Source organism: Xiphophorus couchianus, unplaced genomic scaffold (assembly GCF_001444195.1).
Source record: "Xiphophorus couchianus unplaced genomic scaffold, X_couchianus-1.0 Scaffold1000102, whole genome shotgun sequence".
NCBI classification, from domain to species: domain Eukaryota; kingdom Metazoa; phylum Chordata; class Actinopteri; order Cyprinodontiformes; family Poeciliidae; genus Xiphophorus; species Xiphophorus couchianus.
In genome coordinates, this window is record NW_020963015.1 from 58376 (window position 1) to 129366 (window position 70991).

General features: G+C 39.0%; 4 protein-coding genes across 10 annotated transcripts in view; 2 read left to right on the top strand and 2 right to left on the bottom strand.

The window, feature by feature from the left end:
• Nucleotides 1–16050: 16050 nt before the first annotated feature.
• LOC114141452 (polypyrimidine tract-binding protein 1-like) lies at nt 16051–42798 on the bottom strand. Of its 5 annotated transcripts, none has more exons than XM_028011990.1 (15): nt 42669–42798; nt 36197–36230; nt 29663–29723; nt 28821–28993; nt 27787–27933; nt 27547–27675; nt 26572–26682; nt 26324–26501; nt 25273–25350; nt 24839–24981; nt 24138–24171; nt 22358–22450; nt 21298–21514; nt 21121–21198; nt 16051–19396 (listed from the first exon to the last, which is right to left on the bottom strand). In XM_028011990.1, exons 1-15 carry the CDS (start codon nt 42767–42769, stop codon nt 19264–19266), a joined length of 1710 nt encoding a protein of 569 aa, XP_027867791.1. In that variant the 5' UTR covers nt 42770–42798; the 3' UTR covers nt 16051–19263. The 5 variants fall into 5 exon arrangements, with proteins under 5 accessions (XP_027867791.1, XP_027867792.1, XP_027867793.1 ...); XM_028011991.1 differs by lacking the exon at nt 42669–42798 and adding an exon at nt 40958–41057; XM_028011992.1 differs by lacking the exon at nt 42669–42798 and adding an exon at nt 40958–40980 and having other exon boundaries at nt 36197–36227.
• Nucleotides 42799–44085: 1287 nt separating this feature from the next.
• On the top strand, nt 44086–55799 carry stil (STIL centriolar assembly protein). Of its 3 annotated transcripts, none has more exons than XM_028011801.1 (16): nt 44086–44488; nt 45378–45488; nt 45754–45869; nt 46055–46233; nt 47064–47308; nt 47538–47621; nt 47703–47789; nt 49430–49583; nt 49649–49752; nt 49829–49940; nt 50368–51117; nt 51646–51745; nt 51815–51992; nt 53056–53146; nt 53941–54239; nt 55254–55799. In XM_028011801.1, exons 1-16 carry the CDS (start codon nt 44409–44411, stop codon nt 55786–55788), a joined length of 3225 nt encoding a protein of 1074 aa, XP_027867602.1. In that variant the 5' UTR covers nt 44086–44408; the 3' UTR covers nt 55789–55799. The 3 variants fall into 3 exon arrangements, with proteins under 3 accessions (XP_027867602.1, XP_027867603.1, XP_027867604.1); XM_028011802.1 differs by having other exon boundaries at nt 44087–44488; nt 49652–49752; XM_028011803.1 differs by having other exon boundaries at nt 44087–44488; nt 45381–45488.
• Nucleotides 55800–56864: 1065 nt separating this feature from the next.
• On the top strand, nt 56865–63484 carry serpinc1 (serpin peptidase inhibitor, clade C (antithrombin), member 1). The gene is made up of 8 exons (XM_028011804.1): nt 56865–57007; nt 58249–58603; nt 59725–59940; nt 60884–61021; nt 61161–61379; nt 62256–62430; nt 62883–62947; nt 63059–63484. The coding sequence occupies exons 2-8, from the start codon at nt 58250–58252 to the stop codon at nt 63233–63235; spliced, it is 1344 nt and encodes a 447-aa protein (XP_027867605.1). The 5' UTR covers nt 56865–57007; nt 58249; the 3' UTR covers nt 63236–63484.
• Nucleotides 63485–64143: 659 nt separating this feature from the next.
• Nucleotides 64144–70991, bottom strand: part of zbtb37 (zinc finger and BTB domain containing 37) — an 11514-nt gene continuing 4666 nt past the window's right edge. The window contains exon 4 of the mRNA XM_028011997.1: nt 64144–70991. This exon is cut by the window's right edge and continues 189 nt beyond it. Coding sequence (XP_027867798.1) covers nt 70659–70991 — 333 coding nt within the window. The 3' untranslated portion in view covers nt 64144–70658.

Here is a 70991-nt window from a genome sequence, read left to right on the forward strand (position 1 = left end):
GGACCAATACAGTTTTTAATATCGGATCAGTGCATCTCTATGCAAGAGCTATCCCAAGCCTAACATGGAGGCCGCCGCTTTATGCTCACTTTATTTAATCATTTCTTTACATTTTGTAACTGGAAATCCCTGATTTTCATACAAAATTGTAAAACAAAAATCCACATTTTTTTGTAGCTTTGATTTGGGATTAGCTCTTGGAGAAGGTGACGGGAAAGTAGACCAATCTGTTTGGTGCATCATGAATAAAAAGATTAAATTTTCATTTAGTTTTACATGTTAAAATCAGCGAAAGATGTTGAAGTAGATTATCTGCAGAGTGAAAATACAGGAAACTGGATGTTCGATAGCTTGAACGAGAAAGAATGGCATTATCTAACTTCATAGTGATAACTCTGCATCAATATTCTGAAGTATATCATTATATTATTGTCTTTACTCATAAACGCTTGAACCAGATTCCATCATTTTTTGACCATTTCCCTTTATTTTACAGCCATACTGTGCACCTCTTTATTGTTGGGGCAAGTTGTGGCGGTGAAGCCCTTCAACCAAAAGGCTGGGGGCCATTTTGATGCCTGGATGAACATCGAATCCCTAAAAGAAAAAAGGGGGTAAGAGACCGAACCTGCGAGGATGGAAAAATGGAGGCATATGGATGAGTAGAGAAAACAGAAGTGAAGCGGACGGTTTGCACATTTAGTGAAATACGAACAAAAAGAGTAAAGGATGCATATTTTTTAAACATTTGTACGTCACAATTTTTTAGTCATTCTACCTTCGATCTCATCAAACTACCGGACGTCTGTCTTTATTTCCTAATAAGCCTCTAATTATTCCTCATACAATCGGACTGCTGAGATCTGAAAGTGTCCGGAGGCAGCTCAGAACGAGATAAATAAATTTACACTTCAGATGAAACCAACAACAAGGTCAGAAAGATTCAATTAGCACAAACTGAACAGGAATCAGATTACAGAGCGAGTCCAGGCAGCGGCCATTACAAACCGTAAAAAATGATCAATGTCGTTGAGATGCACGTTTTGACGTTTCCAAAACGACTTCATGACAGAATTATGGGAAATTTGAGTTATTTTTGAATATATTTCACACCTAAAAGCCAAAATGTTGGGAGCAGAAGTTATGACTTCTGTGTTTTTATGAATGGAAACAGATTTCTATGAATGAACAGAGAAAAGTGGTAACTTAGACCTAAATGTGCCAATCCCAAAAAAATTATTGCTGCAACGGCAAAAAAGCAAGAAGATCTACGAGCTACTTCGAGGTCAGGAAAAAATTAATTAAATCAGCCAAACACAATGAGATGAAAAGATCAGAAGAATTAAAAAATGAGTGGAGTGGACAACAAAGTCAAAGTATGTTTAAGTAAAAACACTTTACATCAAATTTATCATAATATATATTAATAGAATAGAATAGAATTCAACTTTATTGTCATTGCACTGTCACAAGTACAAGCAACGAGATGTAGTTTGCATCTATCCAGAAGTGCTCTACGAGATATAAATATTTATTTACAGATGTACAAGACTATGTATGGATGGACTATAAGGGGTTATAGCAAAGAGATATAGATTCATAAGAATTACAGATGAATGCATCAATAGAACAAGCAACCTCTAAAGCCATTGTTGTAATTAGAGCTGCAGAAATCAATATTTTGATTCGTTTTTAAGCTAATTTTCAATTACAGTTTTTGGTAAGAAAAAAATCTATTTTATTTATGCAAACTAGAATTAACGTTCAAAGTTAGTGGTTTAAGACACTTTGCTGAAGATGCACACCATCCACTCTATTAATTCGGCTTATTTTGACAATTTGAGTGAAGAAAGCGAAGCTCTACCAGCTGATCCCGTCCTGATTCGTGGATTTTTATTGGTGAATTTTTAGCCTGCGGTTGAGCTGGCTTCGTAAAGTTGCTTGCTAACAAAAAAAGGACTCATTAAAAATACGCACGTTTCCAAACATTTCTGTTAAAACAACAAATTTGAAGTCAAGTATGAGTCAAAAGATTTCTTTCTTTTTTGCATGTGAAGCACTATGACCTTTGACCCAGTTTAACTTAAAAAGGCACTAACTACACAGTATTTGCTCTTAACGTAAAGGCTATTATTTTTATATTTCTGCCTTTTTCTGAATCTCCATGTTTCTATTTGTTACACCTGAAATTATTAGTAAATTCTATTTTTATTCAGTGGTTAACTTCATGATCGTTGGGCTCCTTCAATCAAATCCAGAAATCTGTTAAAGACAAAGACATGGGTCACCAGAATTTGTAGGATTCGTGGTACATTGTGTTTTATTTCATCGAGACGAAATTCAAACCTATTTTCGGGATTAATTCACCCTTCAACCATATTATAATTCATAAAATAATTTTGTTGATTGGATTTTCTCTGCTCATGTTATTTTAGGGTTAAACGATAAAATATTTTTTTTAAATTAGAGGTTTTTCAAAAACATTCAAAATATAATGCATCATAATCTGGCAGATTTTATCCTAAAATTACAAAATGGATTAAAGAAACACGAATGAGGATCAAACTAGACTGGATTTGATATTTCAGTAAATTTAACCTAAAACATTTTAAAATTTTGCTTGGATTCGTTCAGTTGACTGACGTTAAAATCCATTTTCTGTGCAAACTGAATATTTTTAAAATATTGGAGGAGAGTTAGTCAGTTTTGACGTTTAAGTTTTTGATACACACCAAATTATCCAATGAAAATATTTAGAAACTAATGGAAATAAATTGGTGTGGTGTAGCCGTAGAAATCACAGTCACGGCCGTTTTGGGTCCAATTCCTAACGTTGAGACGTTTGCAGCACGTCTTCCTCCATTTCCTGTCAATTAAAGCCACTAGTGCCAAATTAATATTCTTTATTTAAAATAGTATTCATCATTTAGAAAGCTGAAAAATAACACACTTTGTACATAAAATGTCAGAAAATACGTTCATTTGTAAAGTGACACTAATAAACTATCCAAAAGCAAACTGTAAAAATATGAAAGACAGTTTAATAATTTTGTTAGATAAAACGTCCAATTTCAGTAATTTTCTTATTTAAAAATCTGTCAAATTTTCTTTTTATTTAATGTTTTTTATTTTATTTTCCATTAAATTAGAGTTTGAACTATTTTTATGTGTGAAAAAAGGTACAAAAGTGAATATTGAAGGACGTCTGAGGTGTAAAAACGACACCTAACCCATTTCTGTTCGCTCGGCCCAAACGACCCGCCAACACCGACGTTCCTGCAAACCCAAACGGATTTCTCAGTCGCCCCTGAGCAGAACCGGTTACTGAACGGTGGTTTAAACCCTCTAATCGAGACCTAATCGGGCTGAACCACAGAACCGTCACGGCGGGACGAGGAGCAGCAGGTTCCCCTCCTGAAATTTTCCGTGTGGCGTTTAATAGAAAACGGATTTCCTGCTGCAGATTAGTGGCGGAAAGGAGGAATCCTTTCTGGGTGTTTCATGAACTTCCATTAGCGATAAATTAACCGATGCTTCCAGGGACGCAGATATATTAATTCTCCAGTGAGAAAAATCGTTTTTTCTGCCTTGTTATTACAGGAACGCAGCAGGGACACAAACGATCAGGCAGCTGGAAACCCAGAACCTCACATCTGGACGACCACACACACTCCAACACACACTCCGACTCTTTACAAGAACGGCCTGTAACGACTTTTCCTGCAGCAGAAACTCTCCAGATCAAACTTTACGCTCCTGCTTTCTGTTGAGCTCATTATTGTGCTTTTATTTTGAAAAAAAAACACGTTTTTTAAAAATCTAAAATAAAAAATCTCAAATAAAAAAAATTCTTCCTTAGCAACACCTTCACATTATAATCCTGCAGTAATCTGCAAAAACACCGCTGTCTCCTATTGGCCAGCTGAGGAGCCAATCAGAATGGACGACATTCTGCTGCTAGGAACACCAAAAAAAAGAGAAAAAAATGTAAATGTACAAGTGAAGGTCAGAGGTCGCACAAAAATCGGATGTGTTCCAGACAATTTAACGAGTTTTTTGGCAAACAAAGAGAACTATTTTGTTGCGTTGAAGCAGATAGAAACATCTGGAATCTGAACTGACGAACGTAGCCAAAACGTCCGAGCAAATCAACGTCGACTTGCCGAAAAATTAACTGCGATTTCCCACGAACCATGAAGTCGTCCTCAGATTTTCTGCTGAACCAGCAACTCAGAACCAAACAAAAACAGCTAACCTTCACTGAAAATGGGAAACATTTGATATTTTGGCAAGAAAAATGGAAATTAACTGACCCAAAAAATCTCTGGCTACAGCTTCTTTTAAAGAACCATTATTAATTATAAAAATACATAAGTTTGATTTCTTTCATTCCTGTTCATTATTTCGGGTCACATTTTCCCATAAATCAAATATTTTAGATCTTCGGACCAAACAAGATGTCACCTTGAGCCGGTCGTAGCGGCGAGAAGCCATTTTTCTCTTATTATGCACTAAAAAAATAAAAACTGTTAAAATGTATGCAACATCAGTTAATATCAAATGATTACAGATTTCCCTGCTATTTTTGGTCGAAAATAACCAAAATAGTAAGAAAATATCATGGAACCAACAGATCAGAACCAAAATTTATCACGTTATTAACTGAAAACAGCAACAAAGGTTACATTTCTTGATTGAAAAAGACAAACTAAATGATTTTTTCACATATTTTTAAAGAATGAAATGCTTCATTCATTTTCTATGCAATACATTTACATTTTTCAGTGGGAATTTATAACGTTTGGGTGAAAGTTTTTCTCCAAGTTGCATCAACATCAATTATCAACGTTTTACCCAAGATGGATATGAAAAACAAATTTCACCTGTTGGATCAGAACCGTTCAGGTTTCTGGTGCCAACCAGAACCAGAGGCTTTAAAATTGGAGCTGAAGCTGCAGTTTCTAACATCTGGGAGGCATTTTGAGTTTTTATCTGCACTGCAAAAACCCTGCAGCACACTGTTTCATTTCTCCAGAACTTAACAATTTATATTTGGGTTGATTTAAGGAAACCATTCCAATTTAAAGTCGATTCCCAAAACAGTTTTCTGATCAAATTTGACCTCAGATCAGCTCATGATCCCAATCTGTTCCTCCAGGGAGCGCAGCGTTCGGATTCAAGGGCCTGTCCGGGTCTTTCTGGGTCTTACCTGGGGTTGGTGCTGTTCCAGTAGACCGCGTACCGGTCCGAGATGAGCCGGTCGTCGGTAACGGCGCAGCAGAGTCGCAGCAGCAGCAGCCCGAGCAGCAGCAGCGGCGGCGGTGGCAGCAGCGGCGGCCGCCCGGAGCGCGCCATGAGCGGCGGCGCGGCGAGCATCCGCGTCTCTTCGGTTCAGCTGTTCGCGAACCAGAACCGAAGCTCATGAAAAAAAAAAAAAAATCACCGTTCTTCAGTCACTTTATATCCACAGAGAGGACCGGGGAGTCTTATTTACAGCAGGCTGGCTTCATTCGGCCACTCACACGATCATCCATCCCATTCAGCGTCAGGACGCGCGGCTTCACGCTCCACACTCTAAAGTCAGGAAAATACTCCGAGCATGCATCCAGGGGGGGAAACCTGCTCCAAACTTTCATTTTCACTCAGTCAGAACCGGGTCAGAACCGTGCGTCCTCGCTTTTCAGCTGGAATCTGAACTCTGCGGCGCGTTTACGCGCGGAGCGGAGCGGCGCCGGACACTGAGCTCATTCAGGATTTATGTCCGCTCTTATGTAACCTTCGGGTCCAACCGAGCGGATCCCCGGAGCTCCGCCGCTCCGCAAACTTCTGCTCACAAACTTTCAGAACCGGACCGGACCGCGCCTAGTGGACCGGGTCGGGTCGGACCCGTGCACACGGGAACAAAGAGAAAAGTTTAGTCGCAGCTGCAGGAGGAGCGTTTGGCTTGATTACCGGCTCAGCTCCAAACTGCAGCTCCCGGTGCGTCCCGGTGGGCGGGGCTTCATGTGGGCGGGACTTCCGATTCAGCCATGCCTGAAGCCCCGCCCACCTCCAGAGGAGGAACCCCTCCTGTTAAAAAAGTGTGAAAACCTAAAACAAAGTATTAGGACAATTATAGATAGAAAAAATAGAAAGGGAGCAAATTTTTGTCAAAAAAAACATATTTTGAGATTAATCTTAGAAATTTTAGAAAAACATGGAAATTTCTGAGTTTCAAAAGGTGAAAACTGTCAACTTGTGAAACTTAGAAGATTTCTGAGGTTAATCTAAAAAATTCTTAGTTTTTTTTTTCTAGAAAATGTTCACGCAGCAGAACTGAGAAATTTCCAAGTTTTTATCTAAAAATGTATTTGTTCTTTCTAGATTCAGAAAGTCAAATTAAATACTTTTAATACCATTACAACAGTGTATTCAGGCCATGTTTAAAAAAAATGGTAAAAGATAAAATCATGAGAATAAGGTCAAGAATAAAGTCATACGAGAATAAAGTTATAATATTATGAAAATAAAATAGTATCAAGAGAATAAAGTCATAATGTTTATAAGAGTAAAGTTGTGATATTATGACTTTATTCCCGTAATTTTATTCCTATCAAGATATCTGCAGCATTCAGAAAGTCACATTTAAGAGTTTTTAAGAGCTTTATGTCTTAAAAACTCATAATGGCCGTCATAACAAAAACATTTTAACAGTAACAGTAAAGAGTATTTCTGGCTGCTCCTTGTCTAAGTTTCCACAGTTTGGGGTTTTATGAGGTTCTCTGTTTTCCTTTAGTGTCTAATAAACCTTTAAACACTTGTTCAGGTCAGGTTTCATGTTTGAAGTGGGTCCAACTGGGCCCTGAAGAGGTGCAGCACTCTCCAAACATTAGAAACATGTGACTCAGCCAAAGTTTTAGGGTTCCTCGGATTTTTCTCCGTCACGATAGAAACTCCCACCGTCCTGAGATTGATCTGGAAACTATAAATTATTGCAACTGTCTTCCTTCCTTGTCAATATATGGTTTTCGATTTCAGGTAATTGCAATTAATTTGTTAAAGATCCTGCAAATAACTCAATTAAAGATTTTAATCAAGTCCCACCACATTTAAAGTAATCAAGACTTCTCCCAACAAACAGAAAATGTTTGTAGTTGCATTTTGTTAATTGCATTTAAGAAACCAAGAAGAGGACAAATTAGGGCGGAAAATGGCAGAATATATCATTTACATGCAAGCTAAGACAGGCTACTTTCCAACCGTCCCTTTATTTTTATTTTTGTTTGTTTAATAATGATTGCTGAAATTTCTGTCTGTAATAAATGTTTCAGATATGAAAAGAAAAAGCAACAGAGACTCTCGGAGTTATGCTAACTAGCATGTCACTGAACATAAAGTTGCTCACCTTTTTCACCGCCACAGCGAGGAGTTACGGTGCTCTGTGGGGCCACAGGCTGGCTGCACCTGACATGGACTCATCTGTTAAATGTGGTAAAAGAAACAGGGACAAGTTAAAAATATGAATCTCTTGCTAAACATTTCCCTTCAATGGTTAAATGCGGGTGAAATGGAGGCTAACGCTAGCTTGTAGTTAAGCTAGCTAAGCTAACAGGTTGATAAACACCGTCTACCCACCTCTCTTGGTGAAAAACTAGGTTGTGAATTGACACCAATTCTTTTGTTCTTTTTCGAAAAATGGATTTTATTATTTTCTGCGCATTGTGTCTGTGGTTGTTGTCTTTTACAAACTGCTACAAAACACCGTTACCGTCAAGTGCGGCTGAAGCAGGAACAGATGGAGGTCAGGGGTGTTCAGTAAAAATGGACGTTTTCCCTTTTGGTCTGGGAATAATAACATTTCATTTTTACTGTCAAAAACAAGAAAAACAATGACATGAATAATTGTATTATTGACAGGGACCCAAAATTATGTTTTTATATTTACCAAAAACCTTTTTTTATTTGGAATTGTTCCAAATTATTTAGTGAACAAGCTTATTCATGCAGGATTTTAATGGTGTTTATTATTCAATGGAAACGCTCCAATTGCAAAATTGTGTTTTTGTGACATTACCAGAATGTCTACAAAGTTTAGCACACATTTGTAATGGAAGCGTAGCTACAGGATACATTTCCATTGACCTTAAAATTGCAAATTGAAATTACAGAAATAGATTTGATTAATGGAAACATGCCAATTTTGAAGAAACACATTTTGTTATTTTTTAGCTAGTTTTGGAGCTGGTTTCTGGCTGTATCAAAAGTTGTGTATTTTGCAAAACTGCAATGGGAACACTTTCTTCTTTTTATTTTTTGCATCAGACGAATCAAGTGATCAATAACCAGATGTTACTGCTGTAGGAAATGACGAAGAAGACAACAGGAAGTAGTAGGAGAATGACGGCGCTGCATGGTTTTTAATTACTTACTTTAATGACTGATTCACATGCAATTTTGATTGCGTTTCTTATTTATTGGAAACACCAACAGTTTGAGCAGTATGTCAGTCTTCAGTTTCTTGATTCCTGTTGCCTCCTCTTCGCCCCTCAGCTGCTCGGCCTGGAGCTGAAGCTGCTGCTTTGCCCTCTGAAGCAGTGAGGAGTTTCCTCCTCTCATCCAGTGATTCAGCACTCATAAATATTTCAGAGAGTCAGCTTTGGAGGGAAAAGCAAAGGATAGAGGGAGAAAGAGGAATACAGATGAATCTTTAATTCTTGCTTTTAAAATAGAACCAACGGATTAATGGGAGCTGCTCTATTAAACTTTCAGAGGCTTCCGTGAATAAAAGCAGAAACGTTGGACAGCAAGACGCAGAGAACGACAGAGGAAGAACAATCGCAAAACAGAAACAGGGCATCACATCATCGGCGTATGTTTGAGCAGAGAGGAAGCGTCTGGGTCAGGTGAGACCGTCCAGGTCACCCGCCACAGCAAACATCAGCGTTCAACACTCACACTTAAAAATAATACCAGAATGAAGTCTTAATAGTGTAGAAGAAAGTCATAATTTCACTAGAAAAAAGTAGTAATACCATGTGAATAAAGTCGTATGACAGTAAAATCATAATATGAGAATAAAGTCTTAAAATGACAGTCTTATGAAAATAAAATCACAATGTTTTAAAGTCATAATATTACTAGAAAAAAGTTGTAAAAGTATGAAAATAAAGACTTGGAATTACTTTAAAAGTTATAAAATGAACAAATTTGTAATATGACTAAAAAAGTCGTATCAATATGATAATAAAGTTGTAGTAACACAAGAATAAGATCTTAAAACAAGAATAGTTGTATGACAATAAAATCATAATTCTAGAAATATTACTTTACTTGCGTATTAAGTTGTAACATTGAATAAAGTCGTAATATCACTAGAAATAAAATGTAATATTGCTAGAAAAATGTTGAAATAATACGAGAATAGTTGTGATAACATTAATATATATTAATTTTCTTTATCTATATATGTCTTGGGTTTTACACATATGTCTTTATTACATATATGTCTTTATTTAAAAAGATCCCCCCATCTTAAGGCCGCCAATATTCAGATGAACAAACTGGTTCTGTTTGTAAAAAATAAACCTGATTTTATCATTTGGTGTTCAGTTCAAGAATTATGAAATCAGGTCACAAATCTGACCACTAAGCTCTTTTCTAACATCATTTAAAGTTTTGTTCTTCCATGTTTATATTTAGGTTCAGTTTATTGTTTATTCCAGACTCTTTTCCAGAAGAAGCTCAGTTTCTTTTTTGTTTTTGTTATCGGATATTTAAATTAACTGCATGAAGACAAAACATTCAGGTTTTCTATTGAATGTTATTGAATGTTATTCACAGGAATAACATTCACACTACAGGTGGTGCATCACAGCGCCCCCCTGTGGGCGAAGCGTGTCTGGTAGAAAAGTAATTTGACTTTAGAGGAAATAATTAGACTGAAGGAGTTTTAAAAGCTGGTTTCAATAATGAGGCTAATTAATGAGGCTAATTACAGTTTACAGTGGGAAGATAAACACACACGCACACACACCAGGCTGTACAGGTGTGCACCCACACCTGGATCCGGTTTGTATTTTGTTTTTTGTATGATTGTTGATTTTGTTTCTGGTGCTGGTTCGGGTCTGGTTCTGGTTGTCTGGTCTGTAGCCGTTTGTTCTTTTAGTGGTTGTTTTGTACCTATTTTGGTCCATTTTCTGTTGGTTTTGAGTCATTTTTTTGCCAGTTTTCTGGTCGTTTTGTCAATCTTTCCGACTCTGTTCGTGTCAGTTTTGTCTTGCGGGCTCTTTGTGTCGGTACCAAACAGAACCGGCGGAACCCCGCTGCGTCTGAACCCTGGCTGTGGGTTTGTCCTTGCTGAAGGAGACGGAGGCGTCTCCGTGGGGGTCCGACCTCCAAATCACACATACAGACGACTTAATGGACTGTCTGCTGATTCGCCCATCAGCCTTTAATTGACCTGCAGTCTGTGTGTGTAGGGGTGTGGGGGGTGTCTGTGTGTGTGTGTGCACGTGTGTGTGTAGGGTGTGTGTGTGGGTGTGTGTGTGGGTGTGTGTGTAGGGTGTGTGAGAAGGAGCTCATCTTGTGGTGTTGTGGGGACATAAATGTGAATTATGAGGACTTGGCTGGAGAAAAGAAAAAAGAAAAAGAGTTTTTTGCTGGTTCTGACCAGGTTTTGGAGACAGAATGTGTTCCAGTCATCAGAGGGAGGAGTTTCCTGCAACCGCAGAATTAAGGGGTTAATTATAACCCAGAGGACGATGTGGACTGAAAATGGACGATTATTTACGTCTCATCAGACCTGGACAGAATTACCTGCCGGCCCCCTGCTAGTCGGCTCCAATCACCAAAACACCAGGATGGCGTCGCCTGATAGAGCCGCTGGTGCTTGTGATGGCGACCAGTGAACCGGACGTTTGCATAACCGGCCTTTTTTTTTCTCTTTTTTGACGGATGCAAAGTAGCCGCCTAAAACCGTGATGGACCTGTCAGCCGGCCGGCCATTAGCTGCACGCTGAGCCTCTAGTCTTTTTTTTTTCTTGCCAAAATACTGTTTTCCTCTCCTTCTGTCCCCCACGCAAACATGTCAAAACACGCGTGACTGCTCATCATGAGGCAAACGGCGCTTTCTGGGAAGCTAGGCTAGCATTAGCGTCCTGACAGCCGGCGCGCGCCAGTTAGCTGCGGTCACTCGGCGGGAATCAGCCGGACCGGACGTTATGTGGAGGAAGAGATTGCCTCGGAGGTAGTTAGCGGGACCGAGGGTGTTTTTTATGTTTTATTTTTCAGAGTGCAGGACGGATAGGCAGGGAGAATTAGCATTTAAAGTACTTGCCCACCAGGCATTAGCACACCTTGGTGGGCTCAGCCAATATGTTCCCCGCTGTCCTCCGAAAAACTCCACAAGGAGAGGAAAAAATATCTAAAAATCATTTCACTTCAGAAGAGGAGAGGAATGTAAATGGCTCACAGAGAGAAGAGCAGCAACATCACAACAGAGATGTCAAAGTCCCTCATTAGGCTGCAGATAAAAGACACTTTTTCTTTCTCGAAAACTATTTAAAACTGATGTTTATGACCTTTTTATGTTCTTTGTTTTGACATGAGATACCCTGTAAAAACAAGTTTGTCACATTTAGGGCATAAATGAGCAGCAGCAGAAGCTATGACTCCCAACAGCCATTTAATTCAAAATAGTTCACAAGTGAAAGATTCCACAGCTTTTCATGTTCATGACATAAAATCATTAATTACTAGAAAAAGTTGTAATAACATGAGAATAAAACCATAATAACATGAGAATAAGGTTGTACGACAATAAAGTTGTAATAATACAAGAATAAAATCAAACATATTTCTAGAATAAAGTTCTAATATAGTAGAAAAGTCACAATAACACGAGAAAAAAGTTGCACAGTAAAATTGTGTTGCCCTGTGACAGACTGGCGGCCTGCCCAGGGTGACCTGGCCTCTGGCCCGAAATGTCTGGCTGCAGAGGCACCAGCACCCCTCCCACACCCACTGGGGACAAGGAAGTAAAAAAAATGGATGGATGGATTAAAAATGTAATAGTATGAGAATAAAGTTACACTATTTCTATAATATAGTTGTAATATTTCTAGAAAAAGTCATAATACGAGAAACAAGTCGTTCAATAAAATCGGAATAAAGTCAAGAATGAAGTCATATGATGTCTAAAATAAAGTTATATTAGAAGTAAAAAGTTGTAATAATATGATAATAATGTAATATAACTAGAATAGTCATATTACTGGAACAAGCTGTAATAATACAAGAAAAAAGTTGTAATATCATGGGAATAAAGTCATACGACAATAAAACTGTAGTAATACCAGAGTAAAATCAGAATATTTCTATAATACATTTTTGATATTACTAAAATAAAATAGTAATTATAATAATACTAGAAATAGTTTTACTAATACAAGAATGTTGCACCACAATAAAATTGTAATAATACAAGAGTAAAATCTGAATATTTATTTTAAAAAAAACATTACAGCAGAGTGATGTTATTATGAGAATTGTAATAATGCTATTATGAAAAAGCCATTATTACGAGAATAAAGTTGGAATTTTAGGAAAATAAAGTAATTTTACAAAAGAACACCTTCATGAAAAGATAAAAAATTGAATTAGGACTGTTGAGCATTTTGTGAAGTTACACTCTGATAAATATTTAATTTTTCACCATGTCAGCATCAAATTTATATGAAATTTATGACTTTGTTCTAGTATTTTATGGAAAATATGTGAATTTTGTTTTATTTCCTGCGATGGGTTTCTGTTTATGATGGTCCCAGTCAGACCAGTAAGCAGGAGCTGCAGGTTTTACTTTCCAGCCGGTTTGACCTCAGCAGAGCCTTCCTCAGGTTCCTCCTCTTCCTCGGGGTCCGGGAGCGTTTTGGGGGATTATGCTAACTCAGCTCGGACTGGAGGGATTCCTGTTTGACAGCCGTGCGAGAGCAAGCTGGCGTGCCGGCATTTGGTTTCCCTCCTCCTCCTCTCAAACCGTTCTTTGTTCGGCTGCGAGTCAACGGCCCGACGTGTCGCTGGTGAGAATAAGAAGACACGGATATGAACTTCCTCCAGTCTGTAAAGCCTCAGATCTCCTCTGGTTGTTTCCACAGCACTGACTGTGAAAGTGAACGCTTCACTTCTCTTCTTCTTTGGCTTTAATATCTCCGCCGCTCACTCCTTTCTCAGAAAAGAAAAGAAGCTTTGATCATTCTCTTGGATAAATCTCATCTTCAGGTCACAAAGTGAGGGCAGATAGCTGCTTTGACGCTATCAGAGCAGCTTGCAAACGGACAAATTTCCGCTTTTTAATTTTAGCATGAAGAACATTACAGAACAGTTGGAAAAAAGCTGAAGGAGAATCCGTTTTAGTTTCCGAACAGATGGAAAATCAGGTCAGACGACAATTAGAACACGTTAAAATCAGTCACTGCATTTCCATTTACTTGAAAATTGCGCAAATTGTAATTATGAAAAGAAATTTGCCTAATGGAAATACTAATTTAGGAAAAAAAAAGTTTTTCAATAAGTTTTTACACAAGATGGTTTTTTAGCTGCATCAAAATTTGTGTATTTCGCCAAACTGCAATGGAAAAGCTTTTTTTCATCACTCAAGTCACATGATCAACAACAGGAAGTTTCTACTGGCAGAAACCACAAAGAAGACAACAAGATGATGTTAGCGGAATATTGACAAAGTTTTGCACACATTTGTAATAGAAACAGTTACTCAACGCATTACCACTGACCTTTAAATTGCACAAATTGGAATTCCGCAAATAAGTTTGTTTAATGGAAACGCAGCAATTTTGAAAAAACAAAAAAATCTCGTAGTTTTTGTGCTAGGATGAGGTGATTTTTTTGGCTGCATAAATTCATGTATTTCACATTTGTAATGAAAACATAGCTACTAGCTGCGTTTCCATTGACCTTTAAATCTCACTATTTGTAATTCTGAAAATAAATTTGCGTAATGGAAACACTCCAATTTCAAAAAGTCACGTTTTTTGATAAAAAGTTTGTGTGCCAGGACGAGGTGGGTTTTTGGTTATATCGTAGGTAGTGTATTTGGCAAAACTGTGATAGAAAAGCTCTTTTTGCATCACACAAGTTGCATGATCAACAACAGGAAGTTACTACTGTAGGAAACGACAAAGAAGAAGACAGGAAGTAGTAATAGGATCTTTTTTGATGACTTGTTGCATAAACAAACTTATTCACGTTTTTTTTAAATTATGTTTCTTATGTCTTAAAATTGAGTAATGGAAACACTTATTAAAAAAAATTCCAGTTTTTGGATAACACGTTTTTGTGCTAGCATGAGGAGGGTTTTGTTGGTCGTTTTGAAATCAGCATATTTCGCAAAACTGCAATAGAAACACTTTTTTCACATCAACAGGAAGTGTCATGGCGGAAACGACAAAGAAGACGACGGGAAGTAGTTGGAGGAGTGAAGGCTGCAAGTCAGTAACTCCATCCAATCTTTGGAAACTTTTTACACTAATTTAATTAATGAACTAAATTGTTTTGTTTGGGAACTAAGTCCACATGGAATAAAGATTGTTTGTCAGAATAAAAGTCGCTTGTGAAAATGGAAAACCTTTAAGCTTTTCATTCAGATCACGTTTCTGCATTAAAATGTTTTTATTGATCGGTTATATTCTCATTTTAAATGTTTTAACTGTAATTAGGAAAATTATTATAAATAAATGCTTTCAAACTTCCAAATATACGTAAATTAATCTTTGTAGCGCGTCCTGAAGTAGATGGACTTTTAAAAATAACATTCTAATTTATTTAATGGTCTGCAAATACTTGAAACTGACACTAATCTGTCTAATATTGGATTGAACAAATTGTATGTAGATTTTATGTTTTTCAAAAAGACTAACTGCTGTCAAAACTAAACGGATTTGAATTGACTGTGGTTAGTGCGAAGAGTTTTATGTGTGTAAACATTTCGACATTTTGTTTCCTGCAGATCATTTGGTCACTTCTGTCTCCTTTGAACTTTTTTACAAGTATTGTTTTTCTTTTTCAGCTGAAACCAGAGCAATGATGAACACAATAAAACCAGACTTCAGTCAGTTTTTAATTTGCAAAGTTTCACGTTTTTCTAATTATTTTGTCATTTTAACCACGTATCACATGAGAAACCTTTTTATTTTATTCAAATATTTCAGTTTGATGGAAAAACAAAAACATTTAAGGCATAAAAACTAATTTATGTTCTAAAACACAATTAAGGACAGGATAAACTTACTCATAAGTACAGTTTTAAAAGTTTATAACTTTTACGTTCATCTTAATTTCTTTGCCTCAGTTTCTGTGTAAACTTCATGTTTTCTTCTGGAGTTTGGCGCCCTCTGCTGTTAATTGACCTTTTTTTATTAATATTTTTGTTCTCACTTTGTGTTAAGTCGTTCCCTGTTATGTCAACAAGAATTAAATTTGTTATATGTGAAAACTGAAGGATATATTCTGGTTAAAAATATACACAGCGCCTTTAGTCTGCAGAGGGATAAAGACTCATCCAGACTCAAAGTCCTCAGAAAATGTAAGGCTTGAAGAATTATGTTTCCTGAGAACCACTGAGGTGATATTTAGAGTATTGTGAGTCCGGACGAATGTATTAGGGCCATCCTGTTAGGCGTAAACACAAGAAAATGTGATGTAAATTTCTGCTAAGAAAACTCAAATTATGAGATCAATCTCAGAAATTTTAAAATAAAATTCCAAAACCCAAGAAATTTGCAGGAAAAAACTTTTCAAACTCAGAAAGTTAAGTTTTTTTCTAGAAAATGTTTTAGACTAATCTCAATTTTTTTTTTTTTTTGTTGCAAATTGTCAGCTTTCTGTTATTCATGTGTTAACTATGAATTTGCACCTCTGGGCCACCGTAGTTTTCAGCATTCACCTGATTTTAAAATCCACTTTTGGACAAAAAACCCCATAAAAATCAAAAGAGGATGTGCTTCTTTTTCATGCTTATGTCCACAAAAACAAACATAAGAAACGACAAAAGTCCAAATGTTTAAAAAGAAAAAAGATTTATTTTTTTCTTTGTGACACAATGTAAGGCTCAGAACTTGTTGCACACTCAAATCAAAATATACACGTTTCATTGGATATAAAACCAACAATCACCTCTCAGATAGCCGTGTATAAAACATGTATGTACAGTCAGGTGACCTTTGACCCGGTTTGGGCTCTTGCTCCACCAGACAACGAAAGGTCACGATGCATTCAGGTGCACCCAGGGAGAAACTGAACAAGCAGCTGGACCGCTGTGTTCGCAGTGAAAAGCTTCTTCACAGTAAATAAAAGGACTTTATGTCCAGCATTTGGAGTGTTTTCATTGGTCCACTTTACGTCATGGTAGGAAATCCTCGTAACTCTCGACACCAACAGAAACCCTCAAAAATCACATTAAATATATAACCAAACTATTTCTTTTAACATAGTTGCAAAGTAAATGTCATTTAAAGACAAAAATCTATGAAATATAATGTAGTATTCTTAGTTTTATGGAAAACATTTCAGCCAATAAAATGAATTCAGATGTAATAGGCAGAGTCAAATCAGACCACTGGAATCGACCAATCAGAGGAGACTTCTTTAGCTTCAGCTAAATCAACGTTTCTCACCTATGGAAGAATTCAACTGCCAAAAGTGGGAAATAAATTCAGGAGCATTATTTTTGTTATAGTGAGACATAAAACTCATTCAAACAAGAAACTTAAATGTTAGAGATTTAAAACTTGTCAAAATGAGACATTTTATTGCAATGACTTTTACATCTGATTGTAACACGAGTTTCAAGTTTAACGAGTTTTATATCTTGTTATAACATGAAACTAGTTATAACAAGATGTAGTTTTTTTTTAAAAATCATGTTTTAACAAGTTTTATGTCCCATTTAAAAGAAAAGGTTGTTATAACACATTTTACACCTGATTATAACATTAAAGTTTGTTATAAAGAGTTTTGCATCTTAAAGTTTCTCATTTTTACAAGTTTTACATCTTTTTATAATGTGAGAAACTTGTTATAATGACATATAAAACTCAACAAGTTTCTCGTTTTAAAGTTTTAAATCTCCTTAAAATGAGAAACTCTCCTTACGAGTTTTATATATTCTTATAATGTGAAAGTTTGTCACAAAGAGTTTTACATCTTGGTATAACACAAGTTCCTTGTTTTAACGAGTTTCATATTGTGTTGCGTGTCTCGTTTTAAATTGTTAGAATGTGAAAATTTTATGTTTTGACAAGTTTCATCTCATTATAATGCAAAACTTTTTTCTTTCAGCTCCAAAGTTTCACACAATGACGAGATATGAAAGTCATTAGGATGAGAAATTCACATAAGACATAGAACTTGTCAAAACGTGAAACTTTTGGATAATAATGTAAATTTCGCTCCAACGAGGAACTTTGTTGTTATAACGAAATATAAAACTCATCAAAATGTGAAATTGTCACATTATAACAACGTGAAACTCAGTATAGGGAAAAGGTTTCACATTACAACATGATAAAACTCGTCAAGGTTTCATAGTATAATTTAAAAAATGAAAAACTTTTATGATGTAAAACTCACTATAATGAGTAAGTTTGTTTTAACGAAACAAGTTTAATATCAACTTTCCCGTCATAACGATATGTAAAACACGTTAAAACGAAAAAGTTTTACGTTATAACGTGATAAAACTTGTCAAAATGTGACATTTTCGCATTGTAACATGATTTTAAAAGTCACTGCATTGTGAAATTTTCACTTTCAACATCCGAAATGGGACGTTGTCTCTCTTTTCCTTTTCTAATCGAAGTTCCTCAAACTTTTCCCAGGTGCACTGAACGCATCGCCACCATAAACCTCAGCAGCTCATTTCTACGACGCACTTCGTTCAGACAGCAAAATATCGCGATACGCTGAAAACGGAGTTGACTTCCGAGTGGCTGGAATGTCGACAGTTTGTAAAATTAAGACATAAATGAACCAAACCAGCAAACTTTGATTAAACTGTCAGAAGATTTCACTTTGTGATGTTGCGACTTCAGTGCCAGGTTGCAGGCACGCCGCGTAACCAAACATGAGCAAATCGGTTGAAGTCATTTACATTTTCACAGGAAAAAAAGAAAAACACCACCAATAAAAGCCTGAACCACTATTATTTTGTTTTTTAGTCCTTAAAAATCAGAAACCTGAGGCAGGTGGAATTGTTTGCATCTAAAAAGGGTGTTTTTGGTTTTAGCTGTAGTGGATCACAAACGTATAAATTAAAAACGTTCCGAGAGACACGCAACTAACAAAACAAACAAAACAAACATTCATCTTCGGGTCGAAGAAGGCAGCGGAAACGGCCGAGCTCACCGACAGCGAGGAAAATAAAACAAAAGCTCAGGAATGATTAAAATATTGCTACAATATATGATTACATAATGATTGCATATTTTGGAAAGAAAAGAGCCAGAAAGTGACGAGAAAGAAAAGTTAAATCTAAACGACGTAGCGAAGCTGCTAAAACACTCAGTTCACATGTTTGATGCTACAGTAACCAACATTACAAAACACGAACAGAAAAGCACTGACAACACCAATAAAATACACAAAAATAGGAATATATCTGCAATACATCTCTACAGTAAACCTTTATCAACTGTAAACCTGCTTTTGCCAATTCAGAGGCTTCGTTTTTGTGTTTGAGTCAGAATAAGGCACAGGGGTCATTTTAAGGTCAAAGAGGCGTCTCTAGGGAACGCCCGGGTGAAACGTGACAGTCAGAAGCTACGACTTCCCGAACTGGGATCATCATTTAACAATCTTAATTTTTTATTAAATCAGGCGAGAATCAGAGATTAAAGTGATCATTCTGAGTTAAAGTCAGTTCTGAAGGATTTGTGAAGGCCGACTTTAATCAGTGATTAAAAGTCAAAAGGCAGAAGACGCTAAAAACTTCCCAACAAGGAGGACAGTAAATTCTGACAACCTGACCTTTTATCAAACAGTTAAAACTCAGAATACTGACTTTTCTCTGATTTTAGAGAATAATTACAGGACTTCAGAGAACCACCTCTAAAGTGTTGTATTTATGGGATAATCCTACCTTTCTCTGAAGGTAAAGAGTCTAAAAAATAAAACAATCACAATAATTTAACATCACAGCAGACTTTGTGGTGGTTTCTGCATCGGAATGATTGGAGTGTAGTGGACGCCGTATAAAAATAATAATATCTGTCCGGCTCAGATAGATGACTTGGAGAAGGAGACGCGCAGGTGGTGTGTCTCGCCCAGGTCGTGGTTATGGAACGTGATGAGGCAGTCGATGGCTTCCTCCACTGAACCCATCTGGATCAGAGCCATCTTATGGTCCTTCCTGGATGAGAAAAAACAGACGTTTCTTCCCAGTACGCTTCAGGAAAACTAAAATTCAGAATCACACGCTGTTAAAGGCTCCTAAAACCAATCACGCCTCCATTTCCCTACAGAATGGGAAAATAAATGTTCACTAACGGTGACGCCCACTGGCTTTAGCCGTCAAGTTGTTAGCATAACACGCAAAATCTTAAATTAGGGCTGGATGATAAATCAATAACATATGAATATAAATAGATAATACATCTTATAGAATATTCACTGAACTCCGATTCAGAACCGCACGGCATTCTGGGAAATTAAGGCAGAGGAAAGGTTTAACTGTTCATCCTGTCATAGCTAGCTAAGCTAGGCTGGTGGAGTCATCTAGCTCACGCCCTCTTTGGTTACCTAGCAACTCACTCAAAACCTACTTTTTTTCTACTCTGTGTCGGATACGCTAAACACAAAGTAGCTGCCATAGCAACTGACTGGCAACAGCTCTACTAGCATATCAGGATCCAACACTAAAAACACTCAAATATTTCCCACACAAAGAACAGAACACTCCATCTATTACAGTTTTATGTTTTCAGGCTTATTTTGCGATTATTAATAAGTGATTCCTGTGGTAGATTAGCTGTTAGCTAATTAGCTGTTAGCTAATCTAACAGCAGTGGTTGATTAGCTAATATAATATATTATAATATATTATATGATAATATAATATAAGCTAATATAATAATAATATATATTATTATATATGTATAATATATAATAATATATTATAATATATTATTACAATATAATAATATTATATTATATTATAATAATATAATATAAGCTAATAAGCTTATTAGCTTACTAGCTAATAAGCCAATATTAGCTAATATAATCATTCTACTGATGACCTGTCACAGTTGGTGTGTTGGCTGCCAAAGGTTGTCAAAGTCAAGCTAGCATAACTAATCTACATCCCGCTCCTGCCATTTGTTTTCAACTGATACTTTCTCCTGACTGTGTTATCTAGTTGCTGTAGTGTTTATAATTAGTAGCAAAACACCGCGCCCCTTTTCCTTTAATACATCACACGCAAGATCTCGCCTTCAATCTTTCTGCTGGAAGGAAAAACCTGTTTGCTGATGACGACTAGCATTGCTTTTAGCTATCAAGTTGTCAACATAATATGCAAAATGGTAAATGTAAGCGTGTTATATAAAAGAAAAAGGGTTGCTGTGCTTTGCTAACTGACAACTAGATAAGATCAGGGAAAAGTTTTATTTAAAAAAATCAGCGAAGCAGAGGGATGTATGTCAGCTATGCTAGCTTGACTTTGACAGTCTTAACGTGTAGATATGTTGTGGAATTCTGTGTGTTTCTGTTTAGTTAAAACAACTGACTGACAGGTCATCAGTAGAGCAGGTGTTTAAATGAGCTAATCATCCACTGCTGTGCTCATAAAATGACTTATTAATAATCGCAAAATAAACACCAAGCCTAAAAACATAAAACTGTAAGGGACTGAAGAAAAGACAGAACCAAAGTCAAACAATATGACTTGCTAAAAGTTCATAAATTAAATGTAGAAATGGTTTAACAACAGGATACGGTTCTTCAGAGCCAAGTCTGTGGTAATCAAGGTTGGGGATTTAAACTACACACACACACACAGTTGCTGACGTTTTAGTAACAAGAAGTTGTAATCTTATAGGTTTCAATGTTAGAAAGAGCAAATCAGTGACTTACTGGAAGAACTTGAAGGCCTTGACGATGGCTCCAGAGCTGGAAAACAGCATCTTCAGGTCGTCTTCAACCACAGAAGGGCTAGAAAACGCAAGCAGACCAGTTTTATAAGAGCGTTGACATTGTTTTCTTACCTTCCTTCTCCGGTTTGCAGAGTCTGGCTGAGTTCTGGAAACTTACGGGATGTTGGAGAGGTGCAAGGTGGCGGAGGGAGGAAAGATGTTGGAATAGTTTTTGGAGCCGGGCTTCTTGAAGCGGTGCAGCGGGGAGTTGCTGTAGTCTTTGGTCAGGCCCTGGTCCTCATGTCCTTCACGGGGAAGCTGGACGCTGGTGTGTTTGGACAGCGTGATCCGGAGAGGTTTCCCATGCAGCCGCTGGCCATTCAGGTGGCTCATGGCTGCAAGGCAAGGCAGGTTAAAGGTCAACACCTCTACGTTCACGTTCTGCTCTTAGTTATTAGCTTTATTTATAGCTAATGGCAACATCTAGATGCTAAAGACCTTCATATACAGAAAATCCATACAAAATGGTTTCAATAAGTCTACTAGGGCTACAATGATTTATTAAATTTTTGGTTTTGAAGAAATTATTTAGGGAAATCTGGATTTTTAGTTTCATCAATGCACTCCTTGAATGATGTCAGGATGCACATGGCGGCCATCTTGTTTGACAAGTTTGTTTTAAAAGTGACCCATTAAGTTTCCTGGAACAGGATAGGACAGGTCTGTGACGGGGGTGTCCAAAGTGTGGCCCGGGGACCATTTGTGGTCCGTGACAGGATTTTGTGATAGAAGCCAAGAGTGGTCAATTTTTACCATCAAACACAAAATTGATGACACAAAAATTGTAAATTATTATTATTTTTTTCTAAATAAGTTTGAAACCTTTTTATGTTTTGGATCATAAATGATATGCAGAGTTCATAAAAAAACATTTTCAATGTAATGAATTTTGTGGCCCACCAGCAGCTTAAATTTGCCACTGCTCTCTGGTCCATTAAAACATCTTCATTACATTTTTTCCACAAAATCATTCTTAGATAATGACATTTAAGTCTGGTTGCCAGGTAACGGGCGGAACTCTGCTGGGGTTGCCAGGTAACGGGCGGAACTCTGCTGGGGTTGCCAGGTAACGGGCAGAATTTATAGATTTTTTAATCACTTGTTCTGTTCTTAGAAGCAGTAAAAACCCAAATTTAAGAATAAAAATGGGGTCACACTGAGCATGTGCAGACGGTTACCTAGCTGAGCCTGGGTACTGTCACACATCTGGACCAGAGCGTTTTCCTTCTTGTTGAACAGGATCTTCACTCTCATCACGTCTCCATAAACACCTTGACACAGTCAGAAATTAGAAAAAAACATTTAAATATTCATCTTAGTTTGAGTCACGCTGTGTCATAACCTGCAGTCATAAACCCTACAAGACGTGTATGAAGCAGAACACTGACCCTTCGTCTTACTGGTAAACACGATTTATGGGAATGTTGAACTTTGATGGAATATCAAACTAACATGAAGGAGGCTAGGAGTAAAAAAAAAAACAACAACAAATTGGTAAATATAACTTTGAAGGCGGGGATTCCTGAATGATTATTCACAGGAAATGCAAGTGAAGAAATTAAGGACAAGGGTCAGAGAAAATTAAATTAAACGATGGCAGATTACACCATGTAGACACTGAATTACGGGTTTGATGAAACAAAACCAAGCACAGCTGGTTCAGCACTGAGGACATGCAAACTGAAAGAAACCCAGCATGCAAACTTAAACTGAGGCTCAGTGAACTGAAATGAAACAACAATACATGCAGCTCCTCAGAGTTTGCAGAAGCTCCAGACTGAAAAGCTCCGGGTCGTTTGGAACCAAGACGACTTGGTTTCCATCAGCAAGCAACTGGAAGGAAGTCCTTACTTTTATTAATATCATCATCATCTTTGACAATTTTTTCATTCTTACGATCAGTACCATTATTATTTTACTGCTTGCCTTATTTTAACCATCTTTGCCATTTGTTGCTTATTTTTTACTACTGCTATTAATGTTATAGCTATTTTTGTTACTATTTATTATTTTCTTTTACTATTTTTTTCACTATTCTTAGAATTTTATTAGTATTTTACTATGTTTACCATCATTACTACTATTTTTTTATTATTACAATTTTTCTATTTTTACTACATTATTTTTAATTTTAGAACTTTTTTTTTTTATTACTATTTTTACTATTATTATTGTTACTATTACTGAGAGGACACTGAGAATTTCCAAAAAGAAAAAGGTTTTTTTCAGAATAAGAGCCTCAGTCTTTGTATGTTTGGGTTTTGAACAACTAATGGGAATAAAACAGGAATAAGAGATAAGATGGACTTTCAAAATAAAGTTTACAGTTAATCTTCAATATAGAAGCCCCAATTTTTAAAGATGACAAGTGCATTTACTTAAAAGTAATAATTATCCATGTAAAATGATTTCACTGTATTTTCAAAATAAAGCTCAGTCTTACTAACGTTAGCTAATGTATACATTTTCAAATATTGCATTTCCTCAGGTATTCTTCTGCTTTATTAATAAAATATGTTCATCTGTTAATATCAAATATCAAAAGACAAAAATACTCAAAACAGATGAAAGAAGTTTAAACTATTTTTGCCTTTTTTCAACCACTTAATTAAAACGAATCCAGTTAAGTTGAACCTATTTACATGACACAAATATTAAACCATTGCTAACAGGAGCTGATTGGAACGTTTTGCTGAGATTTTGCCAACTTTCAACTTCCAACTGAATTACTGAGGCCAAATATTTAAACTTGAAAGGAGCGTCAAACATCGGAGGAAAAGCTCCACGTATTGCAGATAAACTCAAATCAACTCAAAAGGTCGAACAAAACAAGCAGTCACTCATTTCTCATGAATCAAGAAACATAAATCAAAATAAAATAAAAAGAAATTCAAAACAAAAACCAGAACATCCAGGTGGTACTGATAATTCAAAAATAAGAAGCTAGTGACAACATACCGAAGAGAATAAAGAGGCAGTGGGGCGTAACTCTCTTTAAAGACAGCAGAGAAGGCAGCGGAGGGACAGGACAGGTAAAGGTGGGAGGGCAGGACAGGTGGAGGGTCCGAGGCGTTTCCATGGCAACAAATTAAAAGGGGAAGAGAAAAAAAAACAAACAAAAAGACAGGTGAGGGGTCAATCAGAAGGATAAATTACCTTTGGAGAGGATGGGGTTAGATAATGTCAAAATAAAAACCTGAGTCAAGCTCAACATCCAAACTTCTTCAAATCTAACAAAATGGAGTCAAATTTTAGCTTGTGCCTCTGACATTAAAAAAAATGTTTCCAGAGGTCAGCAGAGGTCATCAACAGTATCTTCAAAGCAAAAGCAGCACAAGAGAATTATTGCTGCACAAACCTTTGAGACCATTTTGTTAGACTTGAAGAAGGTTGGGGCCGACTTCACTCAGGTAAAATAATATCATTTCAAACATAACTCAACAGGTGTGTGTTCTGTGTAAGGATGCAGGTGTTGAGGGGCTGATGATGTCATAACAGGAAGTCAGAGCTAAAAACCTCAGAGGAAGTGTTTGTGTTTCAGAGGCAGGAGGCCAGGATTCCCCACTCAGCTCTGTGATTTTAGACATTTTGATCAGATATTTTCAGCAGTTTGGGGTTAAAGCGGGTGAGTGTTTCCCGTCGGCGCCGGCGCCGCTCACCTCAGGGTTCAGGTTGCTGACCAGCAGAACCGAGTGTCCGGCGGGGATGGAGGGGAAACCCAGCCTGGCGGTGGCGGGGAGGCCCAGGGAGGCCAGCGCTCCGGGGAGAGCCGGCAACGTCAGGCCCGGGTAGGCGGAGGACACTGGGAGAGGAAAACACACCTGAATAAAACCACGACTATTACAGCAGGTGTTGGAAAAATCATTTTCATTTTGGGACAAATCGACATCATCAGTGGCGAAATCGGTTTAGAAGAGGAAAACGAGCCGCTTCAAAAACGTCTGGATGAATACTTTTACGTCTTCATCAAATAAACAAAGACAATCAGCAGAAGTTTAGCATCAAACATTTTTTACGTTGAATATTTGATAAAACATTCCCGTTACTGTAACGCTGGCCTCTGATTGGCCGCAGCTCTTCAGGTGAAACTCACCTGCTGGCTGGAACGCAAACGCCGGCGGGAAGCCGTGCGTCGCTCCGGCGTACGGCGCCGCAGAAATGATTCCTGGAGCTGCAGAGAGGAATCAACACAGAAACGTTCTGCGTTATCGGAAAGGAGGATCTGAAGCTGATTCTACTTCCTGTCTGGTTTCTTTGCAACTTTTTTAAAATTCTGTTTCTGTAGATCAGAGACTTTCAACGTGTGGGAGAGCAAATCAGCAACCGCCTAACAATCAACAGTTAAATCAGATACATAGTTACTAGAAAAGCTTCAAGCTTTCGTCGTAGGATTAAATTCATAATTAAGTTTTGCATTAATTACTAATTAGCTTGATCAATAATTCATTAATTATATGTAGCAGACATCAAGTCCCTTATTCAAATACATTCAATAATAAGCCCAGGCATAACAGGCATTTATTTCACTAATTATACTCCAAACATTAACATTTCAAAATGCATCAGAAACACCAGAAAATAAATAAATGAATGAGTCAATGACATTTTAGCCAAATTAATAAAGAACCTTAAATTATTATTCAAAATTCACATTTTGCACATTTTTGTACTTCAGTTTGTGTCTCTGTTGCTCTAAAGCCAGGTAATAATGCTTTAGAGGGTTTATAAGGTAATAATTGGGCATCATTTTGGTACGGTGAGTGTAAACGCTGAGTCGGGGGCGTGGCCAGCAGCAGCTAACTAGGATTTAAAGAGACAGGAGGCCCAAAAACGCCTCGTTCTGAAAGAACTGAGCCGCCTGAAAGCTGAATATCTAAGAATGGTTTTGTTCAAAAAACAGTAATGCTTTGCAGCCGATAGACTGATTCTGAATTATTTAACTCCATATTGAGTTTTAGGATGTAAAAGGCTTCAGCCACTGACAGTCAGCAGTCTAAAGACAGCGCCCCCGGTGGCTGGAGGGATGAACAGGTTGGGTAAATCTTTGTAGTTGCTTTATTTTTGTGAACTTGCCACCCTTTGTAAAGCCCTGCTGTAGCAGACGTCAGCAGACTTTACGTGGCGGCGTGTTGGGCCGTCCTTACCGAAGGCGGCGGCCATGGCCGGGTGCTCCAGGGCGGGCTGGCTGTCTCCGGACGGCAGGTCCGGCCGGGTGAAGTCCCGGCTCTTCTCGTTGTTGTATTTGACGTTGAGGCTGGTGAGTTTGGAGAAGCTGATCCTCAGGGTGCAGCAGCCGTTGTAGATGTTCTGTCCATCCAGAGTCTGGAACACAACAGAACCGTCAGGGAGCCGCTCTGCCGCAGCACTGGGAGCTGGGAGCAGCACTGGTTACCAGTTTGGCTGCCTGGGCAGATGAGCCATCTGAAAACTGCAGCAGCGCCTGGAACTGGTTGTTCTTGGTGAAGATGATGATCCGCAGCACAGTGCCGAACTTTGAGAATATCTGAGGGTCAAACAGGAGCAGAGACACAATTTCAGATAAAAGTTTAAAGGGTTTAACTTCAACCAGCAAGTTTTGAAAGACAGGTTCCCTTTTAATTCTTAGAATCATTTCAACGCAGCGCCAATGGATATACCATCAAAAACTATCATCATTTTCAATTCAAATCGCTTTATTGCTGCTAAATTATTAAATAAATAAACATACAGGCTCCAAAACAAAGATATTAACAGTTTTTAATCTGTTATTCGGGTTCTTAAACAATCAGATTGGATCAAAGTGTTTCAGGAAGGGCTGATCATTCGTGAAGCTTCTTTAGAAAAATGGACTGTGGTTGCCGACAATAGCATTAGCTGCTACATGTTAGCATTGAGATGCTATTTTAGCCAACTCCTTTCAGCAGAACTTGAACACAGCGACAGTATTTTCAGTGTCCAATGAGATCGCTGAGCGAAAAGCGACCTCATCATCCATCAATGTTGTTTACAGATGTTGCTCGCGCGTCAGATTTATGGTTGTACCAGAAACACAATAAAAAGGGAAAAAAACAATAATTAAAAACCCAACTAACTGTAAAACATTCTAACATATTAAAATCTACTTAATCAAAATTAACACAATATAAACATATATGCATGTAATTAACTTTGATCAAAACAGTCACGTTTATTCATACTAGTTTATGAATACATGTAATTAATCAAAATTGACACGTTCCAGAAGGCTGACTTTGTAACTGTGTTTATGTGGCTCTGAAGGTTCAAACCCAGATTTCAGCCTGATCTTTAGTTTCTACCTGCCATATCTGAAGCTAATCGTTCCTCTCCAGGTGTAAAAATAATGTCTAGGTGAAAGCAATGTTCTCACCTGGCAGAGGGCGTCCAGGGTGACGGGGTAGAGCAGGTTCTCCACCACCACCCTCAGCACCGTGCTGGGAGCTGCCATCAGCGTGTCCACATGGGAGGAGCTGAGGGCCCTCAGAGCCGCCTGGGCCCTCTGGTAGAAAGAGAGCGGTTAACGGAGGCCACCAGGGGGCCAACAGGGGCCACCAGGAGGTCACCAGGGGCCACCAGGGGGCCAGCAGACTGAAGACAGAGCGGGAGTTACCTCCTGGTTGGGGGAGTTGTCCGTTTTTAACTCCTTGTGGTTGGAGAACTGCAGGTAGACGGGTTGGTGTCGGATGACGGGCATCATAGTGGAGTAATAACCCACCATGTTCTGAGCCGCTTCCTCCGAGTTCATCTCCAAGAAGGCCTGACAGGCGACACGAAGCAGACAGACAGTCAGGGCTTCTGCAGGTTTTAACAACACCTTAAAGCTGCAGAGTCACTTTTTCAAATGTTAAAAATGCCACCATGTTTGTCATGAGATAGATAATCTAAAAAAAGATCAATCCTGCTATTGTCTTCTGAAGAAATTAACCAAAAGCAACCAATCAGAGCCAGGAGGCAGGTTTTAGCGCTGTCAATCAACCCTGTGTATGCACTGGCCGCTATAGGAAAACTGCTTATTCACCGTCATCAGTGGCTATGCTGACTAGCTTTAGCATTCATGCTAGGGTTTACTGATAGAGAAAGATGTATCGGGGTGAGCAGCGTGTGCATGGGCATGATTGATGGCACTACAACCCACCTCCTAGCTCTGACTGGTTGTTTCTTGAAGGCAGAAGAGCTCAAATTTTTCACAGATTGTATATCTCATACCAAACTGTCACAACAAATATGTGAAACTATTTTTTATAAAAGCTACACACTGCAGCTTTAAGGCCCTGCTGTTAGCACGTAGCTAAAGATTTGGGATTTTTTGTTGTTGTTTTTTAGCTTGGATCAAATGTTGGGAAAACACAAATTCCTGACTTTGAAATAAAATGTTGTGAACCTTAATTTTGTATAAATTTTAAGTAAACCAGTGAAAAACATTTTTTTTTAAATGGTAATTGTTCCATATAAACAGCCATTTTAACCAGCTTGCTTCTGTTTCCCTTATGCAGAAACCAAACCACTGGGACAAACAAGTCAGATTCATATCCACTTTTACCAAAACCAAACAGATTGGAAACATACAGATAGAGATACAGAAACGATATATATTCTTCAGTTTTCAGGATGGGTCGGTCTGGGCGTCATGGCGACGGCCTGTACCTGGTTCTTGGCTTTCAGCATCAGCAGGTTGGTGACGTCGCCGAACGGCAGGCCCAGGCTGATGACCTCGGCCTCTGTGATGTCGCTGGGAAGCTTGCGGATGTGGATGACCCGCGACGGCAGGCTGGGGCCTCTTATGTCACCTTTGAACTTCTTGCTGTCGTTGCCATTGGCTGCAGGAGCAAAACGTCAGAACGTTCAACCACTAAGTGGTGAGGTCGTTTTCTTGACCCCTTGCATGTTATTGTTAATATTCAGAAATTTCGCACATGTGCACAACACCGCAGGGCAATAAGACGGAGGCATTATTAATCCAGTGCAGTGCGCCACAGCAAAGGGAAAATATCGCAGAAAAACCACTGAAGAAGAACTCAAAACCACTCGCATTCTGTTTTCTCGCTCTCTGTGTCGGCTACGCTACACACAAACTTGTTTCCATAGCAACTGACAACAATGCCACTTTATGTTTCAAGTTTCAACACCAAAAAACACTGAAATATTTCCTACACAAAGATCAAAACATTCAGTCGGGTACAGTTTCATGTTTTCAGGCTTGATGTTTGTTTTATGATTAATAAGTGATCGCTGTGGAAGATTAGCTACCGCTGCTACTAGCTAAGCTAACACTCGGTGGTAGATTAGCTAATTTAATCACCTGCTCTACTGATAATCTGTCAGAGACTTGACAGCTAAAACCAAGCTTAAACAAAACATTTTAAACTTGAAATCATTCTTGTGTGGAAGAAATCATGATGCAAAATATCACAGATGATCATATTTAACCAAACTGTAAAATTTGATACAAAAACAATGAAAACTTTCACTTTAGGTGACTTTCTGACCTGTGGTGCTCATGATATACGGGCCGTTGGAGACGCTGGAGAAAAGCTCGTCAGATCCTCTCTGGAAAAAAAATTAAATTGATCACATTTAATATCGGCCACAAAACATTGAAGTTTTAATTATGGAAACAGTAAAAACAACTTTCTGAATTAAAGAGGTAGAAAATCACAGGTGTGCTAACGAGTTTTCCTCCTGTACATGAGACTGTTGGGCAGAAACCCATTAGAGTCGCTCTCAGGGAAAGTGAAGCAGTGGCACACTTCTACCAGCAGATGGCGTCCCACAGATGTAAATGTGGATTGAATTTGAATCAAACGGCAGGAACACTAGAAACCGATCATGTCACCCGAACATCACCTGCAGCCTCTGATTCCCGCCCCACCAGCAGAGGGAGCCGGGGGGTAAATTCCTGAACCAGTTCAATAAAAAACAGATGCTGACAAACAGGCAGAGTCTCATTCAGCAAACTGAACCGCCCTCATCTCCGGCTGAAGGACTCAAACTACAGAGTTCAACCTGAATGTTTCACAAGAAACCCAGAGTGAAGGTTTCAGTTAAGATTCACCAATAAAAAAAGCAAAAGACTCAGGTAAACTTTTAAGTATAAAAAATGTTTAAAGTTGACCAGAAACTTGAAACTCTGATGAGATAATTATGTTATTGGAAGACATTAAACTATAACTAAACACCAACTATTAACACATAAAAAAGGCAACCATAAATAAAATAGCTTTTTTTAAATAAAAAGGAATTTTTGCACTTTAATACATAGCTCCCAACAGGTCTGAACCGGGCGTGATCCGCGCCATCTTGGTAGGCAGGAGGACTTTACCCACCACTGTGAAATACTAAGATAAATATCCCTGATATTTACTGTAGTACTAGCAAAATTAGCTTAACTAATGTAGCCTGCGTGTTTGGTTCTACATGTACTTATTCTGCCAGTCACTAAACCTTTTAATTCACCCAAAGAGTTTGTACGTCCTTTAAAAAGCCGCTTAAACACTGATTCTATGTGTTCATAGATTTCAGGCCGTGAAGCTCCTCCAGGTTGGACGCACGCTTCATGTTCACCAGGTAGTTGTATCATAGTATGAGATTACAGGCAGCTTGTCCACGTTGTCTGACATATTTTCCTTCTCCATGTCATTCGGGTCGATCCTGACAGCCGCCATTTTGTTCATGTATCTTTTCTCTCACATTGGTCAAGATTGTTTGTTGGTCTGGAAGCCATGGATTGATTGCTTGGATTGCTTTGCGCTGCGATCGCCTACCAAGACGGTGTGGATCACTTACGGTTCAGACTTGTGTTTTTTTTGACATTGGTGGAAAACTGACATATTTGAAATGGAAACAGAGCCGGCGTGTTGATCGGAACAAACATCAACGCTCAAAAAGTCTGAAGAACTATTATTGATCTGGACTTTTTTAAATTTTAGAGGCTGTTGGCTGTTTGGAAGGAGATAAAACAAAACGAAAGTTGGTTTTCAACGTTACGCTACATTTCTCTGCCTCATCGTTTCATCTTTGCAGGAAGTCAAAGGTTTCTGGCTTTTTCTTTCTACCTGTATAAAGCTGCTGGGATCTGCTTACCAATCCCCCCATGAATAATAAAAGCAGCAGAAACCCGAGCGCTTCTCTCCGCTGAGCCCTCTATCTCCGTCTCCATCTCCGGCCGACAGCTGCCGGACAAAGGAGCCGAGCTCCGCTCAGCGGCCGCCAGCTAACCGCCACGAAACAACCGAACCGCCGCGCTGCTCCTCCTGATGACATCACTGATGATGTGGCTGGTTGCTCCGCATTGAGGGATTGAAAATACCTCATTGTTGATGGAAACCATAATAGAAAACTGAAGCTCAGGAATTGTTTCCATGGTTTAAAGAAACTGAAAAGCTACCAGTGCTGATCTGAAGATGTCTCCCAGAGTTATGTAGTAACTAGTTACATTTACTCAGATTTACCTGAGTAATCTTTTTGAAAAAATGACTTTTAGGAGTGTTCTTACTATGCTGTACTTTTTATTTTTACTTGAGTAATTTTATTATGAAGTATCGCTACTCTGGAGTAAAATTTTTGGCCACTCTGCCCACCTCTGCTGCTTCGAGATAAAGCTGAATGTTTCTGAATTAAACTGGTTCCTGTGCAGATTTATGACAATTTCTGCATTTAAGAATCTGTCAATCTTTAAGGCCGTTTTTCCTCGTAATAGTTCGGTAGATTTGGTTTGATTGGTGACCAAAGATGAAACATTTGTTCCATCTCCAGCTGCTGTGGTTGTTTCTCTGCTCTGAGTCAAACCAACCAAACCCTTAGAGCAACCTGTTCCCCTACTGGCCTGTGGGGGCGCTGCACCAAGAACCACTGAAGGAAATGACAGAAGAAGACACTAAACGCAACTTCCTTCTTCAACAAATGGAAAGAAAAATGGAGTGGCATCAAGGATTTCTCTTTAGTCTTTTGTTAAAGACAATGAGCCATTTCTCCTGCTAGCACTAGCCTAGCGTGTTTGTTTTGGTTGTATTTACCCAGAATGCCCTGCGCTGTAGTCTACTTCCTGATTTTGTAGTGGTCTCCAGTCCGCTTGGCGTTCACATACGCATTCTAACTGCACCAGAGTTCACTTCAACTGAACCCAGACTGAGGTTTGGAGGTGGAGCGGAGTTCACGCTTCCACAAATGAACTGGACTTTCTAAACAAGTGGACTGGAGTCGGATTAAAGCGGACTGAACCGGGCTGCCGTGAGTTAATCCCAAATCTCATTTCACAGTAAATTACATAGTAGATGATAAGTGTCCAAAGTGCGGCCCGGAAGCCATTTCTGGTCCCTGGACTGATTTATTTTGTGACCCTCAAAGCCAATAAATTATACAAATCTGACCAGGTGCTTTATGCAGACAGACTCATTTATCTTTATTTCAGGTAAATATTACCCTCCAATTAAAGTCTTCTTTCAAGGGACCATATTAGGTGCAACACAGAGTATCTGTATTTCAATAAACATTCTCATTTCACTTTAATTTCATAGCAAACAGACTCTTGTGTAGTAAGACATCCAACTTGTAAATAAACTTATAAATATAAGGTGATGCATCTTGAATCAGGTTCATCACCAGATTCACAGAAATCATCTAAAAAGAAACTAACTGAATCAGATGAGGAATTGCTGCATGCTTTCCCAAACACTCTCAGATGTTTTTATCCTAAATGCAGGCCTGTCTGAACACGACTCCACCCTGCTCACCTGCTGGTCCCTTTACCATTCATCAAACTAATCACCTGGAAAGAAATGTCGATTGGAACATTTTACCAGTTTTCTTCCCAACATCAGTTTATCTGGGATTATTCCCGACATTCACATTCACTGTTGGGAATCTGGGAATTCCTGAAACCTGCAGCTTTCCTAACTGTGGATTATCTGGGGCGGTTCTGGTCTCGCTAACAGAACTGGGGGTTAGCACTCAGTCTGGCTTCAAGTTACTCGCCCGAGGTGAGAGGAGGAAACAGGAGAGGACGCCGCCCCCGCTCATCGCATCACTTCCTGCTCTCTGATCCCCTCAGATATTACCGTTTCTCCTGATCAACGCCGTTCAGGAATGAAAACGAGGCAGGACTGAACACATGCTAACAACATTTTTTAAATATGAAAAAGCTTTACTGCTAAACAATAAGCGATCCGCAATCAACACCAAAACAGAAAACCAGCTTAAAAACTAAACGTCTCATAAAGAGTAAAAGAAAGTACGGCTCCATTTTTACTCAGTTGGGATAGTTTGGAAAAAACAATTGTTACAGCTGGATAATAAATCAATAATAAAATACATTGAGACAATATGTCAATATCAAAGGATAATACGTTTGATCCAGAACCGCACTGCATTCTGGGAGATGTATACAGAGGAAAGGATTTTAGCCGAGCAGAAGCTAACTAAGCTAAGTTGGTGGCTTCAACTCACTCACTCATTCTTTGGTTGCCTAGCAACAACCTGCTGAGTAACTTACGCAGCAGCGGTTTGTTTCTCCACCGTCCCTCATAACTGTTTAAAAATAAAAACCAGTGGAGTATAAATTGTACATGAAACAGGAAAGGTTTGGTAAACAAATTTTCTATACGTATCAATATCGACTGATATGAAATGTTTATATCGTGATACATATTTCAGCCATATTGTTCAGCCCTAAGATATATTAACTTTTATTTATTCTCTCCATTTAAGCATAAAAACTACAAATCTCCACCATTTTCAGTCTGTAAACACATCAAATATAACTTATAATAAATTTGACTTTTTGATTTAACGCCTTGAAATTGGGCCTCTGTCTCTTTAAGAAGCTCCGCCTCCAGAAAATCATCCCAACATGGCTCCTCTATTAACCCTTTAATGTTTTTACCAGTGTTGCTCTGAGCAGCAGCTCCTATAATGAGCTCATCAGATGTTTGCTAATTACTACCGGCTAGTCCGAAGGAGCTGAGTGAGGGAGGAGCTGTGCCTCAAAGGCGGGGCTAGGTCCACCCAGGCGTTTTGCACAGCTGAATGGTTGCCATGGAGATTAAAGGATTTCTCAAACATGAAAAAAATCAAAGGAAATAACATAATAACAGGATGGAAATTTCACATGATACTGCCTCTTTAATAAATGTGTTGTTGCGATTCCTCAGGGTTTTTAGCAGGAATGTGACGCCATAAAACATCATTTAGTCCTGGTAATAATGCAGCGCTGCATTTAACCACTGCAGCGCTGGACTTGTGGTGTTTTTATGCTTTTGGGACAGCTAAGCAGTATGAAGGTATGAGGTGACCTGCGGAAATCCTGAAGGTAAATCCACAACTTCCTGCTCTCACCTTGAACAGAAACACTTTCATGTAGTTTCTGAGATGTACAACAGGCTGCAGAGCAATCAATTTAAACAGCCACACCAAATACAGCAGAAACATATCGCTGGAGCGATCACAAACCTAAACATTTCCTCAGTTAAAAATAAAAAAGTCCCTTGCTGTGGTGGCGCAGCGGGTTAGCACGCCCCACGTTTGGAGGCCTTAGTCCTCGACGCGGACGTTGCGGGTTCGACTCCCGGTCCCGACGACCTTTGCTGCATGTCTTCCCCCCTCTCCTCCCCCTCCTTCCTGTCTGCCTACTGTCGAAAAAAATACAAGCCACTAGCGCCGCAAAAACTCTTCGGAGAAAAAAAATGAAAAAATAAATAAATAAAAAAGTCCCGCCGTGAAGACTCGTCTGTCTTCAGCAGATCGTCGGCTGTAAATGCTCCAACACGCTCTGGTATCTTCCAGTTTTACTGTCCAATTATTGCATTCCTTAGAGATGTGATAAATCGGCCTAACGCTGTTCACACGATGAGAAACAAACTCCAGTATGGCTGCTGGCGGCTCAACATGACAAACAGCAAATTAAACGATAATTATCACAACAGATCTGTGGAATCCATGACTGCTACTGTTAAACATTTCTTACCGTGGCAACAGATAAGATGTTAAATATGAACCTGATGAAGAGCTTTCTAAAAATGAATATAAACCAAGTTTTTTAACTTGGGGCTTAAACAATTAATCGTAATTAATTATCAATATTAAAAGAATTACTAACTTAGATCAAGCACCTCTGTCAGGGGTGTTAAAACTGTGGTCTGGGGGCCATTTGTGGCCTCTGAAATAATTTTGATTATTTCAAGCACAAGCAAAGCAAGGTAATAATTTGGCCAACAAAACAGAAAATTACCAACAACCCTGAAATGTTTTTTAAAATCATCAGTTTTTCGGGCGTTTTTTAGGGGTTAGCGCGACCTATATTTGGAGGCCTTGAGTCCTCGACGCGGCCGTCGCGGGTTCGACTCCCGGACCCGACGATATTTGCCGCATGTCTTCCTCCCTCTCCTTCCCCGTTTCCTGTCAGCCCACTGTCATATAAAGGACACTAGAGCCACAAAAGACCCTGGAGGGGTAAAAAAAAAAAAGATCAGTTTTTCTTCTTTTACTTTTGTCTTGGATCTCTAAGGATTTATAGATTTAACAGGTAAAACAAAACCACAAAATTTTGAAATGCAAAAATGAGCTTAAATTATATTTTTGGCCAATGAGTACCTTAAATTTGCCGGTTTTGGCCTCAGAGGAAAAAAGTTTGGACTACATCTTGATTAATAAAAATATATACAGTAAATACTAAGTCTAGTAAGGCATTTGCACTAGAAACTAGACCAAAATACTTGGTAAGATTTTGAGTTTTTGCAGTGTAATCATTTATAGAGATCATGAGGATCAGATTTCTCCGTTTACAAACCAGAAAAATCAGGAAACAAGAAGGAATCTGGGTAAATTTTAGGAACTCAAATGTGTTGAACTGCGATTTCTAATCCATCATCATCGAGAACCATTATTTACCAGATTTAGTTTGCAGTTAATAATCAATAAGAACCACAGAAAGCTTAAAGATGAATCCTCAAACTGGAATGTGAGCAAACAGAACAACAAACCAGCGGCGAGGACAGAAAGCAGGAGGAAGAACAAGCAGAGGTGCCTACCTTAGTACCAACTGTTATATCGTGGTGGACACTGCTGTGAAGAGAAGAAAGCATGTTAGAAGCAGCAGGGAGAAAAACTCAAAAACAGCAAAAAGAAAATAAACAAATAAAAGGGCAGAAAACGGTCGAGGTTAAAGAGACGGCGCGAGCGGAGAGGCAGGAGACGGAGAGGAGCCCAGCAGAGACGGCAGGGTGAGACCAAGCAGAGCCGCTGCACCACCACCACCAACAATTACTATTATTATTATCATGACTCACTAAATACTAAATTAGAACCGTTTCTACAGTTGGAACCAAATCCAAAACAAAAAACTGTGATTTCATTTTAAAATAATCATGTTTTAGACTGGAATTAAACAGCCAAAGTGTAACAATGTGGGTCAGAACTGAAGCCACTAAAGCTGCATTAGATCAAACTTTTCCACTGACTAGTGCAGTTAAAACAACTATCATATTTAAAGGGGCAATGTTATGTGTTTTACAGGCACATTGTTCCACTTTATAGCACAATCAAGTAATTATGTTAATATCAGTTGTTATAAAAATGCCAATTATGACTTAAAAGAAATTTACTTTGTAAGTTAACACTCTGGAAAATGCCCTCTCTTTTAAAAACTCAGAAACAACATGATGATGTGGGTAAAATGGTATTAAGTGTTCTTTAATTCACTTTTATTGCCCTATTGTAATTTCACTGAGAAAATCACACTCTACGCTGATGATATTGTTTTGTGTTCCAAAATACTTAGTTATGCGTTTCCCAGGCACATTGTGCCATTTTAAAGCATAATCAAGTAACTATATTAACTTCAGTTATGAAAATGCTTTATATATCAAATATGACTTTAGAAATTTGACTTCCTGATTTAACGCCTTGTAATCAGGCCTCTGTTCCTTTAAAATCTCCTGCTCTTTCTGAAGCTCCGCCTCCAGGAAGTCATCCCAACATGGCTCCTCTATTAACCCTTTTATGTTTTTACCAGCGTTGCTCTGGGCAGCAGCTCCTACAATGAGCTCAGCAATTCCACCAGCTGTTCGCTAATTGCTGTTGGCTAGTCTGAAGGAGCTGAGTGTGGGAGGAGCTGTGTCTTGAAGGCGGGGCTACATCCACCAAGGCGTTTTAGAAACTGAGTTGTTGCCATGGAGATTAAGGATTTCCCAAACTTTGATAAAACACTACATTTGTGAAAAATTAGCATGATTTTGTATAAAAACACAAGGCTGACTAAAAGTAGCATTTTAAAAGTCTGGAAATTAAAGCACAGAGTTTGAATGATGGAGCCTGGACAGTTTGTTGATCCTCATTCTTACAGAAACATAAAAACAAACTCCTGCATGTTGTCAGGCGATATTTGCAGCAGGAAATGATCCAATGCAAATAATGAACATGAGTTCGATCACAGCAGATGTTTTGTTCCTGTTAAATCTGCTTTGGTTAACAAACCGTTTTCTCCTAAAGTCAACCAAATACAGCCTGATGTCGATCAAAATGCTTTAAATGAACTTCTGAAGCAAACCGCAACAAGTTCAACAGCTTTTAGGAGCCTGGTTCTGTTTGTTTTACTCCTACTGGTTCAGGAAAATGTGTCAAAACTTTTAACTGAAAAGATGAAACAAAATTATCGCCAAAATCCTGAAGTAAACCTACAGCAGACAAAGAGGTGTCACTATGCTACAATAAATACAAAACAAGCTTTCTGTGGACACAGAGGAAAATAAAAAAGTTTTAAAAATAAATTGTTTGAACATTTGAGTTTCAGGGTGTGTGAAAAATCTTCAGCAATTCTCATAGAGTAAATCTTTGCAAAAGAAATGAAAGAAGACAATGATTCACACGGAAAAGACACAGTGGCTCTGAGAAGTCTGAAAAATCGACATAATTCTGAGATGCTAAAAGAATTAGACTATAATAAATCCACTTGGTTCAACTGAAGTTAAATACAATAAAAAATATGCAAGATGCACCACAATTAATATTGTATCAGCTGATTTTAGTCATTTTGAACCAGTCTGTGAAACTGGGCCGATATTAGCAACCAATGTTTATTTCCACCTTGTTGAGATTTTATGTCAAAAAAATTGGTATTGGATAAAAACTGGCAGGTCAGACTCCTTAAGGATTGGTAATCGCCCAGAAACTGCAATCAATGCAGTCCTAGTTCAGACTGGCGTGAAAAAGTCGAATTTGGGTTGAATGATGTCAAACATATGAAAAAAAGTTGTTCTTTACTACCAAGTGTGCGCATTAATAACATTTTAGGGTTATTTGTAACTTGGAAGCACAATAAAAGAAAAGTAGACTTGAGTTGCCTTGGCAAAAACAAAATCTTCTTCTGCATTATAAAATATAAAAATTATTCACCCATTTCTATCAATTGGATTTATTTGCTGATTAAATCATTTTTAATCAAATAAAAACTCCTGTTGACAATCAAGAAGAGGGTCATAAGCAAGCAAAGTCGTAAAAAACAAAGAACAGTTCTTACTAACTAAAACTGGCTTAGAGTCGTTCAAAAGAATCGTTTTGCTCTTGAACGACATAAATAATCTCAGCAAGTTTGACTTAGTTTCCTCCGATCATATAAATATTGTATACGCTCCCGAAGCGTGAAATGAGTCTCAAAAATACTCGTGTACTCGTAACCAGATCTGTGCGTAAATGCAGTTTTGTGTGTGTGTACCAGGTGACTTGTGGGTACTTTTTCAACATTTGTAGGTGTAGGAAAAGGTTTATTTTATTTTTAAAGTTTACAAATCCAGTATTACACACGCACAGATACTTTTACACACCCACAGATATTTTGAGACCATTTTCACTCCATAATTATAATTTTTAAATACAATCCTTTGGTAAGCTAGCTGTAGCTTCACACTTTGAGCTGATGTCACGGAAAATAAACAAACATCCACATGCAGTATCCTGCTTTCCACCAGGGGGCGCCCGCTGGAAACCAGTGGCTTTAATTGACCAACATATTTGATGTGTATTGATAATTTTTGACAAAATGTAAAGTTTGTTCTCAAATTACTGACTGTACTTAGTTTTTATGACATTTTGTTTTTGTGTTTTTATGATGTAAAGCACTTTGAACTGCCTTGTTGCAGAAATGTGCTGAACAAATAACCTTGACTGATTGATACATTTTCCACACATGAAGTTTTTGGGTTTAATCTTCCACTTCCTGAACAGCGACCTCCAGGTTTTAGGTCAAAGGTCACTGACGTTTACGTCGTAACGTCATCCATCTTGAACGTAACCTCAGCTGCTTTTATATGGTGACAATATTAGGAAGTAAAAACATCCAGGTTGCTACAATAACATCTTTTTTTTTACATTTACTCTCCAAAACAGATAACATGTGGAGAATTTGGAAAACGATTTTAAACGTCACAAACACATGGCGCTTCACCAGAGGTGTGTGATCTTTTCAGAGCTACATAGGATGAGTCAGAAACCGGCTGGTCGGGCTGAAGACCCCGCAGGGCCTGATGACTCCTGACGAAGAATATTTTCCAGCTACAGAAGAGTCGCCTGATGGGACCTTGGGGGGTTTATGGGTTCGTTCACAGGCTGGTGATACGGCAAAACATCTAGAGGAGCTAAAACTAAATGCTCAGAGGGTTTAAACTAAGGAGAATAAAAAGTTCTTAAACAGAAATGGCATCAATGCCTTAAAACTCCTGTGATTTGACCCGAAAGTATGCAACGCACCGCATGTGAAGGTGTGCAAAAACACCCTGGGGAAGTTCAGCTCTGTTCTAGTAATGATTTCATTTAAAATCTGATTATTTTTCTCAAACTACTTTAAAAAGTTTTTAGAACTAAAATTAAACTCCTTCAAATCTCAACTCACAATTTGCTAAATGTTTCCTCACATGTAAATATTGTTCAAAATTGAGTTTTTAATACAAAAAGAAATTAGGAAAAAAGGTCAAACAAATTTTCCTTTGGGTTAATAAGGTAGCTTTGATTTTGATCAAGGCACTCTTTGAGTTATTCTACACATGTTTCTGTCGCTTAAACAAAACATTTATCAAGTTAAACACGTTAACAAAAGGAAAAAAATTAAAACTACAAAAAAGTAAAGAAACAATCAATAAAATCCACCAATCAATGTAGTTTCAGTAATAGAAGTTACTTCCGTTTACAACTTGGGCTCATAAACAGAACTCCATGTAAAGTTCCAATCACTTAAATTTCTTCTCAATCTTTAAAAGCACAAAAGACACTTAAACAACTGTTTAGCAGCTAAAAATGTATTTTAGCAATAATTCGCTAATTCGGCTCAGAATTATGTCCCGTAAGTTACTTTTTATTTGTTTTTCACTTCCTCAAAGTGATAAAACAGTAGCAGTGGGCGTGAGACGCATCGTTACCGTAGAGATGAGAGCTGGAAGTTTGAGACTCCTCCAGCAAATTACTTATAAACCAGACATAACCTAGACAAAAGCGGCTATGAAGCTTCTTTCTCCGGGTAAAATATGTGACAGTGTACTGCCGGGTAGTGTTAGGGGACTTGTTCCCTCAGATAATGGCCCGTTGAGAGGCTAGCACTGCGGCTAACTCTGCTAACGTAGCTTCGTTTCCTGTTTTTTGACAAACACAAACTTCTCCGACAGCTTCTTTTCACAACAACAGAACCCGATACTTTGCAGAAAACTACACCACCTTTCAACACGTTTGTGTGTCTGGTCTCAAATGGAAGTAAACAGTCAGAAACCACATGTAAGAGGAGCAGTGAAGTCGATGGGATAACTCACCCGTCCATTGCACAACACGGAACTACGGAGCAACAGGTTCCAGCCAGCGGCCAGCAGGATTCCCCCATCCACAAACTAGTATCGACCAACAAAATGGCTGGAGGCGGGCCTGTGATTGGACAGATTTACTAAATATGTGGGCGTTGCTTCTTAGACTCGAGAGGGGATTGGCTAACGCGCAACAACAAAGAGGATATGTTCCAAAGAGCAGAGATCGTCTATCGTCTAAGAAGATGTAAGCCTCTGAAGGGCCTGCTTTGCTAGTGGGCGTTGTCCCGAAAAAAAAAACAAATGCAAACCTGCGACCCCCAAATATATGGAAGCCCGTTAATGCCACTTTGTAAAAACCACACAAATATAAATTTAAGTACTGTAAAAATTAGATTAAAACTACTAGATTAAAAAATCAACAAAAGTTTCCGTAACATTACAAGATAGTACTATTTGGTTATGAATTTGAAACCCGGAGCTTTGTGGTGGTTATTATGAGTTTAAGAAAAATAATAAATAAGTTTTGTAATTATGAGATTTTGGTCATAATGCTGAGGTTTATAGTCACAAGCTTATTGTTTTGAGGTTAATCATAAAATAAGAAGTTCAACATTATGAGCTTTAAAGTCTTAATGAAACTTAAAAACCAAAGTTAAGAGCTTCAAAGTCATAAATATTAGAGTCAAGTTGTAATAAAGAAGAAAGTTGTAATTTGAGTCTAATATCATAAATAAATGTGAGTCCTGAGACATCCGTTGGGGGTTCTGTTCTATTATTTCTTCCCTCCTTTCTCACTCTGCTTGTTTCTTGTCTTAATACAGGGCAATAGTGTGCCAACATTTTTTAATGCCAAAATAAAAGATATAAAGTTGTAAATTGAAGTTTTAAAGTTATACTCATAGACTGAAAGCTGTATTTAGATATAGTAAAAAACATTCGATTGAGACTCATTATTTAGACATTTTAAATTGTAAATTTAGTCATAGGCATTAGACAGGTTTTCTAATTTTTCCTTCTAAGTGAAATATTACTGAATTAGACATTTTTGTTTACACACAAAAAATTTGGGTGAAAAAGAAAATTGAAACTTGTTTGCATTGTCTCTTTAGCTACTGACAGAAAGTAAATGAAGTGCTATTTATTCAAATTTCTCTAAATGCATAAAATAATCAGCACTATTAGAACGATTCCAAAGAAATACGAGCTCATAATAGCAGAAATGAACAGAAACTGGAGGTACTAGGGAAAAAAGTAAGAGTGGGAGGTCTGACAAACAACAGGAAAAAAATTATTGTTTTACAGAAACAGATCTGACACAAAACCTGTCATCATACATTTGATCTTCCTGTTTGTGTACAGTCATCAAAAAGTCATATATAAGGAACTGAGACTAAGAAAGGACAGAAGTTGCTCTTGTGAGAATTTCTATCAGCATTTTTACCAAATCTATTCCATACTGCCTGAACTATGTACAAAGAAAAGTGACATTTCAATGTATATTGACAATTTTAGCATAATAAACATCTCAAACAATCTATAAGTGCTGCAGAAAATATCTGGATAAAAAGGTATAGTCACTTATTGACTATTGATGTGTTGAAAAACATTTTTCAACTTGGTGCATTGATAATGTAAGAGAAGCAAAGATCCTAAATAGGCAGAATGTTAGACAACTAAAACTACAAAATGACAGAGGTTCTGATCCATTCAAAGGTATTACCATAGCAGTAGCTGGTTCTTTCTCTGTGCTGCAGCCGAGTCATGTAACACACTAATAAATAATTCCTCTCTGCATCGCTTTTCAGGAAATGAGTCTATCATGTGATGGTAAATGATCCAGCAGTACACAAATAATTCAGAGGGTGCATACACAAGATGCATTTTTTAACACCTGTATCCATGGAAACACATTTAAAAATAAAAGCTGTCACATGACATGTCATTGTTGCAAGATTAAAAGTCACAATCAAAAGTTATATTGAGGAGATTCAAAGTCACAACTAAAAGATTTAAACTCATTTGTTTGGACATCATAAATGTAAAGTGATGATGACATGAAAGATAACAATGAGTTTAGAAGTCACTATTGTGAACAAATATGTAACTATGAAATGCAAAAATAACAATTAACTAAATCATAATATAATTCTAATTTAAAATAAGAGGTAATTGTGAAATCAAAGTTCTTGTTATGAAATGCCAAAAAATAGTACAATTTGGATTAAGCCATATTTGGTGTTTCTAAAAGTTTATAGAACAGAAAAATGTAAATTATAGGTTTTAATGAGTTATAAACATAAAACAACTCTAAATCATCAAAAATTCATAGTGCCAAAAAGAAAAGAAAAAGTGCAATCATTTTATGAAAATAAAAGAAAATTGTCATTGTGAAGTGAAATTACATTATGTGTAGATTTATTTATTTATATGTTTATTTTTAGATACCAATCTTAAAAGTAATCTCAGCATTATTTCATTATTTCAAAACCTTTATTTTTAAAATTACAAATTTTTAAAAATTTATTTTTATGAAAAAAATTGAATTGTGAAATACTACTAAAAAAATACTATTTATGAGACTAACTAACTAACTAAATGGAATATAAACAGTCACAATATTAGTTTGCAAGTCATAATTATAAAAAGCTAAAAGTAAAGTGATTAAAAGTATTATTTAACAGATAATGTATTACTTATTGGATTGGAATTTGCACTTTGAAATACTTCATACATCATAAGTATGATTTTTGTTTACATTTATTTATTTATGGACCTTCTTGCCCAGCGGTGCTCAGTCCGGTCCTCTACAGTTCCCAGCCTCCCTGCTTCAACACACCTGGATCAACTGAATGGCTCGTTACCAGGCCTGTTCGGAGCTGATCCGGTCTGTTGCAGTAAGGATCCACCTAACAGCTGCAGGATGCAGGACATCAGCGCCCCTGTTCTTGCCGCTTATAAAGCCGTCGACGACCATCATGTTGTCATGGCAACATGCTGTTAGGGGTCTGAAAACCATATTTTTCCGTCAGCCTGCAGAAGGCAGTGTCGAGTAACAGTTTGCCCCATTCGAGGACGACAACTGCTGACGCGAAACAAAGCGGAAGATCATTGGTCAGACTGAATGTGAGGACATTTCTTATTGGTCCATTCCTTCACCCCGCCAGCACGACATAGAATCAGCGCCATAATTAAACGGCGTTTGTCTTTAGATGTCAGTGGATTTTTGTTTTTATTTTTTTAAAACAAGTTCTAGCAGACAAAGATGAAAACAGTTTTTGAGGAAAGCGTCTCCTACGTCCATTAGTCATCTAAAGGAGTGGCGCTTTGCCCGGTACGTGGAGCTAAGACGGAGCCGATGCGGCCGGAGCGGGAGGTTAGCAGCGGGCGTTAGCTGCGGGGACTCCGGTGTTACCGTCCTTCATCCGCCGCCCACTGCTTCACTTCACCGGCCTCAGCAAGTATGAGCTACCCGGTGAACCTGCAGGCCCTGCCCGGGGAAGTTCTTCAGGAGGTTTTCACTCCAGAAAACATGAGAAGAAGGTGAGTTTGTTGTGATGATGTTTAACTGTTAAGGTGATTTAACTGTTATGGTTTCCACAAGCAGCCGAGCAGCGCTGAGGTTTAATGGCGTCACTGTTTACAAATACTTCATCCTAAACAAGATGTCAGCGTTTGGACCATTTCCGCCAGTTCTGTTCATTATTGTTATAACCAGGTTAATATAAAATATTTAGCATACGAGTGTGTTAGCATGAGAGTTAGCAACCAAATCCAGGAGATTAAAGGTTCTGAAAATTTTTAAGCTTTAGCCCTTATGAACATTAATTTGTTGCCAAGAGCTGGATGCATTTAAAATTTAAACTCGTTAAAAGGCGCTGTATTTGAGGAACACAAGCTAAATGACGTGAGTAAAATATATGAGGACAGTAATAGTTTTAAAATAAAACTGTCTTAATTATGAGACATGAACTCATAAGTTTTTGGTTATATTTAAATTTTTACTTTAATCTCGAAATTGTGACGTTTTAAATGCACATAATTCTGACTTTTCTTTCCAAGGAACTTAAAATTAAAATCTTTGAATTTATTATTGTATGTCACCGTACACAATGAGATTAAATGTAAACTTAAAATTGTGATTAAGTTCATTTAGTTCTTGGTATTCTGACTTTAATTCAATAATTCAGATTTTTTTCCCCTCAGAATTCTGAAAAAAAAAGAGTAAAGATTCTGATTCTAATTTTCTCAGAGGGAAGAATCGGAATTATGACTCAAAATTCATACTTTTTAAAGTATTGTAATTCTGACTTTATCTCTCAGAATTTTGAGAAGAGTCAGAAATGTAACTTTTTAATCTTATGATTGTAACTACAATCTCAGAAATATGACTTTTTTCCCAGAAGTCTGACTTTTTCCTGTTTCCAACCAGCAGGCGCTCCGTTGGTTCCCTCGCTCAGCTGGCGTTCCCTAAATCCCGCTTGGCTCTGTGGGACGGCAGCGCTGCGGGACAGAAGCTCCGCCTCCAGCTCTGCTCACACAGGTAAACGTTAACCTGTTGCTAAGTCTTCACTAGCTCAGATTTGAGTGGAGTTTAATTATGGAGGCTCGTTTTAAAATCAACTAAACAAACAATCTGACTGCAATTATCTGCTTATAGCTGTTTATTTCAGGTTAAAACATTTCACCCAATCTTATTTATAATAAGAATGGTGGTTTGGTTCTGGTTAGTGGTGCAGTGATTGAATCGGGTCGTTGCCTCTCAACAAAATCGAGATCTCTGACCTCTGACCTTTGCCTCCTTGCAGGAAACCTCGGCTTGTCCTTCTGGAGAAAGCTCTGCGCCTGGCGCAGCGCCACGCCCGCCATAGCAACAAGCCCCGCCTCCACTGTTTCCTCCTGGGGTCGCTCTCTGTGAACGAAGGTGAGAGTCAGTTCCCATCCTGATCGATCGGTGCGCTATTGATCGATCGGTGCGCTAATGACCCGCTAGCGATCCACAAAAAAATAGCTATTGGGTGGCTAACGAGCCTCTAACAGTCCATTATCAACCTGCTAATGATTAGCTAACGATCTGCTCCATGTCATGACCTCTGCTGTGACCCCCAGATGAGGATGGGGTCACCGTGACCTTGGACCGCTTCGATCCGGGTCGGGACCAGGCCGGAACCGCAGCGCCGTCTGCTCTGCTTCCTGGAGACGTTCTGGTCCCCTGCGTGGTCGTCCAGTCCGAGACGCCGCATGATGCCGTTGTCCAATCAGAGGCTGAACTTCACCACTGCTTCAAGGTGATTGGTTGATTTCCAGGGTTTGTACAGGTGCTGGAATTTCATTTTGGTGTTTTCAAGGTTTGGAAAGTTCTTGAATTCTGCATAAAGTCCTCCAAATGTGCTTCAAACTGCAAAGTTTATAATAAAGTGCAATCTAACGTTGGATTAAAGGCCAAAATCTGGAAAACTTGGCAAACCAGGTTTTTAAAGATGATAAAAATTTATTTTTTAAATCACTGTCTGAACATAAATCAGACTAAACTTCTCTTGTTTTAGGTCAGTTAAAATTAGTCAGTTAGTTTTTTATATTTGCTAAACAGCAGAAAACTTTGTGAAAAATAATTTCAGACTTTTGTTTTGTATTTTTCTTTGCATATTTGTGTTTAAGCATTTAACTTGAGCTGAAAAGTTGTTTACTAATCTTAACGAGATTGTTTTTATGTAATGAATATTTATTATTCCTAATGGCTCAGTGACTTATTGATTGTCGTTAACTTTATATGTTGAAGTTATTGAAATTGGTTATTATTGTTGTAATGTTTTTGGTAGTGGTGGAGCTGTGTGTGTTGGACATTTCAAAACATAAATTTTTGTCATATTCTAGGTTTTAGAATGTAGAATCAAAAAGTATTAATAACAGTAATAAATGACATCATATGACAGTGAATTAAAACGTGTCAGTTTTAGTTAATTTGTATTGTTTTTATCTCTAAAGTTTGGAAAGTTTTAACATTTACCTGGAAAGTTCTTGAATTTTTCTGTGTTTAAACCGTTTTTTATTCTATTTATTTTTTGAAGCTTTATCCTCCAGATGTTGGATGTTGAGCCGATGGTTTCTGTTGTTTCAGGCTCTGCAGCAGTTGGTGAGCAGCAGACAGACTCTGGATCTGTCCCAGCTGCTGAAGGTCAAAGTTCACGTTGTCTGCCGGCAGCAGGCCGACGCCGCCACGTTCAGCCTCAGCTGGTCGGCCGTCTGTCCTGCCGTCCCGCTGGACGTCCAGCCGGTCCGCGCCGTCCCTATAATCCCCACCGCCCTGCTGAGGGCGCTGACGGGCATCGGCCGACCAGCGCCCCCCGCTGGCCGGCAGAGAGGGTGAGAGACAGCTTTACTCTGACCTATGGCTGGGAAATTAATCAGTTTGATCAATCACAAAAATTTGGGTTTTGAAGCATTTAACTTTTGGAAAATTCAATTTATTTATTTATTTTTTTTACCAGTGAACGTTTTGGATTTCCATTGTTCCCAGTAAACGTGTTTTTATTTTGAAACTGCCATCTTCTGATGGTGTCACTTCCTGCTGGTGCGTTTGTGTTGCTGACAGGTTTTTGACCATGGATCAGAGCAGGAAGCTGGTTCTGCTGCTGGAGTCGGACCCCAAAGCCTCCAGCCTGCCGCTCGTCGGCCTGTAGGTTCACAAACGTTTTCAAATCCACAGAAACGGACGATGAAAAGCCGCTTACTGACGTTTCCATCTTTCTTCCATCAGCTGGCTGAGCGGCGTCACACACACCTACAACCCTCAGGTTTGGGCCTGGAGCCTCAGGTTCATGTTCGGCTCCGCCCTGCAGGACAGGTGAGGCTTCTGGTTCTGGTTGTGGAAGGTGGGACAAAAAATCAATCCACAAAAGAATCCTGATTCGTTTTTACTACAATTCAGAGCTAAATGGAAGGACAATAAATCAATAACTGAATATCAATAGATAATAGAGTTGATAGAATATTCACTGAACTCTGAGCCAGAACCCCGTGGCATTCTGGGAGATGTAGGCAGAGGAAACCTCTCAAAGCTAGCTTAGCTAAGTTGGTGGAATCAACTCACTTGCTCTCTGGTTGCCTAGCAACAGCCTGCTGGGTAAGAAGCAGCTCCCCCCAACTTTAGTTACCTAGCAACGGGCTGCTAAGTAATGGACCTTACCAAGCTCCGCCCACAACCGACCCACGTGACCCCAAGTCTCACAAACAAAGCCTGGTTGTTTCTATGTAAACATGACTGATTAGTGAATCATTTCTACTGGATTTTCACAATAAATCAGCTGCTAAATGGACAGAGGAACCAACAAGTTCATGTCATCAACTGGGAGGAGGTTACTGGTTTCTCAGTCACAAGCTGGTTGCAAACCTGAGGCCAGCAGGTGTCAGTCAGTTATGGTAGATCTGAACTTTGACCTCAATATGAGAAGCTACAGACTGATAGGAGGAACCAAAGAGCTCTGTAAAGGTAAAGACAAATCTTCTGAAGTTGGGATATAATTAATTTAATTTCACATAATTACCGCAGTAGAAGCCATTTGTTTGTTAAAATTTTATGAAATATATTTGTTCTATTTGATGTTTGTTGTGAATGACGTAAACTCACAAACGAACGAGGTAATTAGTCCAACGGTTAGAAACTACAGCTGCTGTAATGAGCCACAGCAAAGGGAAACAAAGGTAAAATAACCTGAACAGGTGATCAACTCAAAACCACTCCTACCTTTTTACTCTCTCTCTCTCTCTTTGTAGTTTAAGCTCACCTGTTACCGTGGCAACCGCCTGCGCCCAGCAAGACGAGCAAAGATTACGTTAAAAACATAACATTCAGTCCGTTACGATATCAAGTTTCCAGGTTTGATATTTATTTCTGGATTATTAATCAGCGCTTCCCTGAACACAGCGATGATTGATTGACTAGCTGTACTTGGTGCTAACGTGGCTAACAGGAGTAACAGTTTAATCCAAAGCTTTTTCTGCTAAAATAAAATCTTTAGTGTATGTCAGATACAGACACATTGCATATTGATCTGTTTAGCTAACGTCAGACTGTGTAGCAGACAGGCTTCAAGGTGTAGAAGTTGTATCAGTTCTGCCGTTAAGCTGTACTTAGCTAACGGGAAGCTAAGTGTGTTTGTGAGACGGCCACGTAGAATGGGCATCAGTCAATGAAACGCGGCTCCTCTGGTAAGGTCCATGGCCAGCAGCAGTTTAAAGTTTCCATTAACTGATGTTGACAGCCCTAATAATTACAAAATCAGGTCAGCCGTAATATCGCATGCAATCAATCTGAAATTTAAATGCGATAATATTACATAACTCAGAAACTAAAATAAAATAAAATCTATCTGTATTTTCAGCTGTTCCTGAACGGACAGTTGTTGTTTGTGCCTGAAGACAATTTGATGTGTTGGAAAGTTTCCGGGCCGTAGTTCTGATGATCCCGTCTCCGCTGCGTTTCAGGGTTCTGTCTGAGCTCGGCTGCTTCCTCCTGGTCGTGTTTGGCTCCACCCACAGAACCCCTCAGTTCTTCCAGTGCCGAGATTCCCGACCGGGACCGGGAGCCCAGCTGGACTTCCAGCTGCTGACGGCCTCCCAGGCCGCCACGCTCTACCAGGTAACCACCGGCTCTGTTTCTGGGCCTGCCAGGTCGAGGTGCTGGGTAACAATGTGTTCGGTCAGCAGGTGGCGCCGGTGGACGGCGGAGCGCTGCGGTGCGAGTTGGTCCCAGAGGATCCCAGCAGGCAGCGCGAAGCGTTCAGAACGGCTCACGGCGCCTTCAGCAGGTCAGAACTCGCCCAGTTCTTTTAATTGGACCAGGAAGAAGACGAGTGTGGTGCTGATGTTCAGTTCTGTTGCCAGGGCGACGCCTCCAGCTGCCGGTCCGTCCGTCAGCGATCAGGACTCTGGAGTGGAGGATGAGGACTTTTCTCCCCGACCGTCTCCGAGCCCCCACCCTCCAGCAGCAGCTCAGGTGATTCACCCCTCTGACCTGAAGCCACTAAATATCCGTCCCCTGCATTTTATTACAAAGAAAATTTAATATTACTTTTATTGTGATTAAATAAAACTCCCTTCACCCAACTGGATAGACTCAGCCATTAGAGCTGCAGACCATTATAACCAAGACGATGCACCAAAGTCTGCAGAGGCTCCTCAGGTTTATTTTATAACAAATAAATGAAGAACATTTAAAGGGGCCAATATGCAAATTTCACGTTTTGTTTGTCTTTGTTTTTCTATTTGAGTTTCTAGTGCTTCTAAAAAAAGCACCATTTCTTTAAAAAAAAACACAAAATTTGATGTTTTTTGGTGTCAAGAAATTGAGCTGGAAGGTTGTTTGTGTTGCTAGGCAACACTCTCACTTCCTGTAACAACTCCGCCATCCGTTTCGGTTCCAGGCTTGCCGCGTCCAACCATCCGTTCCTGAACTCTCCCTGCTGATCGACGGCAGCTTCTCCTCCAATCACAGCGGGGGGCAGCACTCTGGCCCTGCCCACAGGCTGCCTCCAGCCAACAGGAAGTCGGCTTCCCCCACCGCCTCTTCATCAGCGGCACAGCCTCCTCCTCTTCCTCACCTCCACAGCACACCGAACTCCAACCTGCAGCAGCCCTGCGCCTGCTGCTCCGCCCACAACTGTACCTCCATCTTCCCCTCGCCAGCGCTCCTCCCTGCTGCCGTTGCTCCTCACATCCAGCAATCTGCTCCTCTTCCTCCCTCTTCCTTTCCGAAAGCATCTTCGCCCCTCGCCTCCTCTCAGCACTACACCCCCAAACATCCATCCACTCCTCCTCTTCCTCCTTCCTCCTCTCATCAGCAAACTCCTCCTCTTCCTCCTTTCTGCTCCTATAAACAAACTCCTCCTCCTCTTCTTCCTCCCTGCAGCCATCTGTCCACTCCTCCTCTTCCTCCTTCTCTTCTTCCTCCCTGCAGCCATCCGTCCACTCCTCCTCTTCCTTCTTCTCCTCTTCCTCCTCTTCCTCCCTGCCCCCACGCTCCTCCTGCCCCCCTGTGGCACGCAGACCCCCCCTCCCTCGCTCGCCCCCCCTGTGGGAATCCCTGCTGTGAGAAAGTGGGCGGAGTCCTGACCTCTGACACCTACCAGCTGCTGCTGCATCAGGACCAACAGCTGCGCCTCCTGCAGGCTCAGGTAAGAACTGCAGCTGGGCTCTCATCTTCTTGGCCGCGGCAGCATCATGCTGAGGGTCTGGAGAGGAGGAAGCCATCTTTAAAAACTCAACAGCTTGATGGGTTTCCCAACAGAACACAGATCCAAAGCATCCAGAATATTCCCAGTTTGATTTTTTGGTGTAGGAGTTCTTATAAAATTACTACTTTAATGCAACGACATTACAACTTTATTCTGATGTTATTATGACGTTATTTTGATATTACGACTTTATTCTCACAGTATTTAACTTTTTCTAGAAGTAATCTTACTTTGCTAGTAAGATTAAATCTTTATTTTACTGTTGTACCACTTTATTCTCTCTATATTATTGTGAGTCTTTACGTTTTTCTTCTTTATTGTATAAAAACAGCTTTGCTCTGTTCCCCGGATCAGGTTGAAGCTAGTAGAGGTGAAATGCTCTGTTGTCATGGCGACGGGTTGTAATGCAGCAGAATCGGATCAGAACATGCAGTGTCGGATCCCAGATGTTCCGGTTGTCTCCTGCAGGTCCAGATGCTGCTGGAGGCCCAGGGGAAGCTGCAGACCTCCGACCCGCAGGTCCAAACGGCGACGCCCAGGAGCACCGCCAGCGTCGCCGTGGGAACGGGTGAGCCTGCCTCCTCCAGCAGCTCTGACCTCCGTGTGTTTCCTCCTCTAAAGTCGCTGCTGTTTGCAGGCGCCAGTCTGTTCTGGGGTCAAAGTCCCGACCGGCTGCTCCTGCAGGAGGAACCAGAACCCAAACCCGACCCCAGAACCCCGCCCTCATCCTCCTCCAGCGCCTCCGCCTCGTCACATGACCTGTCGCTGCACAAGCCAGAGGAAGGAGCGAGCTGCTCCCCATCCGACCCCCACAGGTAGACGGCAGGATCCCACTGGTTCATCCCACTGGGATGAACTGGGATCAGGTGGCCTTATACTGGGCAGACGACCAGAATAGTCCAGTTAAGTCTCTGCTCTTAAAGCTGCAGTACGTAACTTTTATAGAGATAATCTGTGAAAAAAATCTAGCTTCTCTGTCTTCTCCCAGTGCTAACTAGAAACAACCAATCAGAGCCAGGAGGCGGGGCTTAGTGCTGTCAATCACTCTCTGCACAGCCTGTCATGAATGCTCAGGCTAAGTAGCATAGCCACCAATAATGGCAGATAAACGATAAGTAGTTTCTCCGCCATTTAGCAGTGCGTGCATGAGATTGATTGGCAGCGCTAAGACCCTCCTCCCGGCGTTGATTGGTTGTTTTTGGTGTATTTCTTCAGACAGCAACAACAGTTCAGGGAGGAGGAGATCTCATAACAAACTGTCACCACATAGAGACAGTTTTAATAAACACATAAAGTTACAAACTGCAGCTTTAAGAGGTGAAGCTTTCAGTCATTCAGGAAGTTTGTTTCCGATTGGAAACGATACGAAAGTCAAAGGATAGGATGGCCTTTAAGGAAAAAAAACATTAAATATAATTTCTGATTTGCAGTTTTGGTGATTCATCACCATAAACCGGATGTTTATAATAAGCCTGGTAGCAAAGGTATCAGTCAGGAGAAGGCTGCAAACATTTCTACAATATGTATGAACAATGAATCAAAAGATTCTTCAGTAACGTTTTGGTTGGGATCAGTGTGTCTGGGTTTAATAATGCTGTTATGGCCAATAACTGATATTTACCAATATTGGATATTTCTCCCAAACTTTTTGACATCATAAAAACTCAGCCACACCGCCAACGCTGCATCTCTGCCTCCGTTAAACTACCCACAATCCTTCACTGCATCAATGCACAGGACCAAACAAACACCCTATGACCAGCCGCCTCCTGAAAGACACGCTGCGGCAAGATGGCCGTAAATATCGGCCCGGTTTTACTGATCGGATCGGTGCCGATACTGCTGATCTGTAACCCGTGTTCTGTTGGTTCTGTCCAGCACCAGCGGCCTGCAGAGTCCGGTTCTGGGAGAGAGCGTCAGCATGTACGGACCTCCAGCAGAGCAGCAGAGCTTCTACCAGAACCTGATGGTAACGCACTTTTCTGATCGGATCAGAACCAAAAAGACAGAAATCTGAGCTTTGCCACGCCGGGATTACCTCATCTGTTAGGGATTAGATTAACCAGCCGATACGAAACACAGGAAGGATTATTCTGGGATTTTTCATTAGATTTTTAAATATTTTAAGAGATTGTGTAAAAAAATAAAAATTTCACTTTTATGGTTTTGTTTACTAAAACTCTGATGGAGTGTTAGAGAAACAAAACAATAACGTTGAGAATAAAGTAGAAATATGAGAGGAGTTGTATTACCTGGATAACATGAGAGTCATGAAAGTTATAGAAAAGTCATAAGAGAATCCAAAGTTATAATTGGAGAATAAAATCTTAATATTACCAGATTAAAATTACAACAGTTGCAACAATATTAGTATAAATTCCCAATAATACAGGAATAAAGTCACAATAACTCCAGTATAAAGTAGAAACTTACATTAAGATGAGAAAGTTGAGCATCTTGTGAAGCTGTGCTTTGTATCAGTTTTAATCTTTTTACACATCAAATTATTATCAGCAGAACTTTGAGACGATTGAATCTGTTTAGAAGAACCGACCACAATCTGGTCACGTTAGAACCTCATAACCATCAAACCTTTTCCTCCTATTTATACTTTTTTATTCTCATAATTTCACAATAAATAAATGGATATGGCAGTCTGGCCGAATTTCTCCGTCCTGTTGAAACACGTTGATGTTTTTGTTGGATCAGATGGTTCTGATGGGTTCCAGCGGACCGGTCCTGATCAACCTTCTTCCTCCTCAGACTCAGCTCAGCAGCCGCCTGCAGGAGTCGGACAGCAGACAGGAAGCGGAGGACGACTCCAACAGGAAGAGCCCGTCTGTGTCCCACCACTCCCAGTCCTCCCACCACTCCCAGTCCTCCCAGCTGTCCTCTTCCTCATCCGACAGGGAGCGGGACCAGAAAAAGAAGAAGAGGAGTCCGGACGGCGACGCCGTGACCCGAGCGACGCTGCGGCGGCTGCAGCAGCTCGGCGTCGCCGTGGATACGGAAAATCTGACAGAGTTGGACAAGAACCGAATCAGAGCGGTGGAGACGGCCAGGTACGGATCTCACCTGGATGGCTGCCGGTTTATAGAGGTTTATACGACGTCACTGCAGGAAGCCAGCGAAACTACACTGTTCTAACTATTTAAAGGGGCAGTGACACATAAAATCCACTTTTTATCTCTCCATTATGTTTTAATGTTTTTCCCTCATCAAAAACAAACCTGGAGGGTTAGTTTGATCCTTTCATGTTTGAGAAATCCTTCAATCTCCATGGCAACCATTCAGCTGTGCAAAACGCCTTGGTGAACCTAGCCCCGCCTTCCAGGTGTAGCTCCTCCCCCACTCAGCCCCTGCAGACTAGCCAGCAGCAATTAGCAAACATCTGCTGAGCTCATAGTAGGAGCTGCTGCTCAGAGCAACACTGGTAAAAACATTAAAGGGTTAATAGAGGAGCCATGTTGGGACGACTTCATGGAGGCGGAAGCTTCTTAAAGAGGCAGAAGCCCAATTTCAAGTCAAATTGGATATATGTAGCATTTTTATAACAACTGAAGGTAACATAGTTACTGGGTTGTGCTATTACAATAAGGCAGTAAAGATAAAGTATAAAATATTAAAGGAAAAATGTAATCATATATTTTAAAATCTTTCAGTTGAAAACTGAAAAAGTTTTGTATATCAAATGGATTATTGAAGAACAATCGATCATGAGTAGAGAACAACTTTAACACCATTTAATCATCTTATTGTTCTGTAGTTTCTGACCACTTTGCTATAAAATGGCACTCAGTGCCTGGAGGTCACATGACTCCGCCCCTTTAAAACGTCCGGCCTCCTCCATCGGTCCGGAGCGCGTTTGGGTCGCTGATGATGTCACCTTAACTTATTTGATCACGCTGTGATCAACGGTCGTGGTTCGGTGACGACACGCTACCCTGTGTTAAAGCAACAAGATAAATGCTATCAGTAACCATGGCAACCAGTGACCGTTTAAAGTTGCTGTATTTACAAACAATCGATACTTTTAGGTGACAATTGACCTTTGACCCGTTGTTTCTCTCCGCCAGCACCTTGGCGACCATTAACCCAGCGGCGGTCATCTCCAGGCTGACCGTCTCCGAGGCGACGGGCAGCAGTCTGTTCGCCGGCGGCAGCGTGGACCTGAGCCTGGAGGCCAACGCCATCGCCCTGCGCTACCTCAGCCAATCACAGCTCAGCAGGCTGTCCCTGGGAGGCCACGCCCCCTCCGGCTGCGGCGACTCCCTACTGTCTCCTAGCAACATGTCCCTGGCTACCAGGAAGTACATGAGGCGCTACGGCCTGATCGAAGAGGAGGAGGATGAGGAGGAGGTCAGAGGTCAGGAGGCCCGACAGCCGCTGAGCGACGCTCTGAACCTGCAGTCCCTCCCACAGAGTCAGCTGATCCGGGAGCTGCGGCCCAAAATGCAGCTGCTGGCCGGAACCAGAACCGGCGCCGGCGAGGAGAAAGAAAACCGAATGGTGCCGGTGGGCCGGACCGGTCCAAACGGGCCGCAGCCGGAGGGATCGGTCGGGAACATCCTGGACCTGAGCCGCCTGAGGCAGCTGCCCAAGCTGTTCTGACCCAACAGAACCAAACCTGGACTTACATGTGAACTTTAGATGAAATCAGGTTCTGGTTCTCTTGGACCAGAACCCGGTCAGATCAGCTGATCGTATTTTTTTTGTTTTCTGGTTTTTATGTGAAACTTCTTCTGCACTTTTTTAATATTTATAATTTCACAATAAAATTTGCTTCAGATTTTAAATAAATTGTTTCTGGATGTTTAATTACAGAAAACAAAAAATACAATTTAACAGAAAACAATTTATCAATACAAACTATGGCATAAATTATTACAAGACAACTTTTCATTCCTATAAACTGATAAATATCTATATTATATATTTAGCTCTGCTTTAAATATAATATTCACCCTGAATGAAATTATTTCTGTTTATTTTTCCTCCCTTGTTACAGCAGCAACTTTCATCTTTTTATCAAATGTTTACAGGAAAATAAACTTAAATGTCAAATCCAGTTTCTAAATCCTTCCAAATAAGATTTATAAAGTTAACAAAATATTCTCAATATTTTAGTCTCAAAACACAGAAATTATAAAAAAACTTTGGAACCAGCCATCAGAAATATACATTTTGATGATTTCTTTAAAAAGGTATAAAGTCGGAGAATTTATTGTGAAGTTATTTGGTCTCAAGTTTATTCTAAGATAGTTTTGTTTTATTTAAAGTGAACTAAGAAGTTTTCACATGAAACTAGACAAAAATAATCATTCAAATCAGACGTAAACAGCCACATTCTGTTTAAACGTAAAGTAAAACAACTAAATTTAGCAAAAAGTTACATTTTTACCCAAATTTAAAATTTTCTGCCCAAAGTTTCCTTTTCCGAGAATAAATATATCATAAACCAAATATTTGACCTGAAAATTACAAATATTTTTGAAGTTCAATTTCAGCAAATTTTTATTTATTCAGGCTTCCAACTTAATGTAATCCCAGAAGCAAAATTTTTTTATATTATTTTCTACATTTAAAATGTATGTTAAAGCTTTTGCAGCTGGAAACAATTTCAGTCCAGTTTAATATAGTTTTGTTCCTGGGTCCGAGTCCTGACCCGTTCAGGTATTGATCGGTTCCGGAGGGGTTCGTCGTCACGGTGATGGCGGCGGGTCGATGTTTCAAAGGTTGAAGTGGATTTGTCGTTGCTCTGCAGGACAGTGACCTGTTTACAGCTCAGACTGCTCTCTCCTCCTGGACTCGCTGCGACGTACCTGCTCAGGTAAATTCTTCATTTTTAGCAGAATGATTCTGGTTTTGGGTCCGATTCTGGAAAATTTGTGTTTTTGTTTTTTATGTTGCTGAAAGTAAAAGTTACTTGAACTTCAGCCATTTGGCCTCATTGATGTTTGATCAATATCTGCAATCTGTTGCCGTTTACCTCAAGTTTCTGATCAATAAGCGAAGGAAAATCTTCCTCTGTTTGTATCCGACTGAAATCTGAAAAAATAAACTTTATTGCTCAGTTTGTTAAAACAGCAACGCAACCTGAACATCTGAAAAAGTGATAAAACGTTAGAGGGAGCAGCTGATATCAAATGTCTTTATCGTCATTCTGCTTTAATTCAGCCGCATTGGAGGGTTTCCCAGCCTGAGTGGCCTAGTTAAAGCCTGGAATTAAGTCCAGGCTTTAACTAGGCCACTTCAAAACATTCATGTTTTTGTTGTTTGTTTTGTATCGATGCTGAAAGTCACGAGTTCAAGGTCACAACATGGCTTTAGGTTGGTTCTGCAACTGTTAAAGACATTTGCTCAAGGAAGTTGTTATGTTAGAGGCAGTTGCTGTGTTAGCGACAGTTGCTGTTAAAACACAGAAATTATAAAAAAACTTTGGAACCAGCCATCAGAAATATACATTTTGATGATTTCTTTAAAAAGGTATAAAGTCGGAGAATTTATTGTCCGACAGTTGCTGTTTTAGGGACAGTTGTTGTGTTAGGGACAATTGCTGTGTTAGGGACAGTTGCTGTGTTAGAGGCAGTTGCTGTGTTAGCGACAGTTGCTGTTATAGGGACAGTTGCTGTTTTAGGGACGGTTGCTGTGTTAGCGACAGTTGCTGTTATAGGGACAGTTGCTGTGTTAGGGGCAGTTGCTGTTTTAGCGGCAGTTGCTGTTTTAGGGACAGTTGCTGTGTTAGGGACAATTGCTTTGTTAGGGACAGTTGCTGTTTTAGGGACGGTTGCCAGAGACAGGTTTTGCCGGACGTCTTGTTTTTCTAGGATCTTTTTTGCCTACTTCCTGGTGTCAGTCAGGTTCTAATTAGGTGATTCTTTTGCAGGTTGTGCGGTAATCAGGTCGAACTGAACCACATTTGGTTAATTATACGTTTTCTTTTTCATTATTTAATTACATTTCCAGGTTGCGTTTATTCTTGTTAACTTTGCTAAAACGTTTTGGCACCCTTCAGCGTTTCTGAAATCTTCTGGTTTCCTAAATTGGTTTGCTAATCTCTCCTCCATCCAGGATGAGGACTACTAGTTGCTGGTTGCTTCTGGCATTGTTGCCGTTGCTTTCCAGTGCGCAGCTTCTGGACATCTGCAGCGCCCGACCCAAAGACCTTGCTCTGGAGCCGCGCTGCGTCTACCGCAGCCCCGACCCGGACGAGGCGGACGAACCGACCCCGGAGCCGCGGCCCGTCAACCCCAGGGTGTGGGAGCTATCGAAGGCTAACGGCCGCTTCGCCCTGGCCTTGTACAAGCAGATGGCCCTCAGCCGGGCGCCAGATAGCAACATCTTCATGTCGCCCCTCAGCATCTCCACCGCCTTCGCCATGACCAAACTGGGAGCCTGCAACCAGACACTGGAGCAGATCATGAAGGTCGGAATCCCTCAAACATTAGCACAGAGGTGGCTACCGCTAACTTGACAGCTAGCTGCACTAGCCCTGAAGCGCTACTCATAAACATTAGCTCTGCTAATGCTAAACTGCTAAAGCACTTAGCCCACATGATATTTAGAAGAAGCTAATGCTAAAGCACTAATCATGAGCATTAACTCTAGTAGTGCTACACCAGCATGATATTTATAGAAGCTAGTGCTAAAAAGCTAATCATAAACAGTTCATAAACGCTACAGCGCTGAAGTGCTACACCAACACTATATTTAGCAGAAGCTAATAGTGAACTCTAAAGCACTACACCAACATGGTATCAATTGAAGCTAATGCTAAACGCTAATCATAAACAGTTCAGATAATCCTAAATTGCTGCACCAACATAACATTTAGTAAAACTAATGCTAAAGTACTGGTCGTAAAAATTAGCTTCACCAACACTAAAACATTATGGCAACATGGTATTGGTCAGAAGCTAATGCTACAGCACTAACCATAAACATTGGTCCTGCTAATGCTAAAGTGTGACACCCACAAGGTATTTAGCAAGAGCTAATGCTAAAAAGCTAATCATAAACATTAGTTTTGCTAACGATAAACCATCAACATCACGGGTGAAGAACGTGAGGAGAGGAAACAGACCTGCTGCTTAAACACTTCAAAATAAGAGCATGTATATAAGAGCATGACTACTTGAATAATTTTAACAGCTAAAACCCAAAACTTCAACATGGATGTTGAATTTTACTCAACTGAAAGTTCTCAAAGCAGTCAAGAAAATTAGCGCTTTAGAATTTAATTTGAAAAAATTACTAACAAAATAGCATTTTCAAAGTTAAGAAAGTGCTAAACTAAAAAAAATAATAAATCAATTTCTTTAATTAAAACATTGTTTATTTTATTGACCAGGTAAGAATTGGACAAAAATCACATTACGATTATTTTAGTGTTTTTAATACAGCAAATCCTATTTTCAGTGATTTTAAGCCCAAATTTTAAAACTGTAACATTTAAACAAAAGTGAATAAAAATTTAGGTGAAATCTGTTTCTGCTCCACATCCAGTCAGTAGTTACCACTGACCCGACCCGATGTTTCCATCTGCAGGTGTTTCAGTTTGACACCATCAAAGAGAAAACGTCAGATATGATCCACTTCTTCTTCGCCAAACTGAACTGCCGACTGTACAGGAAGAAAGACAAAATGACGCTGCTGGTCTCCGCCAACCGCCTGTTCGGGGACAAGTCGCTCCACTTTAACGAGACGTACCAGAACATCAGCGAGACCGTGTATGGAGCCAAACTGATGCCTCTCAACTTCAAGGTCAGAAATTATTAAACCGTTTCAAAATGGCTCCAGATTAATAACTACTGGAAACCTTAACAGGATGAAACGAAACGTTTGATTTGGACAGAAAGTAAAGTTAATACTTTGAATATTAAATATGTTTTTCTTTATGTCTAATGTTCTTTGATTAAAATATTAATACTATTCTAAATTTTAACGCAATTAATCATTTTTTAAACACAGGTTGCAGAGTCTCATTAATTAATTAATTGCATTTTAATTTAAAACCGTTTTAGACAAAACAAGCAACGTTTTCAATTCAAAAAACATTTTTGCTGCTAAATTATTGAAGAAATGAAACATATCTATGATGCCGTATTAAGGCCAATGTGGACAGAAAGACAACAAAAAAGGAGTAGATTTCTGAAAAAAAACAAATCTCAGAAAAACTTGGATATTTTCTGAGTTTCAAAAATCAAAATTGTTTGACTTTTCAAAATAATATTAAAAAAATATTAATCTCAAAACTTAACTTTGAATTTAAAAAGTTGCCTGTATTTCTATAATGGTTTTCAAATAAAATGCAATTAATTGATTCATTAATTAAGCCCCTGCAATTAACTTCATTAAAAATGTTAATTGAGTCTCACGTCTCGTTAAAAACTAAAATAACAGCATCTTCTGCAAAATTAGAGTAGTAGAATATATTTATTTATATAAATGAATTATAATTGTGTTAAAGTAATTATTGATATTGTTAAATTATACTTAAAATTAGAATTTATTTATAATACAATTAGGAATACATAATTTCATGTATAATCACAATTAAATTATTTTTAAAAATTCCTTTAATATTTTGAACTTTGTTTGTGCTGCCCTATTGTAATTTTGCTGAGAATATTACCCTCTATGCAGATGATATTGTTTTGTGCTTTAAGTCAAACTGGATCTGTACCAGTAACTCCTCTGTTGGCAGACAAACCCGGAGGCGGCTCGGATCACCATCAACGACTGGATCTCCAACAAGACGGAGAACAGGATCCAGGACACGCTGCCGTCCGGCGCCTTGGACTCCAACACCGTTCTGGTTCTTGTCAACACCATCTACTTCAAGGTTGGTAAAGACCTGAAGATAAGGAACCTGGATAGAAATCTGTTTTAGGACATCAGAGATAAAAAGCAGGATATCATCTGCATACAAAGATAATCTAATATTCCTGAACACTGAGCAACAGTTTTTGTTTCCCTTTCAGGGTTTGTGGAAAAACAAGTTTCCCAAAGACAACGTGATGGCGTCAGACTTCTTTGTGGATGACAGTCGCAGCTGCGAGGTCAACATGATGTACCAGGAGACCAAGTTCAACTACAAGGACCTGCGTGAGGAGAAGGTGCAGCTGCTGGAGATGCCGTACCGAGGAGACGACATCACCATGGTGATCATCCTGCCAAGCAGAGGCCATCCGCTCAGTCAGGTAGACTTCATTCCCTCCTTTACAAAGAGAAAATTATCCTGTAGCTTTGGTTAAATGTCCAGGTTGTAAATAAATTCAGAAGTATTGCAGAGAAAAGTGAAAACATAAAAAACTGTTACATTTGTTAGCCAGAAGTTACTGGAATTGAAGTGTAGAGCGAGGAAACAGGGTGATGAGGTGAAGGTGGAGATTACCTGAGACGTTTGGTGAGGCATTTCTGCCAATATTAGGACAAAACAAATTCAAACGAGTCATTCATCAGGCTTGTGAATATTATATTTTTAACAGGAAAGCAGAGAAATTTGACATTAAAGCTGCAGTATGTAACTTTTATAATTTTTTTAACGTGTTAAATCTGTCATGCTGTGACAGTTTGTTATAAGACAAATAATCTTGAACAGATCGATCTCCTCCACCTCCTGCCTGAGCTGCTGTTTGAAGAAATTAACCAAAAACAACCAATCAGAGCCAACAGGAGGGGCTTAGCACTGTCAATCATCCTCATGAACATGCTGCTAAATGTGTTAATTTAACAGAAACAACCCACCATTACAGGAAAACCATTTATCCACCATCATTGGTGGCTATGCTAGCTGGCATTAGCACTCATAACATACAGAGGATGATTGGCAGCGCTAAGACCCGCCTCCTGGCTCTGATTGGTTGTTTTTAGTTAGCAGGATAACATTTTTTTTCACAGATGATTTATGTTATAACAAACTGTCACGACAACAAACATGTAAACATTTTTTTTTATAAAAGTCACACACTGCAGCCGTAAGCTGAACCTCCGACCAGAACACGCTGGAGTGAAAATCAGTCCTTGTTGAAGGAATTGGATGAATGTCGGATTATTTAGTGAGTTTTTCCGTTCAGGTGGAGCAGAATCTGGACCAGAACAAGCTGAAGATCTGGCTGGACCAGATGAGAGAAACCACCGTGTCCGTCTCCGTCCCGCGCTTCAGGGTGGAGGACAGCTTCAGCCTGAAGGACAAGCTGCAGCAGATGGGCCTGACCGACCTGTTCAGCGCCGACACGGCCAGCCTGCCCGGTACCAGGCAGGTTCTGGTTCAGAACCAGAACCAGAAACACAACTAGAATCAGAACCTGGAACAGAACCAATCCCCATAGAAAGTCTCTTTTTAATTACTAGAATAAAGTCATTAGCTGCTAATTCTGTATTATCAGAATACAAAAGCAATAATTTATTGATGTTAATAGTTGAAACATTTCCATATTTATAACCGATAAATTGTTTCAGCATTTTATTTTTAAGACAATTTGTGCAGAAACTTTCATAGAATTTTTACTTTATTCGACTAATTTCATGACTTTAATTTGGTATTATTACAACTTTAAGCAACATCAGCAGATTTAATCTCCACACTGAAATATTCATTACTGTGAAATTCAGTTCCACTGATTTTCATTCAAATGTCTTACAGATTAAAAAACATTAATTATTGATTATATTTATGAGATTAATGGGGTCTGTTTTTTCAGGAGTCCTGGAGGACGGCAGCGACTCCCTGTTTATCTCTGATGCTTACCACAAAGCCTTCCTGGAGGTCAGGAACACAAAGTTCATGTTTTCTGTTTGTTTTCACTCAAACTGCCGCTGATTGGTCTAGTTAAAGTTTAATCTGATCTGTGTGGGCTTGTTGTTTTTTGGTTTCCAGGTGAACGAGGAGGGAAGCGAAGCTGCCGCCTCCACCGCCGTGGTCGCCGTCGGACGCTCCCTGAACCTGGACCGGGAGTATTTCCTGGCCGATCATCCGTTCCTGGTGATCATCAGAGAGTCGACGCTCAACACGCTGCTGTTCATCGGCCGCGTGGCCGAACCCTGCCAGCAATGAAACGACCCGAATCATCCAGAGGTCAGGAGGGTTTAAGGCTTCCATGGCACCAGAAACAAACATAATGCAGTTCCAGAAGAGCTCAAATAAAACATTCATGTCTTAAACTTACTTTGAATACTTAATGTTGACTAGACTTGGACTAGACCACTTTGATGGTTTGATTTCAGCTCCTCTGTCCCTGTAATGTAAAATCCTTCTTTGTTTGGGTTTGTTTAGTAAAATCCCAATAAAATACACTGAAGTTTCTGACTGTTTAATAAAAAATGCACAGAATAAAAAATAATTGAAAAAAGAAAAACGGTGCTGAATTTCTGGCCCAACATCTGGGATAGTTTAGTTTATCATTTACTTAATATTTCCAGAATGGATTTAAACCCACATTTTCTGGTATTAAATTCAGAAATACTTTATAACCAAAGGAAATTAAATGTTTTAAATTAAACATTTATTTCATACTTCATTCTCCTAACACTACAGCTTTATTTTGTTGATATTCTGAATATATTCTTTACTTTAGCATTATTATGACTTTACTATTTTAATATTACTTTATTTTCATATTATTCCGACTATTCTCTTATGACTTTATTCTGTTAATATTACCACTTCACTCTCTTAACTCTGACTTCATTCTCTAACAACTTTTTCTCGTAATCTTTCTTTATCCCCAAATCTTCTTTACGACTTTTATTCTGGTTTAATTCGTAATTTATTTGCTTTATTTGACCCGCCGTAACTCGTCTCATCCAAGAATCTTCAGCGAGTCGATGGAAATGATTCTGTGGTCAGGAGGGATCTCCAGTAGCAGTCAGTCTTCCAGTTACTCTGAGTAGGCCTCTGACTTAAGGCAGCTGTTTAACCTGCTAAGAGCTAAAATATGAAGAAAGGAAAAGCAGAGTCACCGCAGCTTTACACTTAAAGTGCTTTATTTCCTCTGGCGGAGAAACAACCTGTGAGTGATCTAGTGGTCATCGTGAAAGAAGCTTCTTCACATTTTTTTTTTTACTTAAACTAATCGACCTTTGGCCTTCACACACGACCCCCTCCCACCCCTGTTTCCAATATGATTTAGCAACAGACACATGCAACATAAGAGCTTCACATAAAACCTTTCAGGTTCGTCTATTAAGAGCTCGTCAGGTACCTCCTTAAAAAACAAACAAAAAGTACAATATTAAAAGTTCATTCACTAAATTTCATTTTCTGCTTCAATATATTATGATATACTTTGAGGAATCAACAGTAAGGAGTAATCTCATTAAGTGATTATGTTTAAATGATTTGATTTATAATTAGGCATATTGTGGTCAAAGTTACTGTATATTATTTAAACTAAACATTAAATTCACACAGTAAAAAATATTAAAAAGCAAGTAGTTTCAGACTTAAGCTAAAGAAACAAGAAAACAAAGTTTGGCATGTTGTAGAAAAGCAGAGTTACCCAAAACAAACAAAATGGAGCCCAGATGATGATGTAGGTGATGAGGTTTGGCTGTTTTTCACAGTTTAACATGAAAATATTTAGAGAGTAAAAAATAAAATAAGGCGGAAAAACTCAGAGGGAAACGTCGGATTTTACGAAGATCGGAGGCAGGAAGATCGTCACTTCGCAATGACTCGTTACAATTTAGCAGTCGTTTGTTTGGGATTTATTTTGTTGGGAAATGATAAAAATGAAAATGGAAGAGAAGGAAAAAGTTCACAGCAAAAAACGAAAACGTGGATCCGACTTTTCCCTCTGGATTTCTTAAACAGAACCAGAACCAATCTGGTTAGTTTCCGACTACCTGGCTTAAAACAACCTGTTGCTAAATGAAGAGACCTCAGCCAAACCAAAAACAACTAAAAAAGAAAAATTAAAAGGCTTATCGTGGCATTTTTTAAAACTGCACCTTTAAATAAATCAAGACTTTCACATCCTAAACTTAAATGTTTGTTCCTGAAGTTTCAGGAAGACAAACTGGGTTAATGTCTTTGTGTTGCTAGCTGGGCAACATTTACTTTTTATATATAGTATTTTTAAAATATATTTTAAAAACACAAGATGTCTGAGCCACAATTAATACAACTTAATTTTACAGGAAATCAACCACTAATAAAGCTTTAAATAAACATAGCACATGTCTCTAAATTTAAAATCTTCACATTTATTAGCTTTAGCTTGCTAGAAGCTAACAAGCTAACAATGGGTTAGCATCTCAAACAACCATTTAGACGACAAGAAAGTGAGGTATTCGGTTACAGGGATATTATATTATATTAATAATACTTATAACATGGGAAGTTTTTAATTGAAGGATTAAAAAATAAATCAGAATTCTTACAAAGGCTTGAACTTACTGTAGCGTTATTTTATTTCTTTTTCTTTTCATAGTTTTAATAACTCTCAAGTTATGATTCATAAATATTTGTACATTTTTATTGTGTTTACATATGTATCTATAATTTAATAATCCATTTGTGTTGCAATTTCAAGTTTTAAATCATGAGATCAGTCTAAGACTACAACATGAAAATCAGCAGCCAGGCCATTTTGACAAACGGAGCCAGTCGGAACCGGTTCAGACCGGTTCCGATGGTTCTGGTTTGTCTTTTGGCATCTGCAGATACTCTGTCATTTATTTACTTTTTTAGAAGCTAAGTAATTGTGTATTTAAAATTTATATTTTACACAAAAAGACAACTATTAGAGTCTAAAACTTACCAAGGCTAAGACCAAATTAGCTATAACTTTTTTAGTTAATGCTATAAAATTATAATTTTTTTTAGATTTCTTATTACTTTAAGAACAAATATCTAGAAAGGTTTTACCACTAATTACAAATTAGACGGGTTCATTGACTGGCTTGAAGTTACAGTTTCAAAGTGTCAGGTAATGCCAATTGTTGCTATATTTTCAGATTTTACAAAGGAACAAAACACCTTTGAAATAAAATTTAGGTCAATTTCACTTTGCTTAAGTCTAATTTTGGACAATAATGTTAGCTAGTTGTTAGCATTTCGGCGGCTTCTGAATATGAAGTCTCATCCAAATGTGACCAGATTAGATTCATGTTTGTTTTTTATGACGCTTGGAGGAAAGTGAAAGTAAAAACTGAGAAGCAGTTAACCAGATTGTGCTTTTTACAGAGATTAAAAGCACTTTCTTTGATGCACATCATAAAGATAAATGAAATGTTGGATTTGATGTATAAAAATGTTCAGTTTCATTTAGAAATCTCTTTTTAAATGACACACCCAGCTCCAACTGGTCACTTTAAGGTGAAAATTATGAAATTGCAATGTCAGCAATATCACACAATAAAGTTTCTTCATTTGTAACAAACACAAAGTCGAAATCTATGAAAGTCACTAAATATCCATTAAAGTCTGTATTAAATGTGGCTGCAGTACACCTACAGAGGTCTTGTGGTTTTATTATATTTTCTCATATTGCCCAGCCCTGTTTTTGTATTTTCTGCAATCCAGTTGTCCCTCACAAAATTACTACTTTATATTTTTTTACCTGCTGCTAGCGTGTACATGAATATTTTATTTCTGCAGTGTGCAAACTGCACTGAGGTTTAACCGTTAATGCTCTGCTACAAAGGGAAAACACCAACAGAAAACGTCCATTTGAGTGACTAAAGAAGGAAGTCTTTATACCTGATAGATCCTGGTTAGGCCTGAATGTGAGCGTGGCGGCGGCGGCTCTGGTTGTGAGATCCGAGAGGAAAATCTCGAGTTGCTCAGTGTGAGGACGGAGCCGCTGGCTTCACTTGCATAAAAAATGTTTTTTACTGTCCACTGAGAATCAGATTCACAGTCCTGTAGAAAACAGTAACAGCGGATCCATGTGCTACCTCCCACACGCCTCGATTAAACTCATTTACATTTAGAAGCAAAAAAAACAACATCTTAGTAGTTTAAATACATCTGTCTGATAATATCTGTAGATTTGTTATTGTTCTGTTTTTAAAAAACTTTTTCTACCACGACTCTTAGTTGCCGTTAAGTGAGGAAGTTTGGGTGTTTCGGAGGACCAAAATGGCCGCTGTCCTTTGGTTGCCAGTTGCTCTGACATGCAACGTCTGGAGGTTTAAAACAGCCGGGTTTTTACATCCATCTGGTCTGACGGTAGAGCTCCGTTTATTCGTTTTAATCCCAGATCTTCAGCCGTTAATGACGCAGTACGTCTAATGCACTGTAAATAAAACCACGTTTAATTAGCATCTGTTTAAAAATCACTCAGGTTAGCTGAGATTCACCTGAAAACAATAATCCTGCTTCTGAAATTATGTCTGAAATCTATTTCAGATCAGGCTTATAAACGTTTAACAATGACGTCGTTTTCCATTGTTTTTCAAAGCACTAGCTAGCTGACGTAGCGAGGTAACGGCTAGCTAAACAACGCTTTCAGTTTCTTTGCTCTACTTTTAAACTTTTTATTTTGTTTTGTTTCTGATACATTTTATTTTTCTAGGTTACAAGTGAAATATCCAGAAACAGTAAATATGAAATAGCATCAGCTAATTGTATTAGCACTGGCTAACTATGTTAGCTAAATTAGCAACAGAAGCCCAAAGAAACAAAGACGCTCTTTGAATCAGCAAAATATGAAATGCAAAGTGTTTTCTTGAGTCACAAACTTTAAACATTCTTATTAATATCTTAAATAATTATCAAAAACTGATTTTAAGTTATTTTTAAAAATATTTTTATTCCACTAGCTTATTCTAAAGAAGTTAGCCAGTAGACAGAATAATGTTGGATTGAAGTCATTCTACAGTTTAACTGATCAAACTAAGCTCTGTTTAATACTCATTATTTGCATTTAATTACATTTATTGAGACAACTTGTGATAAAAATTAGATTTTTTTAATCTAACTGGATTTTTAAATTCTTTTTCTTTTCTAGGCCCAGATAAGTTGTATTTTGTGAAATTGATTGATTTAGAAAGCTATTTTAAATGTAATATATGGCCAACTTAAGCATAATATAACAGTATGCTGTATTATTAAACAAGGTGTTTTAATTAATTGTTATGGTAAAATGAAACTTATACAGTAAGTTATATTTTAGGTGGAGTGCAGAAGATTTAATGCGTCATTAACTGACAGATTTCTGATCATTTCCTCCTTTAAATAATAAGCTTCATTGTCAAAAGCACAGAGGTGTACAGTAATGATAGAGAAACAGAGACCTGTCTATAAAAACGATCTGAGAGGACTGACGGGGATCTGAGCGGACCAGAGCGCCCCCCGGTGGTGCTGAGTGAGCAGCAGCTGTATTGCGTAGTGATGAGAGGTAATTATGGAGAGGTGTAGCTTATCTGAGACTGTTTCTGTCCTACTGGGAGTTTGTTCGGTAGTTTGTCCCGCTGCTAGGTGGTTCTGTCTGAATCTATGAGAAACTTGGAAGGTTTCACCGCCACAGTTAGCAAACATCAACATGATCGGTTAAATATTTCACAGCCAATTGAACTAATAAACCAGAGCGACTGGAGTTTCTCTGCGGACGATGGCTTCAAATGTCAAGGCTCAAAATCGTAAAGATCATGTAGATCAGAAGCTGACAGTCCAGGGTTCGGATCCCTCTGCTCTGCTTTCTGCCCAGATATTAATTAATAAAAACCTAAAAGAAAAGGAAAAAACTAAAAACAAAAATTATCCTCTACATAACATTGTTTAGCCTGTTTTCCATAGATGTGTCTTTTATTCCCACGTTTTCTTTGTTAGACGGCAATTTCCCAGATTTTTTGCACATTTGATTTGAATTATAGCTAATATAATATTTATTTAGTACAATTATTCCTTAAGCATAATTCTAAACAATAGCTATTGTTTTAAAATAAGATATCCTTCAGAAGAGAAACTTTGATGTTTTTGTTTATAAATTCTGGTTGATATTGATATCCGATATTAGTATTGCTTCTATAGCCGATAACTGATATTTACCGGTATTATATATTTTCTCAAATGCTAACATCCGCTAACTCGCCATGAACCGAGCTAATTTTTAGCTTAGCTTTTTAGCTAACTTTTAGTCGTTTAGCCTACTTAGCTTCGCCTAAATTAATATTTCTGGATCCATTTTAAAGCACCAAGTTTATTAGTTGTTTTGTTAACTTTTAGTTTTTATTATTGAATAGTTCGACGTTTAGATTCATGCTTTTATTTTGAAGTGTATGAAGATAGTTTACGCAACTGTTTCACTTCCTGTCCTCACGTTCTCTCTTTTTTCCCTCAATAAGTTTTAGCAAGATACATGAAGAAACAAAATAAGATGGACAGGAAAAGATATAAACATAATATATATTCTAAAGATATCATAGCGCATTAGGTTTAGCGTAACTAGCTTTTTGTTAGCATGGCTAACTCCCTCCAGAAACAAACTGCAACAAGATGAAAATAAACATCGTTTGTTTATATCGTCTCAGTTTTACTTATCGGATAAAATAGCTAACATCGGCCGATACCGATGTTGATGCTAATATCGGGCATCTCTAGTTTTTCTGTCTTACTTTGTCACTGATGTAGCATTTAAACCGACAAATTCAGCATTAATAGAGCTGAAAGATTTCTTTTGATCACAAATATTGATTATTGATGATGAAGATTTAAACAGTAAATCTGAAAGTCAAAATAATTTAAACTGAGATATTTGAAGCCACCTTCCTGTAAGCAACAACAATAAATGGATAAAACTGTAAACGGAGCAAAATGTTTTGAAATTGAGGACAGAGAAGTTAGAGCTGCAGTTTTATGTTTGTAGTGTAAAAAATGAAATGTGACAAAGTCAGAAACTCCAGTGGCGCCGAGACGTAACTCACCCAACGAAACCGTCATCGCTGTGGCACTTAGAGCGCAATAATTATTATTATTATTATTATTAACCTGACTGCTCCGGATTGTCTCAAGGCAAATAAAAAGAATTTGAACCGTAAAACTGGCACTGAGTATCTTGGCAAAGCCCTCCTTCTCTCCCAGATTCCCTGGACGGTCGGGATTAGAGGTGCACCGATAAATCGGCCCGATCTCCTCAAAGAAAGGTCTAAAAATCAACCTGTCCTCTTCTGCTCCGATGTGCGAGAGGTTTGACCCACTGTTGCTAACTCAGCGATATTTAGCAAAATTCAGATAAAAATCAAAACCGGCTGTAAACGGTAATCGGTGCACCGCTAGTTGTGATGCTGCGTTGTGAACCCGGAAATCCAAAAAGTAGAAACCTGCAACATAAAGTTGACGGCTGAGCGTTGTGTGTGTGTGTGTGTGTGAGGTTGTAGCAGTGTGTGGCGATTCTTCATCTTTAGCTTAATCTGTTCTGTCTGGTTAGTGAAGGTAGATGCGGTTTAAAGCGGTAAGAATCTCATTTCGGACTCTGAGGTGTGCGTTGACTTCAGACGGGACCGGCGCGGCGTTCGCCTCGTTTCCGCCCGGGTCAGTCGGGCCCCGTGGTGGAAACCGAGGTCTGAGGGCCGTCTGCGTAATGGCCGCTGTTGCTCCCGCCGCCGGCCTCGGGTTCCTCCTGGCTGGGCGAGGCCTCGTCGCTTGGGCCGCCGCCGCGGGACGGGACGGAGGCGGTGGTGGTCTCGGGCGAGGCGCTGTGGGCCTCCTGCGGCGCGCAGCCCGGGTGGTTCTTGCGGAAGTGTTGGTTGAGGATGGCCTGGAAGGGGAAGCTCTTCCCGCAGACATGGCAGTGGAAGGGCTTGTTGCCGGTGTGCTTGCGGATGTGGTACTCCAGCTGGTCCTTGCGGGTGTACTTCTTCCCACA

Coding starts and splice junctions, on each gene's coding strand:
- serpinc1 (XM_028011804.1), top strand. CDS start 58,250: ATGAGGACTACTAGTTGCTGGTTGCTTCTGGCATTGTTGCCGTTGCTT. Junction 61,380..62,255: donor GAGGCCATCCGCTCAGTCAG/GTAGACTTCATT, acceptor TTTTCCGTTCAG/GTGGAGCAGAATCTGGACCA. Junction 62,948..63,058: donor ACCACAAAGCCTTCCTGGAG/GTCAGGAACACA, acceptor TTTGGTTTCCAG/GTGAACGAGGAGGGAAGCGA.
- stil (XM_028011801.1), top strand. CDS start 44,409: ATGAGCTACCCGGTGAACCTGCAGGCCCTGCCCGGGGAAGTTCTTCAG. Junction 51,118..51,645: donor TGCGCCTCCTGCAGGCTCAG/GTAAGAACTGCA, acceptor TGTCTCCTGCAG/GTCCAGATGCTGCTGGAGGC. Junction 51,746..51,814: donor CAGCGTCGCCGTGGGAACGG/GTGAGCCTGCCT, acceptor TGCTGTTTGCAG/GCGCCAGTCTGTTCTGGGGT.
- LOC114141452 (XM_028011990.1), bottom strand. CDS start 42,769: ATGATAGACTCATTTCCTGAAAAGCGATGCAGAGAGGAATTATTTATT. Junction 36,231..42,668: donor AAGAACCAGCTACTGCTATG/GTAATACCTTTG, acceptor TTCTCTTCACAG/CAGTGTCCACCACGATATAA. Junction 21,515..22,357: donor CAGTACCCAGGCTCAGCTAG/GTAACCGTCTGC, acceptor CTTGCCTTGCAG/CCATGAGCCACCTGAATGGC.